Here is a 71,911-nt window from a genome sequence, read left to right as displayed (position 1 = left end):
AATGTACATTTGCAATCTTCCAGAGCCTTTTTCAGGTGTTGTATCTGAGGCAGGCTGTTTTTCCTCACTAACCATGTTGAATGATATAATGCAGTTGCGTCTGTATATCTGACCATATGGACCTCCATGAATTTTGTGTCACTGATGCTTTCTGCAGAGCTGCTGTAACTTGGCTTCACCGTCAACTTTGACTGAATGTATGCAGTTTTAGTTACATTGCATGCACTGATAAAAGGAACAAGTGTACATTTAGAGTTACTTTATAATTGCTACTACACACCTTTCAAATCATGCCACTTCCTGTGCCAAATCTATACAGTTCCCAGCTAAAGTGTTCATAGACCTTGACACTTTGTCATGTTACAACTTTTTCTGTGATAGAAAAATAAAGTAGTCGACAGTGTCTGTAAACAGCAATTATAATTTTGTCAGAAGTTTTCAATTGGTTTTAGGACAGAACTTTGACTGGACCATTCTAAAACGTGCTTTCATCTAAACCGTTTCATTACAGTCCGTGGCAGGGGGGTATAAATACCAGGGCCAGTATTCTTGCTTTGGTCTCATACTTGAAACTGGCCCCCACATGTACTGGGCATAGTGATTAAAAACTTTCTGTTGCCTAAGGGTTACACTGTGCTGTAGAAGGTTAATGTCCTACTGTCTGCTTACCTTTTCAGCTAATAATCAAGCACGGTGAAGTGTGCATAACAGGCCATCAACTGACCAAGCTGCTGTGGTCTGTAGCTTACAATCTGAATTGGATAAGATAAAGACTTAAGTCTAAAAGAAGTCAAGTCTGCAGCCTTTGGTAAACGCATCAAAGCAGAGTCCGAAGTTTTTGCCTTTCAACTCAAGTCTGAGTCACCCTCTCTGCCCCGTATTTAGCTCCATTCGTCTTCCCATCCAGTCTAAAGAGCTTTCCTTTTTGCAGAACAACTGAATCCCATACCAATGCCACCATGTTTCACAGAAAGAAAGAAAGTTATGCTTTAGTTGGGAAAAAAGGTCTGAGGAACCTTGTTTTGTTTCCACTCAACAATAATGCACCATGGCCTTCTCTTACTTTATAGATATGGACCAAATATAACTGCTGTGATCCCCATAAATATATAACTGTCTTAAGGTCATAAAAATGAGGTGTGGCAGCAAATTTGGAAATTTCCCCTTATTATCTTCAATATATGAAATGATGCTCTTATAAATTTGCAAGTTTAAACATATTTCCCATCCCCTCAAGAACACCCCCACAGAAAAACATGGCAGTGGCAGAATCATGCTGTGGGAATGTTTTTTTTTTTTTTTTTGTACGCCATAGAATGATGAGACAAATGTTTTGCATCTGATGCCCACAGAGAAAGTGTTAGTGTAAGCCAATCAGCAACTCCGCATGTACTATAAATGGTTAAAAAAAAAATCACAATGAAGGTATTGGAACGGCCTAGTCAAAGTGCACACTTCAGTGTGATTTAGATGCTGCGCCATGTCTTAACCAGATCACTCATGCTTAAAAACCCTCCATTGTGGATGCATAAAAACAGTTCTGCAGAGGAATGGGTAAAAATGCTTCCACAGCGATCTAAAATATTTACTGCCAGGTACTAAACAAGGTTTAGGGGGCATTTACATGTTCCCATGGGACCAAGATAGTTAAGTAAGCTTTTTTAATCCTAAATAAAATGAAATTATAAGAATTAAAATGGCGTTGTTGATTTACTCAGGTGGTATTTGTCTGATTGAAAATCGTTTGAAATTCTGAAATGTTTAATTAAGACCAAAAATTAAAAGCATCACAAACCTGTTAGAGGTAAATACTTTTTTTACAGCCTCACAGTCGGGCTCCTTGGCATTCCTTCACTGCGGACTCCAAACGACCTCAGAGACACAAAGTCCAACGCTCATTGAATCTTTTTGTGCATCAGCAGCTGTCTCGTCGAATTTGCCGGGCGGTCCGTGCCTGAGTGCAAGAGGGAGTGTGCAAACAGAAAACAATGGCAGAGAGAACAGAAACAGAGAGCGGCAATTATCACTTTTTATGTAATGCTGTAACAGCTGCTCATGTTTGGAGCAGGATTAAGCTGTTTGTCTTGAGTCGAGATAATGACAAAGCCCCAAGGCCTTCAACTTCCATCTCCAGCATCACGCAACACTGCTCGGGATTAGTAGTCTGAGCAGCTCATTATATAATTCAGCTGTGAAATACGGAGACATTCCTGCTTATTTCTGACTATAATCATTCAGACTACCATGAGACGTTGCTCTACTCCTTTCTCTCCTGCCGCTTTTGTGGAGTTAATGAGGAGAACATCTTTTCAGAGACGCTGTGTAGGAATTTCCCCTTGGCTTTACATGAACGATTCTCTGTGCATTGTCGTGTGTTTAAAGACAAAAGCGGCTGTTGTTAAAAGCGCCGTTCTGAAAACCCCTCTTGTTCTGTTCTCAGTACAGGCACGCTGTGATGGAAAAACTCACACAAAAAAAAACATAAGATAATTGTTACAAAGCAGAATCATCTGCATTCTCTACAAACAAGTAACAATTTCTGTTTTTACCCAGTGTCAAGCACAGTGAAAGCTACTGCCTTCCTTATGATTTGTTGAAAGGCAGTGCAAAACATCTGCAAAGGGGAAGTTACTGGTTACCAATAGCCCAACAGAGAACATGATTCTTACTGGATAAGACGGGGTTTCTTACCTAATCAACTGATAATCATCTCTAGTGGCTTGATATGAGGTCAAAGAGATCAAAGATACATATTTCGTCTCTGATCCAAAGCCCTCATCCGTCCTCCCTCTCAAGGTCAATGGTTGAAGCCATGCTCAGGGTAATCCTGGACATCTTCAGACAAGGAAGCCCTGAACTGTGACAAAAGCATTAAAGCAGCTGGTGCCATCAACCTGTCATATCCAAAGGTGTGTGTGTGTGTGTGTGTGTGTGTGTGTGTGTGTGTGTGTGTGTGTGTTCCTCCACTGATTGCAGGGTGTGACTGGCAGGTGCTTCTTCACAGCTGGAGCTCGTCAGGCTCGATAAGGAGGAGTTTAAAGACTCTCTGAGGCAGATGCCAGATTGTTTTGCTCCATGAGTGGTAATCAGAAGTACTACTTCTTAGTTCCTGTGCTCTTTGTTGTTTGATGTTTACCTCTTGTTGTCTCATCACCACCACTTGCCAGTCTGCTGTATACTGTCCTCCCTTAGAACGCCACAATCTCTCCAGAAACTCACCCATTATTTCCATCATAACTGAACCATATCTCACTTCTTATAATAACTTATTCTTCGTCCTCAGGGAAATGTTGCAAGGAGTCAACTTGTGTGTAATTCAATCATCTTTCAACATTTCTGTTAGAACCCCTCAAAGATGGCCCATTCATAAGTCATAAGTTGAGACAGCTTTATTTCCCAAAACTGTGAGCTTCACGAAATGAGGCTGGCAGGAGTGTGGGAACACAGGAGGTGTGGTGTGTCATCTTATCAGCAAAATACACCCTCAATGCATCTCAGCGAAGCAACTCTGCTTTTGACCTAGCAAAAGTTTCAAATTCGAATTATATGTCTTAACTTCTTTTGATTGGACAGATTTTCTGAGTCTTGAAGTTGTGGTCAAAATCCTATATCAAGGTGTGCATAACTGTTAGGCTGTAAACGTTACTACTGGTAAACCTGATATTCAGCCGGACGTAGAGTTACGTATTTTTAAAAGGTTTACTGAGAGGATGAATAGTGGCAAGTGAGGCAGGTAAGCAGAACCAGACTTGGCAGATGAGTTATGGCAGAAGGTGCTGTCAGGCAGGGCTGAGCAGAGGACCAGAAGATGCAATCAGTGACAGATCAGGCGATGTGGACTGGGAAACCACCAGAATGGGCAGAGCAAACGGCTGGAAACAGGCAACCTTTAACAGAGGAGTCCAATTGGCTGAGCACACAGGATCTGGTAGAGGCAGGGCACATCACATTGGATGAGAAGAGAAGAGACGTTCTGGCAGCCATGAGTTGGCTGAGGCAGGTTTATGTAGGCTGGTGAACAGGTGGAGCTGATCTAGAGTAAGGTGGTGGCTGGAGGGAGACTGAGCTGATTGGATGACGACTGGTGGCTGAGAGGCAACAGACTAAATGAGAAAAGTCCAAAGGCAAAATAAACAAAAACCCAAATTATGACTTAGGCAGCTTCTTTTTTTTTAGGCAAAAATTGGCCAAAAGACATTTTGCTGACTCCAAAAAGTCAATAACTTCCAAAGGTGGATGTGGCACTTTCAAATTTGCTGGGCCATGTTGCAAATAGTCATTCAGTAGTTTTCCCTACTGTCCGACGGATGGAAAGTGGAACGTAAAATGGCGGAGATGATGTAATTCCAGTGTGGGGAGAGGGCGACCAACGATCTTTTGGCCGGTGTTGGTAGATACTATGCAGTGGTAGATACTATGCAGTGGGTGCACCATACGCACATGTATGATATGAAGGAATACCAGCAGTCTTTGTTAGATGTTGTTGCTCCTGAGCATTCTCAGGAAGTACAGTCTCTGCTGGGTCTTTTTCAGCAGCTTAGAAGTGTTGATGCTCCAGGATAGTCTCTCATCTATGTGTACTCCCAGAAAACGGACGTCTGACACTCTCTCAACACAGTCCATGTTGATGATTAATAGTGGGACCTCTATTTACCCCCGAACTGTTGCCTATGATGAGCTCTATGGTCTTTAAGTTGTTGAGGAGCAGCTTGTTGGCCCCACACAATGCTCCACCTCATCTCTATAAGCAAACTCACCCTCCTTAAACCCCTACTGATGTGGAATCTGTAAGCTGTTTCTATGACTTTGTCAGCTGAATTTCTGAACCAGAGGGGAGGATAGGATATATGCTGGACAGTGGGCTTTGGAGCCTAGAATAGAAAATGTTTAATGTACTTGTCTGAATTTCTGTCAGTGGGCATCATTTGGTTGTCCTGGTTTAACCTTTCTGAGAGTTTGCACAAGATCTTAAAACGTATTTATTATCCCTTAGTCATGCCTGTTCTGAAACCCCTCGTTCTGCAGCCATACAATACGTGTGTGTTAAAACGAGACAAATGGTCTGTGTTTTCAGCGTCATTACAGCGCACTAATTAAGACATAAATCAATGTTAAGGGTGACTGCTGCAGTGTGCTTCTTGCTCACTGTGACCTTGCTGCCCCACCAGACTCCTGCACCGAGCTGCAGCGACAGCAGCATCCTTCACCAGATCTTTAACTCTGCCCTGCTCTCCTTCTGTTTATTTACCCATCTCTCTTGTCTCTGGTTCATTTTCATTTTTCTTCCATTTTCTTCTGGTTTCTTGAACCTTGTTTGCAAGTTCAAGCTTTTTGCTTCGTTCGCCTAATTACGGTCAATCTTCCTTATCTTACCTTCACTTTCTCTTCCTTCTGTGTCTGCCGCTCATTCATTCCCATCTCCTCTAACACGGTACTGACGTAAATCTCTTTGAGTTGTTTACTGAAACTGCAGAGCCCGTCCCCAGCATCCCTGCCTTGCTCTGTCCCCGTCTTCCCCCCTTGGTGGATTCCCAGGCAGCACTAGCGTGGTCGCTCCTGTTGGCACTGAGAAGTCCCAGGCGCCTCCTTGATGGTTTTACACTGAAGCCTCAACTGACTGCAACAGAACGTGGCGTCAAATAGCCACTCACACAGCACCAGTGGAAAAGGGCTGGGGGACACACTGCCTACATTCATTTTTTTCAACACTCTCACAAATCACCCAATCAACATTTTGATTTGATGATAGGGAAACCTAGAATGATCTATAATGATTTATAGCTGGAGTTTTGTTTTGTTCAAAATTTGATCACATGGGGTATCCAAGCTCTTGGTTTTCTGTATACACCCAAAAATCACACCTAAATTAATCATGTTCCAGTTGCAAGTTGGAAACCAGTGCGTATTACCCGGTGATTGATTATCACTGAAATAAAAAGTGGCTTAATTCCATGTAAAACAGCAAAAAATTAAGCTTGTCAGTAAGACACTTTTTGTAGCCTGCTAACACAAAGGTTTGGCATTAACTAGACTAGACTGTTAAATATACCAAGGGTTACTTGCATGATCAGCCTATTTCACCCCCCAAGTATCTCAATAAGGCCAAAACCTGGGCTTTAACTTGGCCAATTACTTTCTATTTCATAATTGGATTTACTGGTATGTTTTGAAACCATTGCTGTGTTGGAAGATCCAGTCTTGCTTCAGCTTTCCTTATGCTACAAATGGGTTCACATTTTTCTCAAGTTCCCTCTAATACACAGTGGAATTCATGGTGGATTCCTGCTGCAACAGGAATGCGGTACCGCGCGCGAGCTATTTTTAGAAACACAACGTCACAATGACGTCACATCACGTGGTACGCAGTGGGGCAAACTTCTGAACCCCGCCGCTGCTTTGCTTTAAAAGAGACATGCGTTAGCCTAGGTTTTACTCGGTAAATGACTGCTTTTTCCAAATCTAAGACCATGGTTTTTAAACATTGTTGCTATGGAACGTGCAACAGCGACTCGAGGTACGCTGATCGGCCGCATATGAAGGATGTTTTCTTCAAGACTGCCAAGGAGAAATGTGTACGCTTGGAACACCGGGGCGGTCGGCCTACACAACAGTTCAACCCGGAAAAAGTTACCAAATTCAAGTACATATGTAGCAAGCATTTTGTCGGAGGAAAGGGCACAACCGAAGAACATCCTGACCCAATTCCAGCGACATCAAGTCAAGGTAAGAGTATTTTGGTGGCCGACATGTTAATAAAGTAGCGCCTGCTACCATGACAGCATATAGGCTATCATGGTAGCAGGCGCTAACATGATAGCCTGCTACCAGGATAGCCTACTCAAAAACATTTCAAATGAGACAAACATTAAACATATACCCATTCCTGGACGGTGATTGCAAACAACAAAAAAAAAAAACGGCCGACGCTGCCTTGACCGCCGCGCAAGAAAAAAAAACAAAGCTTACCGTTCATCATCTCGGCCAGTTTTCCAGTCTTTTTAAGCCCTCGAACCTCAAGCCATCGTTTGAGCTGAAGGTTGGTGTGTTCTTCGACAGTGCGACCAGTAATCCGTGTGCCTGGGACATCGTCTTGGGAAAGTTTAACGGCTGTAAAGTCGGTCAGATCGCTGGTTCTGTTGCGCTTGTAATAGCTGGGTTATCCGTGCTTTCTCTCCTGTATGCCCTACCTAAGCGGCAAAAGGGGCGTTGCTCTTGAGACGGTGACGTCACGTGCGCGGTACCGCATTGCCAAACCGTGACTCTTTCACCTCCCTGCTTCAGTGTTGGTATGGGTCTGTTATCCTGGAATAATGTATTTGGTTCTGCCAAGCAATCCTCCTGTTCTAGTGTTTAGATAATTCTGTTACAGACTCATTTGTCCAAAGAACATTATTCCAGAAGTCCTGACCTTTGTCTACATTACCTCTGGTCTTCGTGCTTCTGAGAGAGGCTCCTGAATGTTAAACTTGTGCAGACTTGTTCGGGTCGCAGAGGGTCTGCTTTCAGGGTGGCCCTGCTTAGACAGCCACACCAAAATGCTTTCGGACCATTTTAAATCCCTTACAAAAATCATAAGCTGCTATAATACCCTCAGACAGCTCTTTGGATGTCACTACTGTATTTAATCTCAATTCAACACAACACAATGAGCTCAATAAACTAAACGCTTAATTATTTCAGTTTAATTCATATTGCTGTTTTTGTTCACTTTTGATGTCTTTGGACACCTTTCAAAACCAAACTGTGATTATTAGGGAGATTACAAGGAGGTTACTATTACCAGCCCTGTAAAAATCACTGCACAAAATCCTCCAAACACTAACCTACTATGCTTTTTTTTCACACAGTGATCACACGGCATTAAAGCCAACAATGATGTCCTTGTTTTGCTGCTGCTGCCCCCCTTCCCTCATTCACACTGAGCAAATCAATCTGATTTCATCAGAGCGTGCTTTGAAAATGAGCCGGAGTGTTGCAGAAATAGAACGCCGTGTTCTGCTTGCTCTCCCTCACATTGATTTCTCTCTGTAAGTGCCTCCACTGCCATCTCCGAGGGGAATCAACTTTGACTTCTCATTTTGCCTCTGAACCTACAAATAGAGGGGCAAGTTGTAACAAAGGTCCTGCAGGGATCTGACAGAGTGAAAAAAAGTCTCAAGGTCAGGGAGAGTTCCTGACTGAGATAAAGAGAAAGCTAGGAGGAGAAAGAAGGAGGATTACAAAAAAAATAACTGATAATTCTGTTGCTTTCTATGGTTACTGAAGTATAAATTATCAATAAACTCTTAAGTTTATCATATAAAGCATAGTATCTACAGACGTAAAAAAAAAAAAAGAAGCATTTCACCTGTCTCCTCAAATATTAATTTCCTGTAATCAAAACGATGTGTTTGTGTGGATAAGATTATATCTCGCTGGCTAAAATGTCTTGTAGGGATTTCGCAGGATTGCATTCTTGCATTCTTGTATTTTTCGCTTCATCTGATGTATGCCTAAACGGTAATACGAAATATCAACATGGATGTGTAGGACATATATATGTTACATACATAAAACATGCTTAACTTCTTAAAACCCAGGAATTTTGATCCAAAGCAAAGCTTTCAGACACTTGAGGCAAAGTCACAAAAATAGTTCCTCTTCAAACATATTAAACAGCTGTAAATCTCATTTTCAGATCTTACAGGAGAATGCAAAATATATGTCTGAAGAGAAACAGACAGTTTTTACATATCAAAAGCCTATGTTTAGACTAAAATTATTGGGTCTTAAGAGGTTAAGCTATGTTTAAGCATGTTTAAACAGCTTTGAGCACACATCAGCTTAAGAGTGCCTTTATTATCATGTCTGTTGCTGAATACAATAAAAACACAATCAGTGTGTATATTGGATTTTAATGGTTAATTTTATTTATATATACATTCATATATTTATTTACTTTTGGAAAAAAATTAGCTTGGTGTCCTAAGGGAATATCCAAACATTTTGGATATTTTTGTCTTAAAAATAAATAAACAGAGTTGGTGGTGCAAGGATGGACCATCAATCAGTGTATTCAAGATACAGTATTTATGTGTTTAGCTGAGATCCTTTGTTAGCATCGCTGTTCATGCCACATTTTTCTCACAAATAACATAACATTTGCTTGTCAAGGGACTACAGGTGAAAACAAGCCTTCATGCTTAAATCTACTGTGTGTGCATTATGGTGCCTTTTTTCCAATTAAATATAAATAAGCTTTAAATGTTTGCCCAAACATTCCCCCAAACCATTTTTTACTTATTTTACTTATTTTAAAAGGTTTAGGATGTAGCTCTCCAGAAGAGAAATGTGCACCCACAGTTTACATAATAGAGAATCATGAAAAAAGCATAAAACCTGAAACTACTATGACTGGCCTTTTATTGTGGGCAGTCTAAGGCACACATGTGCACTAATCATGGTGCCTAATCAGCATCTTAATATGGCACACCTGTGAGGTGGGATGGATTATCTCTGCAAAGGAGAAGTGCTCATTATCACAGATTTAGACTGGTTTGTGAACAATGTTTGAGGGAAATAATGATATTGTGTATGTAGAAAAAGTTTTAGATCTTTGAGTTTATCTCATAAAAAATGGGAGCAAAACCAAAAGTGTTGCGTTTATATTTTTGTTGAGTGTACATTGGAGCTGACTTGATTTGCCCAATCGAAAGGAAAAGGATAACAGAGAAGCAATTGGCAAGAAATGGGCCACAATACCCCTGAGATATATTTTTTTTCTTTCAAAATTTAAAATGGCCCGTTATAGGAAAACTTCATTCAGGTGGGCTGTTCATTTTTATTTACTGCTCTGTGAAACACCATTTCATCACAAGTATATGAAAATGGACATCAGGATGGCTGCAGACTTTCATTTTCTAAGCAAATAACAAATTCTTATCTACCAACCCGTCCTCGAGCCCTCGCTGCCTAACGTCTGACGTTAATCTGATGATAGAGCCTGAACTATGGGTACACAATAACTCAGTGAATTATTGGGTTGAAGCCCCCCTCCCCCCCAACACACACACATACACACACACACACACACACACACCTTCCTCTTAAAGATTCTATTATTTGCTTTCTTTCTTGCAAGTTTGCCTACACAAACGTTTTATCACACATTCCCACTTTGACTACTTGTCTTCATACATTTCTATGTGCCATATACGCTATAAAAAGGAGCTTTGGAGGGTGTTAAATATTAGTCATACAAATTGCTTTAATTTTTATCAAGCTTATTGGTTTGTTTGAATGTTCAACAATAGTTTGATTTGAAAACCATGCATTACTTTTCTCTGGTAAAGTATTCCTACCAAAACATTTTGTTTAGACCATAACTGAAGATATAGCTTCAATGCATTGTTTTTCTCATTTGCTATTATGATGAAATACAGTGGCTCTGAAAAGTCTACACACCCCTGTGAATCTAAGCAACTGGGAATTGAAAGCAGATGCCTCTTCTTCCAGAGAAAACATTAATTCCTGACTAAAACCTCCCACACCTTGCCGGAGACTGTGTTATAGCCTGGTTAAATTAAAGCTTACCGTTGGCCCCATTTCCTAAGGGTATGCTTGGCACTAAAATGACTCTGCATATGACCAAATAAACAAAACACAAACCACCAAACATATAGTGAAGCGTGGGGGAGGAGGCATCGTGCCCTTGGGTAGTATTAAGGTGGTATTTCACTTCATGAAGCCATGAATATCAATTTTGACCTAACCCTCAGTTAGGTGTGTTCTGCAATTAAATCCATATAAATTATTTAATATTAGATGTAATAACCTTATGTCAGTCATGTATTACCCTGTGAATACCAGCCCAATTGTCCTAATATGTCCTAATGATATAAAGACAATAGATGAAGCAGATCAGAATCAGAATCAGAAATACTTTAATAATCCCAGAGGGAAATTACTGTTTCAGTACAACCGGCATCACATACATCACAAATAATTCAGGGGGAGAAGATTTACTGAGGCCATGCTGCCAAGGACACCGCTTACACAGTGCCCACAGGGCGCTGCCATTACTCTGTGGAAAGATACAGTAGGGGGAGGAAAAAACAAATATTTCAAACTTTATCCTAATACAGAATACCATTTGAGATATCAAAAACCTTGGCACGAGAAGCACAAATAAGACGAGACACATATAGCACAAGGTAAACATTGGAGACTAGTCACGTTTAAGTTCATCTGCTTTTGTAAGCATCAGTTATGTGTGTCTATTTGGGTGAAGTGTTTATATTTCCGTGAACACTTTCCAGAGGACGTTGTCCTTGATGTTATCAGCCGGCCAACAGTTCAGAAAGCATCCGCAGTTGTCAGCGGGGGAGGAGGGAGCAGGGGAGAGTTCTGAGCTCTTCGACAGTCCGGGAGTGATTCATTGATAGGGGAGGCATAATCCAAATGCTTTATTTGTTATGAGGACAAGCTGCACTGAGTTTCCCGTCAGCTTTAAGTCTTTGCTGGCTCCAAATGGCGAATCCAATATTCCAATTTAGTTGGGCTTTTCCGTGTTTCACTTCCAGATTTTATCCCATCTCCCCTTGAGTTCAACCACCAAAGCCAGTCTGCACCTACAACATCATACAACGGGTCTGTTCGTTCATCGCCTTAGTGATCGTGTCATATGCAGCCGGTAGACTGATCAAGGCCAAATGGCTACCGACATCCGCTGTACTTGCTGATACATCAAAAATCCACCAAATCCAATAAGTAAAAATCCAAGTATCATGAATCCAAACATGTATACATCTCCACGTCCAGGACTGACAAAGTCGAAAGACACACCGTTTTCCATCCAAGAATATAGGGTGTGTCCCACGAAATGAATCAAATCAGGACACACGACGGGTCCCCCTTTCGCTGCCTATCCGTCGAAATAATTTGATCAATAGCATTGAGAGACCAGTTTACCAGATCCATGGTTTTCAGAATTCGGGTGATATAAAGAAAGTGCTCAAAAAGACAAGACATAGCAGCAGAAGCAGGACAGGGGGGATGGGGGGATGAAGCTGGAGAGGAGAGAAAAAACACGACCGACCTCGAAGAGAGACAGAACAGAAGATGATTTGAGCTCTGCCATTCTCAAACAGCATATTCTGTACAGTTATGCAATAATTTCATGACAAATTCTCTTTATATTTAAAAATGTATTAATAGAATTAATACAACTTCTAGTTAAACATATTTCAATCAACACTTCTTTGACTTAACCGAAACTGCTAACCAAAATTAAGGATATAAGGAAACTAATTAACTATGTACACACAAATGAACAAAAGGGAAAAGAAACATGACTGAAAACCATTACCATAAAATGATTCAATGATTTTTAAAGTTCAGTGTGAATGTTTATGTTTGAGGACCTAACATCATTTTAAAGAACTTGGAATGGGATCAAATTAGCTTGAACTAATTCAGGACGAGAATTGGTGTGCGTTCAAACATATTCACAATGTAAATCAAAGAGGTGGATAAAACATTATTTTGATAAAATGATAATTTAAAGAATGATTTGCCAAATTAAGCATCAACAACATCTCAGACATGGGAAACCTAATATTATGTAATTATTTCTGAGGAACTAATATTAAAACTGGTAGCTCTTAAAATGCCAAGGGAGAAAATATTTAGAGATGCACATCAATGAGCAGAAGCCTTTGGAAGCACATCAGGTCCACTGGTAGTTAACAGCAGAGCAATTAGTGATAAGGGTCTAGCTGCAGCTGCAGCTACTACAAAACATGCCTCCTGCTAAATATGCCTACCCATGTCCCTCATCCCTAACCCTAAAGTCGGTGGGCATGTTTTGTTGGACAGGGAATGTGTTTGGCAGTGTCCACCACTGCTGTTGAATACACTTAAAAATTAGCAGACCTCTAAAGCCTCACTTCACACACCACATGAAATTCCTCACACTGAAAACAAAGACCCTAAAGCTGAGAATGATCCGTTCACTGCACCGTTATTGCCACAAATTCCACTCATGTATATTGTGTGCTTGTAAATCAGAATGTGTAGTGGTGAATAAAGTTTTCCACACTGTAAACCAAAATGTCTGAAAGTTGTCATGCATCCATAAATAGGAATCTATGTGAGCGAAAATATTTGTATTTGTAGAAAATAATTACTCAAGTTACTATTTTATTATTTATTTTTTTGTTAAAGGTGTGGACAATTTTTTCGAAAATGTGGGCAAGGAAATGTAGGTAAACGCCCAAGTGACTTTTTGAATAACTGCACATGCGCAGGACCATCCTACCTTCTCTTTTGCTCCTCAGGGGGATCATGTGAAAGAATCTGTTTGTATTTCTTTCTTCTGAGGCCATCCTCTTTTTCTCATAAACTTGTAAGACAGTTTACTTCTTGTGACTGGCAGTCATTTTCTAAGTATACGGTGGGAGGAAGCTAACTTTCTCCATCTTCTTTTCCGGCTCTTGGTGAAGGTGGACGCTTCTCTGCACCTCTCCTCCCCAAAGCTCTCCTGCTTGTGCTTTCGTGTCTGTATGCCGCTAACTCTCTCAGAGCCTTTTTCTGCAAATCATCCAAATTGAAAACCATGGATCTGGTCAGCTGGTCGCTCAACGCAATTGATCAAATTTTCTCAATGAGAAGACCAGGCATAAGGGAGCCATGCTGTCCTGAGGGGACACATGCAGCCAGATACCCACTGGATTCCTGGGAAAATTGGAAGATAATGTACCTGTTTATTTTGCCCATTGAGGGTGTGGAAGATGCATACAGATATGGAATTATGATAACAGGATTTCTCCTTATTGGAGCTGTCGGTTACCTGGTATATTGGGAAATTCGGAAGGTCTCAGCTGCAGTTCTGGCATGGTAAGGCTGCTGGGATTGTGTAATGGATTAAATCAAGCTGTGACTGCCCAGACTCAAATGCTTGTGGACAAAACCGCAAGCTGGATGCAATCCTTACAACAGCCTCACATGCTGGCCGTGGTCTGAACACAATGGTGAAATGGAAGAGACCTCGGGGAAGTTCTAGCTTTTACTGCAAAAGACCAACACATTTGGCTGTTTGGGAGTACCATGAGGAGGCCCAGCACAGACTTGAAGGGTGATAGAAATTTCACAGTGAGCCTGAGACAAAACATTTTACTTGTTACTGAATTTGGCTGCCCGGTGCTGGCCTTGGAGGCTGATTTATAGTATGTCAAACTCTCCTGGATGTTATGCAAACAAGACGCTCTGCCCCTCCACCCGCTCATGACACCTGTGACTTGCGAATAGTTCTCCGCTGAACTGCTGATAACATACCCTCTGAGACTATGGCTGGGGGGGGGGGGGGCAGCTACCTGTCAGTAAAGTCTAATCAGTCCACAAAAGTACAAACAAGAACAAACTTTTTTCCACTATACCTTTAAGGTCTATTCATAAATACAAAGCAAAGAAAAAATCTACATGTAACACTCTGCTGTGAGTTTCTTCTTGTGAGGACAAATTTTGACCTGAATTTTCAATGTCATGTCAATTCGAATTTTAACAATCTGTTCAGAAAACAAATGGGCTGCTCAAGTTGGCATAACCATAAGATTCAGTGGAACAAAACCAAAATTCCCTCTTTAATTGTAAATTTTTTGAAAATCAAGTTTTCAACAAGAGCGCCGTCCCCAGCATTTCCAGTGTTCCTTCCATGCCTTTGACTGATTTCTATATTAGGATCTCGATCACGTCTGCAATGGCAACAGCATCAGAGAGACGCTCCTTAAACTGGAATCAAAGCTAAGTAGAGTCTTCTTTCAGTGAAATCAGACATCAAAACCAACAAGCGAGCCGCCATTGGAAACAGGCTGTTTGTGATCCTTCTCAGTTTTTGTAGGAAACCTGATACAAGACCTGGTGGAACTTCCCCACAAGTGCCTACGCTAACATTGCTGATCCGCCACACTGCAGCCTCCATAGGCCCAATATGGAGGAGCATAAATACCTCAATGTTCACTTGGACAACAAATGGGACTGGAGTCAAGCCTATGGATGAGCATATTTGTTATTAAATTCTGATACTTGAGAAGTTGTCACTCATTTATTTCATATGTGTGCAGAGTTTGCTGATAGAAGAATGCTAGTGCTTGAATCAATCTTTCACTTATTGTCCTAATATCAAAGCCAATTGGACTGATATTCACCAAACAATACCTAACAGAGTGAGAGTTTTTTTTATTAAAATTTAGATAACTTTATAGCGTGTAATTACACAACAGTGCGGTTGTTAGGGAAATAATTTAAAGATCTCCTTGGTATAGATTCAAAAAGTTGACCATGATTCCAGTAATGTAAATGCCAAAATCACAAAACATTTTATGTCTTTTTAAAACAGGAGGACAAGGTTAGAGACAGGAAAAATACTTGATCTAAATGATCTTCATAATTTGTTAGAATTTATCCTCAGTATACATTTAAAATTCATGCTGAACTATCAGTTATCAGACTAATTATCAGAGTAATTTTTTATAGGGAGTTGTTGATATGTACCTGTCTTTATCAAATTAGTGGCCAAGCAAATGACATTAAATACCATGAAAGATCCAACAAGAGCTCCAAAAGTCTGCACAGCCTGGCAGATCAGACAAAGACTCTTTGCTGTTTAATATCAACATGGATGTGAATGTGCAGCTGTTCTGCCCACTCAGAAAACAGAGGCCTATTAGCAAGACATCACTGCGAACCACTTGGGACTGCTTATCCAAGTTTGCCAAGCGAGAGTAAACTCCAAACAGAATATCAATCCAAATACGTGCTGAGGGCTGGTTTTGTGTGACTGGCACCCTGAAGTGGGCCCTTCTTTGTTCCCCCACTTTTTATGACTTCTTATGTCAACAGAAGAGTTGAAGATGACCCACTTGGGAGGATTCACCAATGTCATAAAGATTTAATAAAATCTCAAACTGTGTTTTAAAGAATCTCTGTGCTTCATAGATTCTTTACAATTACAAGATGAAAACATGTTTTCTTCATTTTGCTGTCAAACAGCATATCAAGTAAAAAGGAGTCATTTAAATAGCACATACAACAAATCTAAATGTAGGTATTTAACATGCGGGTTTGCTTAGGGCACATCACTGGACCGCTAGACAGTGGCAAAGTGTTTGCAAGACAACTCTGTATGTGTTGAATATGCATCAATGCAGTGAAGATTTGATTTTGATTTGATTTGATTGAGAGCCCCATTAGCTCCTGACTGGATACAGGCGCTATTCTGCCTGAGGTCTCTTTCTATTTCATTACAAATATGCTTATATAAAATGACATATACAGTCACACACACATACACATATATGCAACAAACTGTGAAGGCATAGTATGAAACAAAATGAAATTAATAATAATAATAATATATTTGTAGTTTGTAGCTGTAAAACTTAAGCTGTTTCTACAGGATGGAAAAACAAAGACTTGATAATCCACAAGAAGCAGCTGAATGTTTTAGGGAATATGGCGTAGTAATGGAAGTTCCAAAAAAGGAGTCAGACTGAGAGCCAGCTCTGCGGGCTGCAAGTTGGCAGTCTCCCCGCAGCAGGAACAATCACGCTCCTGCTGGAGAAATAACTGCCAATGTCGAGACTCTTCACCTCTCCTTGGACAAATACGAAAAGGATAAGACAAAAGATGAATAAGGTATGTGGCTATACATGGATGAAGAGCTTTTGGTAAGTACAAATTTACACTACATCTCTGTTTAGTTCTGCAAGGGGGGTAGCATTCACCTTGTTTCACTGATCTGACTTGTACTGTAATTGTGAGTATCTACCAGTATCTAGTTTGACTTAGAATCAAAAGCCGTGAATCGGATGCCAATGTCTGTGTTGTTTCCGTTATGCAATCCGTATATTCTTCCACTGCTTACTCTAAATGCAACACAATAATAATAATAATAGTTTTTTAATTGCTCCAGCCACGCCCCAATAGAGTGACGCCCAGGGTGGTGAGCCATATCACCCATGGCAGACAGCACCACTAACTGGGAGCTTAACTGATGCATTATTTGTTCATATAGCCTGCAAATCAGGTCAGGACTCCACAGTACTGCAAGCAAGCATGCGGGGGAGCCAAATAAGGACTGAAGAATAATTACTTACCAGTCATCATGTTTACATTTTGTTTAAACATATGGCTCCACAGTGATAAAAAAAAGAAGAAAATACAAATCAATAAATCAAAAAACCAGCTTGGAACCACATTTTGCTCTTACTTGGTAATACCTCTCTGCAGGCGAGTTGTGAGGAAATAGGAGCGCCTTTTCATCGAACTACAGTGATGACATTTAAAAATCATGCATCCTCACGTCTGCTCAGGCACTGTCACATTACATCCCATTAAAATACACTGAAATGTAAACCCTGAAAATGTTCAGTGGCGTGTGAATACTTTTGCAAAGGCACCGCATGTGCATTTTTGAAACCAGAAACAGGGATCGAAACGGGTGCATGTTGCCATTAGCATAGTGTCCAGGCGTTTAGCCAAGTATGGACATCAGGAGATGAAAGAGTGGTTTGCTGCTCCGCCGGGTGCCAAGGGCAGGCACAGGAGGGACACGCTAACATGGGATTCTGTTTTTACTTTTGCTCTCATATCGACAGTTTCAATATTAATATTATTGGGGGGGTGAGGGAGGGGCAGTTATGCTCCAAGTGTGGACCTTAATTCACCTTTGGCTAACAACAGCGAAGTCGCCCATATCAAGCTTATTTCAATCCCCGTCCTGGGAGTAGATTAACACAGACAATAACCAAGCGTTGGATGTCCTTGCTCCGGGCTACCACTGTCCTTGCCCAGACCTAACTTTTGATCTCCTTTTGATTTTCAACTTGTGCAATAGATAGACCACAGCCACTGAAATGGAAATCCATGGTGAGGCAAGACAGTTGACAAGCTGTGTAAAACAGCGATAAAAAGAATGCAATTGAACGAAAAAACACACACAATGCAAAAAAAAGCTAAATAAAATAAAAGCAATAACAATAATAAGGTTAATCAGAACTGAATCTATTGTTTTGTGGATCATAATCAGAGGTAATCAGAGTTAGATTCATGTTTGAAAGTGGCATTGTAAGAACTTGAACCCCACCTTTCCTAATCCTAAACAACCCAATTTAGGGTTTAGGCAACCCTTAATTGGGTTGCCTAAACCCTAAACTAGTGGATGGGCAAGATTATTGTCTCCACCTCTCCACCCTCTCACCCCCCTGCGACTTGCTTGAGATTTTCTCTAATTACTCATGATTACTTATTTATCACAACATGATGATGGTTTCTCTTTTTTCCGTCATGTCATAAATAATTCCTAAATCTGCGAAGGCATCCCTGAGACCAGTTGAATGATTCATAATGTCTTTCAAAGAAAGGCCTTGCTTCTTTTAATATGTCAATCCCGAACTTCTAACCTTCGTCCATTGAAACGTTGAGGCTTTGCGGTAAAAGAGTTCAACTGGCCTGCATGCAGAGTTCATCCGGACCAAATTAAGAAAAGGGAGCCCGTCCGCTGTGGAGAATAGCAATGGAAACACATTTAATGCGCACAGAAAACAGTCTCCTCCTGTCCGTCATCTAGACTGTTGTTTAAATAGTGGCCAGTAGACCACCCATCCTGAGTCTGGCTCTGCGAGAGGTTATTTATTGTTAACAGGGAGTGGTCCCTTCCCACTGTGGTCCCATGCTTGCTCTGGAATCAGGGCTGAATCAAAAGGAAGATTTGAGCCAATCTGCTGGTTTCCTGCTGGTTTATGTTTGGATTGGATGCAAAATGTTCTGAGAGGGTTCATATCTGAATCTGACTAAACTAGTAACTGATCAAACTGGGCTGTGTGTAATTTTGTCCTGCAAAGCGCCTTGGTATATTTGTTGCAAAATTGTGCAAGATGAATAAACTGATTGACAGTGCCTTCCGTACGTTTCTGCACTCCTTCACACCTTTTGTTTATTTTTTGGGATATTGAAAGTACAACACGTCAATGTTTTTCACTGGGATTTTATGTGCTGAACCAAGACCAAGTAGTACACCACGTGAAGTGGTTAATAAAAAGGATAGGTTGTTTTAAAAATGTTTTGCCGACAAAAATCTGAAAAGTGTGTCAGACATTTGTATCCAGCCTCTGATACATAAAGATGCAATGAATTTAGGAAGAAGATCTAGAGCAACCATCTGTCCTCAGGAGTTATCTAATAAGTAGACGTTGTTCTCAGGTGTGCGATTTAAACTCGGTATAAATGCAGCTCCTCTAGGAAGGCCTCAGAGCTCATTTAAAGAACTCTGGTGAACAAGCCGCATGATAAAGACCAAGGAACACAGCAGACAGGTCAAGGAAGAAGTTGCGGAGAAGTTTGAAGCAGGGTTCAAAGGATCAACCAAAAATGCGAAGAGTATGGCACGACTGCAAACCGCAAACAGAGTTGTGCTAGTTGTGGCTGCTGGCACTGATGGGCTGCTGCTAGGGGTTTTAGTGGATGGGGCTTAGTGGGCGGGGGCTTCAAGGGTACCGGTGGGGTAAAATAGGGCCTGGAGTTAGAAAGGGGGTTAAGCGACTTAGATTATGCCCGGTCAGACAGTTTAGAGGCTAGTTGCACCTTCCTTGGTCCACTGGTGCCTGTGGTTCTGGCTGGTCCAGCAGGTCTCTGGGTCCTGGAAGTCTGACGGTGGGCTTACCTGCTTGGCTGGCCTGGATTCCTCCAGACTCTTCCTGCTGACAGACCTTGCCTTGACTTCCATTAATTTTCAACCTTTTCTGTGGCCTAACCCTGACGCTAACTCTAAACCTAATCTTCGCCTGTATATACCTAACCTTAACCTAATTGACACCTTAGTCCTAAACCTAAACTCTAGCCAAGAAAAAAGTGAGGACCAAAAAAAGGTCCTCACTTTACTACTAATATGCACAAAAATGTCTTCACTCAGCTGCAATCACAAGTACAGACGCACATATACATTCACAAACAAATGCACTTCTAAAAGATTATGCTGCCCCAGGTTCCATATTAAGATCCTTAGGTGTTTAACGTGTTAGTAACAGGGGCAATCAATTCTCTCAGACATTGGGTATCAACTCCACCCACAGTGGCAGCACTGTCCTGGTAGGAGTTCATGCCTGTAGGACCTCTTAGGTGATGCAATGACAAATATTTCAAATGAAAATACATAGAAAACAACAGAAATGCACCCATGTGCTGTCAACTCAACCACTGAGTGAAATCAAGACGAGATCGTTAACATTATGGTGGACTCCCTTGGACTGGAAGACACAGGCCGAGTCAGGCTCACGAGAGCCAAGTGGGGCGTTGCTGCCACCTAAAGGCGGAGCGTGTTAATGCATGCTCAATAGTTCTCCAGATGGAAACAGAAAAATCATTTTTGTCTACATTTTCAACAGACATGAACTGTGGGAATGACATTCAGTAAAAGTATGCAATGGATAGATAACTCCAGATAGGAGTTAGAACAAATCATTCAATTGGAGAGGCATTTGCTGTGAAATCGCTGCATGTCATTAATGTTGTTATTTTCACACCTTAAACTGTGTGGAAAATAGGTCTCGTGTCAGAAGTATTCATTTTCATTGTATCAGCTGATTTCTGTTATTTTACTACAAGACAGAAAATATAACACAGCACACTATATATTAAGGCAAAAAGAGGTTTACTTATTTGCAACAAAAAAATGTCAAAACACAGTAGACTGGATATCTGTTGTGACCGCAACATTATTTAATCACTGTTCTCAACCCATCTGTCTGGTGGGATTAAGAGATTTAAAGCCTCCACTTTACATGCGGCTTTGATAAAGTAGTTCTCGCAGTGTTTGCTCGAACCGGCAGAAGCCATCTGTTTGCACAGTGAATGAAAGGCGTGATAAAAAGCAGCTTTTGATCCTAATCTCACTGCAGTGTGAGCTTGTGAGGAAAAATCTTTGATCTGAAGCGTCACACTACTGTGATCACACTACTGCAGCGGTAATCACAGCAATGCAAGGAATCACCGCCAGGGGTCAGGTTTGGACAGTATTACACCGCTGTGTGATCTGGAGAGCTCTTCAAATTTTGCTTTATGAACTAACCCCTTTTCTCAAGATTAAAGGTGTTGGTTTAGTCGTTAAACAAAAAGGTAGTTATAGTGTTATTAATCCAGAACCTTTTCGATTAGCCTTTTTGCATGAACACCCCATGTAAATTGGATTGAAATACCACAGAGGAAACAGTTAATTTTTCCCTTAATGTTATTATCCAAATCATAAATCAAATATGTGTTTGTCCTGTCTCTTGGTTTCTGTGTCTAGATTTACTCCAGAGCTAGTTTTTTTTTTTTCTTTTTGCTGCTATTTCGCATTTTCTTCTCCAGTCTTGTGAAAAATGGAGCAATCTTTTTGTTCTTTTTGTAGTATTCATTGCTTGGATTAGCTTGAAGGCCCAAGGGGCTCTTTGGACCTGGCTCCTGATAAATTTGGTTAAAAGTAAGTTGTAAAATATAGATAGAACAAGAAATGCAGGTTTTAGCAGTTTTCTGCTTTGTTTCATGGAATAATTGCATTGCAATTCCATAACAGAATACCACTAATACTATTTGGAACTATATTTTTGTCATTAAGTAGGAAACTATGTGCTTTTGTTTTAAACCATTTTCCAAAAAATATCAACATCCCGTAGAAGGAAGTGTATCCATCCTGTTTTCGACACATTTTTTTTTATTTATTTATTTATTTAGAAATCTAAAAACAGAATCAAAAATGCGGTTCTTTAAAAATGACAAGTTTCCTGAAGTAGATGTCAATCAAAAAAGTTTTATTTTTCACAACGTCATGTAACACTTGCTGCTTCAAACCAGTTTTGTTTAGCCGAACTGAGGGCAAACATCACTAACTGGATTGTAAGTAGTGGACGGCTGTGCTGGATGGATCCTATATTCAATTAAATCACATCCAGTGGCAGTTCTTGCAATGTTGCTTTGAAGCAAGATGGTCCTCGGTTGGAATCCCGGCATTTTTTCCCGTCATGTCATGTTGTCCCTGTGCATGTGTGAGGTTTCTCCAACCTGTCCAGGGTGTACCCCACCTTTCATCCAATAACAAGGCCTCCGACCCCCACCCCGAAACACACACACACACACACACACACACACACACACACACACACACACACACACACACACACACACACACACACACACACAATGTGTATTTTATTTAATAAAATTGAATATAATGTGAGATTAATTTAATTTGGTTTATTGAATTTTAAGGGAATGTTGATAACAGTACGATCAAATATAACATATCACATGAACATTGTATAAACTAATATATTATTATTAATTATTATTATTATTATTATTATTATAGTGAAAATGGTGTCGTTATGTTCGTGATCTGTCAGTCTTATTTATGTTAGGATGCCTAAAACGCTCCTCAGAGCAGTGGAATCAGGACATGATTTAATGCATAGCCATTGGGCAAACAAAACTAAAGCCGGATTCTAATTGGCCTGTTTTGTACTGTCCCATAACCTGACCAATCATTGACGGAGGAGGCGGGGTTTAGTTCACTGGTGGGGGCCCAGCAGCGGGAGGGAAGGAGGACACAGTTAGTTGTTGTCTGTTGCTGCTGGGGACGGGCTGAGCTGTAAAGGTCGGTGTGTGTGTGAAGTGTGAACTTCCTTGACCAGAGCAGACCCCCATCTACACTTCCCTGCGTACTTCTGAGAAGATACTACCCAGTGGACCAACAGGTGAGTCGGCCTTAACCTCGCGTTAATCGGACTTTTGACTTGCCTCGAGTTAGAACCGGGCAGACTTGTCGCCGAGAAGTCAAGGACTGTCAAACGGGCTCCCAGACGGCGGGTGACCGCAGGGAGGAAGCGCTAACAAAGCCGGACAACTTTCAGTTCTTGCTGGGCGGAGGAGTTAACTGCGCGCTGTCGTTACGTCGCACTTTAGCTGCGAAATGACCCGGTGTGGCATCCCTGTTCAGACCACTTCCCTCCCTGCACTGTCTTAACAGCTAGCATTGCGTTAGCCCGCAAACTTAGCGCGGCACTCTTCGGCCAGACGCCACCTTCGCCTGCCCCGCTTCCCCTCGGTGACTATTTAGCCAGGTGTCGGTGGCGCTGTGGTCCGGAGCGGCTAGGTCAGGCGGCGTGGGGGTGGGTGGGGGGCATTTAACGACTTCCAACAGTTTACCGACCCTGCTTTCACCTAACGACCCTGACAGCATCACCCAGTCCCAGGCAGGTGGCTCCTCATAGAGAAGTACTTTGCACCGCCGGACCACGTGAACGTCACAAATCACGCGAAGCCTACCTGTCATGGCTTCCCTTTTTGCTTCACCGTTTGCAGCCCTGCGTGGGTGATCGCCATCATTGTTGACTCACTGACTAGTTGAGGAAGTCTTGCACCTCCTATATGTTGTGTCTCTGAGGTGATGGCGATGACCTTAGGTCACATCTCAGCTGTACTCTAGACTAGATGGTGTGAGCAGCCCCCCCCTCCCCCCTTCTCAGTGGGTGTTCAACTTCCTTCTTCTTCTTCTGTTTATTGGCAAATGGGTGTTCAATCAACCTACCCCTGGTGCCATCTTTTGAAAGCGTCAGGGTTTCTGGGAGTCTGAGTGTGTGTGTGTGTGTGTGTGTGTGTGTGTGCCCTCTGATTGGTCTGGCTGGGCTGAACTGGCGCCCTTTTATTCAAGAGGACATACAGCAACAGCTGCACTCCTCAGCAACAACAGCCTGTGTGTGTGTGTGTGTGTGCTTTTTCCCTATGACCAGGGCTGGCAGGCCGCTTTCGCACCATTTCTGGCGTGCCAGCTGAATTCAGAGCGAGAGGGGGGGGGGCTTTGAGATGCAGAACAATGGCTGCTGTGAACAAACCTGATCTCTGCCGGCGTGTTTTTGCATGTCCGTTGGACAGATTAGCCTAGTTGCGTCTCCCGGCATTTGCTCGGATGGCCCGGGCCCCGTCAGTGTGCACGCAGGGGCCCCCGGCAGGCAGGATGCCCCCCCACAGCCGCAGGGGCACCGCTGACCAAGCGTGCAGCGTTGCCCCTGCCGGGGGAGAGCCTTCAAAACGTGTCGTCAACTAATTCTGCTTTGACGGGGCCTGAGTGCGACGTGTTGGTGGGGGTCCGGGGCGTCTGCTCCGCGCCTGAGAAATGTCAGGTTTCACGTTTTGGCGCTCTGGCTGTGCAGGGTTTTCTTCTGTTACACAAAAACAGGATATGGTCTCTCACTCGGTGTTGATCAGCGCCGTGTTTTGTTTTTTTTCACGCTGCGGCTTTAACCTGCCTCAGTCGAGTGCACAGGAAAGACTGTTTGTTGCACTGCACAATATCTCGTAGCAGTTGGTTGTTGTTGTGTTTTTTTTTTTTTTTTTTTTTTTTTTGCCACAGACTGGCTGCTGCTGCAAAAAAAAAAAAAAATAGGAAAAGAAGAAGGCAAATTAAAGATAACGCTGTTTTCTGTTTCTGTTTTCTGCAAAAATCAACCAGCCGTCACTTTTATGTGAGACAGAAAGCGGCGTGCACCTGATACGAGGACAGCAAGCTGGTGTTGATACTTCCCTCTGATGTGGGGGGGGGGAAGCTTTCACTGCAGCTATTTGGTTCTGATTGCAAAGAAGGCATCTAACTTCTGAAATCTGCTACTTTAGACCGCCAAAGAGGCTGGATAGAGAAATGTGATATTTGTAGTGCGGCTGCTCCTAAACTCCTAGTGAAACTGCTTGAGGCAGCAAGTTTTATTTATTTAATTTTTATTTGAAAGAGTCTAGTAATGTATGAAAAGCCGGATTTGAGCACCGGGTGATACCTTAAGATTTCAGCTGAATAAGGAAATGCGACGTGGAATAAGCAGCTCAGGGCCTTCTCCAAGCAGTGTTCCTCTTTTGTGGTGAGCCAAGGCGATTAACCTGAACCATTTCAGTATTTGGTGAATAGAGCTGTATGTTTTACCAATATGTGTTCACTGCTGGTTTGAGATATTTAAAGTTTTTGGGGGAGGTTTACACGAACACAGTATTGTCGTAATTGTATAGGTTGTATTACGTCCACAATTCACTTTTGTAGACATTACAGATAGAATAAAACGGTCTGCAGTTGTCCAAGTCAAGACCGAATTTCTACTAATCGAACTGTCATACAGTGCATTAAAAGGTAAATCATGGTCTTTTAGCTTTTACACATGTTGTCACAGCAGAGACAATTGAATTGCATGTGACAGACCAGCACAAAGTTGTTACTCTGAAGTTGAAACATTTGTATTTTGTGTTTTTGCCAAAGCAAAATCTTAAAAGACCATTAAACAATTGTCTTCAAACATCCCCTGACTGGGTGTAATTGTCACCACAGCTGTCCTGCGAAGACCCCGAAGGCCCGTTGCAGAACGTCAGTAAACCGGCAGGTCCTGTGGCAGCCAGGCAGATAAAAAAAATAAAGTTGTAAGGAAGTTTAGGCCAGGGATGTGCCATCCTCAGGGTGAGGCACGGCAGTGGCAGCATCATGCTCAAACCTCCAGCCAGAGCTGTTGTGTGTCAGGATGGCCCCGTTAAAGTCTGCATTTAGAAGCTGTGATGAGACTGGAATATGAATGTTCACAGACCGGGTCTGAGCTTGAGCCGTTTTGCCAAGAAGGTTTGGGACATTGATTGTTTTTTTTGGTGTGTAGGTATGCAAAGCTGGTAGAGACCGGCTCCCAGAAACATGATTCTGCTGGTGCACCGGCTCAGGGAGGCTGAATCCAAACTACAAATACATTTGGATTTGTGGGAGTAACGTCCCAAAAATGGTAGAAAATGAATTGACTTTAGCAAAGAGCCGTACGGCCCTGGATTCCTCCACTCTGGGCTTGTTGTTCTGCGTTTCGTCCGCTTGTCAGCATCCACTCGTCCAGTCTCAGATTGCCCACCGATCACTGCTGACTCAGCCAAAGCTGCCATCTGGGCTGGAAACGGAAGAAAAAAAAAAAAAAAAACACCCTCGCTGCAGAGCCTCAGATGCTCCGCTAACAGATTTTGGGCGTGTGTGTAACAGACACGAGAGAAGGAGACCAGAACAAGTGTGAAAGGAGACGTAAAGAGAAAGGCTTTAGGACATGATCAGCATCCTTTCTAGCGTTTCATATTTGGGAAATGCGACTCCAGCTCTGCTCAGCGTCTCTCTTTCTGCCGCTGATATAAAGAGAAAGGGGCCAGCCGTATATATCTGCTCGCCTCACCTCTGCTTTGACTGGAGCTCCACATAACTACTCATTCAAGGTCGTCCCTCTCGACTAGAACAGCGCGGCTTTCAATTTGACTCAGAAAAGCTTGTTGTCTTATAAATGTTTTACAGCTTTAAACGCCTGAAGGGTCCAACGTTCGCCGCCTCCTGTTAGGTTTGCTCTCAAAAATAATGAGTTATTCGTCTGTCGTGGACCAAGGCCGCGTCGTTGTAGAGTACCAGCACCGGCTTCCTGTTTTAGCCCAAACTAGCTGTCTGCCCGGCCCTTTATTTGTCGGTGAGAACAAGTGTGTGTGTGTGTGTGTGTGTGTGTGTACAACCGTGCTGACTTGTGACCCTGCACACTTCCCACTCACGTTTCACTTTTTATGCTCACATCCTGTCGGGTCGGCAGCCACTTCTCTGGTAGTCTGCTGCACTGCTTCAGCGAACCCCGCCTGGCTGTCCTAGGCTCAGACGGCCGCTCAGCTGTTAATGCCTTGCTTCTGATTTCTGTGGCTCGTTGCCATAATAGTTTTGAAGGGAAAGTTTTGGGGTTTTTGTCTTATTTTGGACACTTTAAAGCTAAGAACGTTTCTTGTTTATCTTCCTAAAAGGTTTGTTTCACGCTGTCCAAGTCAAATCTGCTGTCCGGAAAGTTGAACACGTCCGTGCATCCATTGTTTTTACCCACCTAGCTAGCCTTGCTGGACTGCACGGGGGGGGGGGGGGTGGATGGTGCGCTGCCTTTCTCCAGTAGACATTGGGCGAGACGCGGGGCACCCTTTGGACAGGTCATCACTCTATATCAGTCTAGTCTACTTTTAAGACTAATCTTAAAACTTTCCTTTTTGACAAAGCTTATAGTTAGAGTGGCTCATGTTACCCTGAGCTACCTCTATAGTTATGCTGCAATAGGCTTAGGCTGCTGGAGGACATCAGGGTCTATTTCTCTCACTCTGCTGAGTTCTCCTACTGTTCTCCAATTTGCATTGTTTGTTGTTATTTCAACTTTTAACTTTTTGTTATGTAATTTTTCTTCTCATAGTAGGTACACCTGGTCTGGTGTTCTGTTAGCTGTGACATCATCCATGGAAGACGGCTCATCCACTGTTACCATATAATGTAGATCAATGTGTGCTTCTGTTGTTTGTGTCTCTGCTCTGTCTTCTGTAACCCCCAGTCGGTCGAGGCAGATGACCGTTCATACTGGTTCTGGTTCTGCTGGAGGTTCTCCTCCCTGTTAAAGGGGAGTTTTCCTCTCCACTGTCGCTTCATGCTTGCTCAGTATGAGGGATTGCTGCAAAGCCATGGACAATGCAGACGACTCTCCCTGTGGCTTTACCTTCTTTCAGGAGGAGTGAATGCTGCTTGTCAAGACTTGATGCAATATACTGAGTTTCCTTAGAGAGGAAACTTTTTGACCAATAGGGCTGGATGATTTGATTGAATTTGACTTTGTAAAGTTCCTTAAGATGATGTGTCGTGAGTTGACGCTATATAAATAAAGTTGAATTAAATTGAACTGTAGGGTAAGAAATCATATCATTGACTATTTTCTCCTCTGGCCCAATTTTACACACGGTCATATTACTGTAAACATCTGACTGAGCCTGCAGCATATTTTGGAAATTGATTAAAGCAATATCTGCTCTATCAGGAATCTTAATTAGCTTTTTTAGTGCAATATAACGAGCCAATGAGGGAGAACTTTTCATTTCTTAACAAACCATACAGGACGGGCTTTTACTTTAAAGTGTGCAAGTGAATGCAACACATAATGTTCTGTATAACAGGAGTGAAAGTAAGTTGAACTAAAGTTTTCAGGTTTTTTTTTTTTTTTTTGCCTTTTGGTACAAATTGGGGGATGAGGTACTAATTAGGGGTGGGCAAACGTATCGATTCATCAATGCATTGAAATGAAATTTTCCCAATTTAATATCGATTCTGAGAATCCACTGAATCGATCAGCTGCCCTGGCCACTTGGTTCATGAGCGACAGTTTCGGGTGATTCACGAAAGCCGGACGATGCAAATGTAAATAAAGGAAATGGTTTCACTGCAGTGTTAATGCAGTGGCAGACAGGGACTAGAGGGGGTTTTCCCGGTGGGCTGGTGGTTCAGCACCACACTGCAAAAAGGGAACTAAAAGTAAGTAAAATGTTCTTGAAATTAGTGTATTTTTCCTTGATTTCAGCAGCTAAATAAGAGTATTTGCCAATGGAATAAGACTTTTGCACTTAAAATAGGAACAACTCATCTCCATCATCTCATTTCAAGTGCAGGATATCTAATTATCTTATTGTAGGGGTAAAATACTCAATCCATTGGCAAATAGGCTTATTTAGCTGCTCAAATCAAGGGGAAAAAACTAATTTCAAGAAAATGTTACTTACTTTTATTTCCTTTTTAGTGCATGCAGGACACGGTGTGGACCTGTTAACTCGTGAAGGAGCGCCACAGGGCCGACCGGCAGACCGAGCAGCTCATATCAGAAAGGCTTGTCCCATAAAAGCAGGCCAACGAAAACGAAAAAGCCCTCTGTGGGGGTTATAACTCAGCAGTCACAAATCGAAAAGCCTCTTTCCTCCCAGTTTGTCCCTCGCCTTTAACAGAGAGCTGCCCAGTGCTGTGGCTGTAGCTCAACGTGGCATTCCACCGTGGCATTACCTGTCAATCACTGACGCTGTGAGCAACATTAAATAGGTCCACATAAGTCGCTGAGAAGTTGAGGGGTAATAAAAACACTCCAGGAAAGTGCAGCAACACATTTAAACAATTCTGGCTTCTACTAAAGATGCAATCAACTGGGTTCCCTTACATAGGACATTTTTTCACTAATCTGTATAATCTGATTGAATTTGACTTTGTAAAGTGCCTTGAGGTGACATGTTTCATGAATTGGCGCTATATAAATAAAATTCAATTGAGTTGAATTCTGCAGAGGTTACCCAGAGAAAACAATGTAGGCTTATTAATGACAAAGCCTCTTATTAACTCGTATTTTTTTTAATTAACCGCATTTACTTCTAATCCCTAGCATTAACAGCTCATAGTTTGCCAAGATCTCTGGGTGATAAATTGAAAGCACCCGTTCAAAGTCTAAGTCAAGTTTCCGTCTCTGCAGCACCAGTCCCAGTCGTGTGTGAAGTATTTGGTTTGAGGGCTCAAGTCCACGTCTGAGACTAAAGTCACCCTCTCTACATCCTGCCGGAGCACTAATACTGTTTCTAAACCCTCAGTGGTGGCAGGAACGCTATCCATATGCCCGCTTGATTCGTGCAAACCTCCTGCTTTGGCAGCTGGTACGTAAATGCCCAGAGCGTCGGGCTTCTGGGTCAGTGGAAACTTGGAAAGCCATGGGAAATGTGCTGCAGGAGGAAAAGCTTGATTAGACAGTTATCGGGGTTTAAATGATGTTTATCTAAGCATGCTTTGCATTTCTGTCTTGCCCAAATCGTCGGCGCTGCACACTACGGTTTTGCTCTCTCTTTTTTTTTTTTGTGTGCATGTTATTTACGCAGCAGAAGGTGTGTCACTTCTGCTCTGTGATTTCCACTTCTGTGTTTATCTTATCAAATTGCCCGTTTAGTGCATAGATGTGAGTCGAAAAGCTAGCTATCGTGCAGTAATATGCATCATAGTTTAGACTCTAGTCCTTGACAGGACTTATCAGCCTGACTCTTTTCAGGTAGTTTTCACATTAAACAAATTTTTTTTTTACATGTCTCTTCTGCATGAATGTCTGCGATGTAATATTATGACATGTAGGCTGTGATTCACACTTTAGCAAGATGTGACGGAACAAAATGACAACAGATCGGGATGGACAAACGGTTTTGAAAGTGGGCTTTTGTGAGGCAATCCTTCAAAGCTATTGGTACAAGTCGCATCCGAACTGGACTTGCATTCATCCTGCATTAATAGGTGTGTATTGGGAGTAAAGGTGGTTCCTGAAATGAGTTGCATCTCAACTTGGCAAACACTGAGCCTGCTATAAATCATTATTTGTACTCAGTATTCCACAGTAGTTCCTTTTTTTTTTTTTTTTTTTTTTCACATTGTGTTCCGTGTGCACCTTGTGCAAGCTCCTCGTTTTGTAACAAAGTATAGGTGGCTGCCCAGGCGGGAATGCTAAATTTACACCAGCCGACCCAAAACCTGTGCGTGCTCGTGTGTTTTAAACATGTGGCCATTACAGTGACCTGACAGTAAGAGCCAGTGTTTGTGGAAAGTGGTGACTTGGTTTGTTTTGAAAAGAACCACCTCCATTCTCCTCCCCCACTAAATGTGCAATTTGGTTTATTTTCTACAGTAACTTGGAGACAATTTTCTGCAGCTTTAAACGGTTGTCTTTGCTGCACCAACCAATGGACTGGTTACATAGACCTGGATGCAAAATCTAATACATTTCAACACTTCAAACTGATGGATGTTAGATTTTGACTGGCGTTACCAGCTTTAATTTGAAGCACCTTGCCTTCTATAAAATCTTTTGATGTCTATGTTTTCTGTAGGATTCTTTTACTGCGATTTTCCAATTATGTTTGGAGACTATGAAAGTTGACAATTTTATGGCTTGATTTTTGGCTCAACATTATGATTTTTTTTAGTAGTAGTAGTAGTAGTAGTAGTATTTAGAAATTATTAATTTAATAAGTACATAATGTGCAAGATCAGTTATGATTCATCCAGTGCTGAATTAATTTATTGACACTGTTTTTTTGTTTTGTTTTTTGTTAACAACATGTTCGTGAACTTTTTAGCTCCTAGGACTGGTACTAAGAGATGGATAATTTTGTAGCATAGACCAAAAAGTTGAGGCATGAGCATAAAATGCTCATAACTATCTTCTAAAACAGACTTTGATGGCTTTAGGATAATAATCCAGGCAAAAAAAGAAGACATTTACTAAGACAATAACATCAACCATGCGTTCCTTATTTGTATCATGTGCGTGTTCAAGAGAGATGCATGTGTAGTACACAGTGTGTATGTGTGTGTGTACTTGGAGCTGAGTGAGAAATTTTTTTGCACATTTTACTCTTAAAGTTAGGACCTATTTTTTTTTTTTTGGTCCTCACTTTTTTCTGGGCAAGGGGTTAGGGTTAGGACTAAGGTGTCAACTAGGTTCAGGCCATATACTGGTATGGGTTAGGTTAGGGTCACGGTAAGGCCATAGAAAGGGTTGAAAATTAATGTAAGTCAAGGCAAGGTCCTCAGTAAGGAGAACTACTGGCTGCAAATGCTGCTCTTCATGCAGCTTTATGCTGAGAACCCTCCCTCACACTGAGTTGGGGGGTAGTGCAAAATATCTATCAGACAAGTGCAGGAAGTTTTTAGATCTAAGGAGTCTGTAGAGTTAAAGGTAGAGAGATTGAGGCTCTGTTTACACAACGGTGCTTTCTGGTGAAAACAGAGCAGTTGCGTTTGTACTGTCACTTTACACAACAGCAAATGTTTTGTCTTACAACGGCACGATTTTGAAACGGGTTCCAGCGCGTAATGATTCCAAATGATTTCTGGTTCCCGTCATCAGGTAAACAGGGAAGACAGATTTTCTTTTCTTATAGGGAATCTATAGGCAGCTGCACACTTGGTTGTACTGCGCATCTCGCTGACCCTCAGCGGACATCTTGAACTTCGTAGTCAAGCGCACTTATTGGCTATTTGTTTTGACCAGTTCTTACATTTCCCACAGCAGGCACCCACCCCACACCTGTCAGTCCGTGGTGTAGAGAGGCTGCAGGAGCTTGTGAGGCGCAGCTGCCTCGGAGACTTCTTCCCGCCGTGCCGTTTATAGTGACGTTGCGTACACGCTCGTAAAATTTAGCTCTAGCGGTTTAACCGCAGCGGTTAAATCCTGCCTAGAGACGGCAATAACTCACGATGCGATCTGGTACTATTTAGAAAGGCAAATTTTAATAAAATGAACCGTGAACACACACAGACGTATAATAATTTACTACATGCCCTCCTGACCTTTTTGGGGGTCAGGCAGTTTTGTTGGCGGGGCGCCCCCCTTGTTGAGTGGTAGGGGAAACACTGGTGTCACTTCACAGGAGTACATGACTCCCATTAAAGCTCCAGTAAAGTTCAGCAAACACAACATTTACCTTTGGTATAATAGGACAGAAAGGACTTTTTTTCCTGGCATGCTTCTCAGAAAGCTGGCTGGACTGTAGATAGCATCTGATGGTCGTTATAGAGACTCTGTGGCCCCTAGATGCCAGCCTTTGCAGCGGTGCGCTCCCTTACCATCCTACCCCTACCTCCAGTGGGTCTTTGTCACAATCACCCCCCTGGGACACAGAAATAAAAAAAAAAGTATACAAAAAAACGCTTCAGTTTTATTTATTTAGTAGGAATTGGCAAAGAAACCAAAAATCGCCAGAGCAGGGATTTTGTTCAGGACAATTGTTTCCAACGTGGGATTTTCCCCTACTGAATTAATTGTGCTTAAAGATCGCATTCCTCGCTACTGCAGTAAAAGACATTGTTAGTAGGCAGCCGGTAAACGTTCTGGCCACCGTATACTCAGGTTAGCCTGCACATCAGGACTGATGCGATTCTGACCTCCTTCAGAGAAAGATCTCATAGGTGGCGACTGCTTAACGCTGTCCCGTACACACGTGCTGACAGAGGTTTCACACAAGAGCCAGTCTCACGCGGACATGGCTCCCTTTGTATCTGCGCTGCTGTTGACATGCCGGACTTGGCAGAACAGAAGTGGCATTGAACAGAGACGTAGGAGGAATTTCTGGGCCTGGAGTCCCTCTCTCTACATGGTAGCCGCCAGTAGTATCCAGACAACTACTCGGGCCTCCTCTTCCTTCTCTTCTTTAAATACCACCGGCCTTGCCTTCGCTTTCCTACTGCCTTGATTTCTTTGCCTTCCTATATTGTGCGCTTTTCACAGTTTCCAATGGCTCGCCGGTCTCTCTTAATCCCACGTTCTCCGTTCCCGGGGTTGACAAGAGGCGCTCTAAGTTCATCACTGGGACCATTGACGCCGCCGCGCTTTCTCATCCAGCCGACCACTGTGAGGGTTTTGTCCCACTGCGCCGGAGGCCAGATGTGATGAAGGGATTGTGGTGAGTTTGTATTGAGCAAGTGTAAAAAAAAATTAGGCAGCAGGCCCAGCTGGCTGAACCGAAGGGCACGCAGAGCCAGCGGTTTAACAGAGTGGAGTGCTGCTGTGAGGAGGAGGAGGAGGAGGAGGAGGAGGAGGAGGAGACTCCATCCTTCACTTCAGTGTCACAAGTAACTGTGTAGCTGTGTATGTGAGCTATGTGCTGCATTGTTTCTGAGTGGGAGCTTTTAAGAAGGCAACAGCAGCAATGAACTGACACACGACGCAGCGCTGACTTCTGAGGAGTTTTTCAGTGGGAATCGAGTGTTTGCACCACGGTCAGTGGACCGCAGCGGTTAAATCCCGCACTGTTATATGAAGTGGGATTAAAAGTATCAGTGAAACAGCAGCGGGAAGCATGACTGCCATTGTGGTGGCACTGGGCAGGTTTCTCCTTCTCCACCCAGTCTGCCCTCTCTCCTGCCTCCCAACAACACCCCCCACCCCTCCATCCACCCCCTGGCCTGTGTCCATATTAGGGTAAAACTCAGCCAACCTCCCCACAAGCTGAGCTCAGACGCCCCCCTCCCCTCCCAGCACGCCCTGCTGTCGCATGGAGAGCCTGAGGGAGACGCAGCTCCCCTAACCCAATTCAGGGGGCTGCTGGCCTGGCCAGTCAAAACAGCAAAGGGATTTTAAAAATGGATGCAGCAGGGCTAACGCCAGTTTGGCTGTTTCTGTGTAATTTCCGGGCTGTTGCGCATGCCTAGTTGCCAAATGGATCTTAGGTAACTTCTTCTCAGTTTTAGTGATATGAGAATAATGAAGCGACGAGGAGCAGCGATCAGAATATTGTGGCCAATTTCCGACTTTGGTTTTCTACACCTTTGCTTGCCAATTCTGCCAAATTTCAGATTTATTATGTTTTTGAAACCTTTTGCCATCAGCATTAATTATTCAAATTAGAAGCTGAGCTGCTGTCACGTCGTATATGCTAAGGCAGTCGCTGTAAATTAGGGCTTCACTAGCCCCGTTTCCATCAACTTTTTTATGTGCATTTTGAAGTATCTCAGTGGGAGACTGTGGCTTGATGGGTTGAGTAGTCGTCTTGCAATCGGAAGGCTGTGAGTTTGATTCCAGCTTCACCTTTGTCACATGTCGATGTGCCCCTGGGCAAGGCACTTAAACTCAAGTTGCTTACTGGGCTGCGTATCGGCGTATGAATCTGTGTGCGATTGGGTGAATGTGGCTCTAGTGTACAGCGCTTTAGGTGGTCAGCATGACTGGAAAAGTGCTATATAAGTTCAATCCATTTACCATTAGAAAAGGTTGATGGAAATGGCAAAATTCAAAATAGTCTCCTTAATTTCACAAAAACTTTTTACGCTTGCCTGAAACGATTGTGTGCTTTCCGAAAAAAGAGTGACAAGGGAGACTGAAACATATTGTTGCCGAATAAGTTCTGATATAGCAAACCGTTACCTCATGACTGATCCGCTGTTTCTGCTGTCGCCGTCTTCCCGAATATTCCCATAAGGTGCATAGAAATGCATTTTTCTCTACGTCTCCAGACAGCCTGTAACATCACCAATACTTGTTGACATGGCAGAACAATTGCAACTTAACCGATAGCAACACATTCTTGAAAACCTCTCTCCTTTTTTCTCAGATATGTGTCCCATGCTAGTTTGCACCTCTACTTCCTGTTTGTTCCAGCCATGCCTAACCTCAACCTGTGACAAAATTACGCTTTGCCTAGCCTAGTTAATTCGCTTCAAACCAGTGCATGGAAACACGCCTAATTTGCATTTTCTTTTTTGCGACCTTTTAAAAGTTCGCTCAAAATATACATGACAATTGGATGGAAACATAGCTACTATTTTTAAAACGAAGAAAAAATTCTCAGAGTTGACATTTACAAGCCCCTATTCCAGTTACCGATCGTTAACCAGGGCTGCACAATGTATGCCTTAAAAATCATCATTGTGGGCGCGCTTCGGTGGCGCAGTGGTTGGCGCGCATGACCCATATACGGAGGTCTTAGTCCTCAGAGTCGAAACCGACACGGTTTCGACTCCAACCTGTGGTCCTTTGCCGCATGTCTTCACCCCTCTCTCGTACCCTCTTTCCTGTCAGCCCACTGTATGAAAAACAAGCCACTAGTGCCAAAAAAAAAAACTCATAAAAAAGATCATCATTGCAATATCAATGGGTTCTGTATTGCAATCCAGTCAACTATTTGTATGCAACTTGACAATAATGTGCCTGGTCCAATGGCTTTGCTGTCTTTTTATGCCCATTCCTGATATAGATGTAGGGGACCAAGAGTAGTAATCATGATGAAGAGGATAGAGGAAACTGAAAGGGATCAGTTAATCTGTATCATAATCATCTTCTTCTCAACATTTTACAGTAATATTGCAATTTCATATACAGAGTTTGTAGTTTCATACTGCATTAATTGTAGCCTTAACAATAATATTTGCGAAAGGCTAACATATCTAAAACCAGCCGTTTTCAATAAACTAGAGCAACTTTTTGGCTTTTAGTTCAGCCTTCCTGGTGTCTGTTGAAAGTCATGCTCTCTCCTGCTGCCTGAATAATTCAGAAATGTCTTCATATGTAGTTGAAAGGTATTCCTTCAGGTAGCTCTTACATATATGTGCCTCTTCCTCTTTTTATTTTTGTCTAATGTCTCTCGGGAAGGTTTTGCTAACATTAAAACAAATTTGGGTTTAAGTTTCTGTTATTAATGACCTGGGCAGTGGATGGAGCAAAATATACTATAACTCTGGCTGAGCTTCTTTCACTCACACAGCAGTTTTTTTGTTTTTGTTTTTTGTTAGTTTTTTATGGCTTCCCAGACATTTTCCAAGATATTTCCAAACATAAGTTATATTGGTCATTGTTGTTTTTGGGTTTCATTCTGTTATAGTGGTTTGACTTAAAAACCACCAGGTGAGCACACAGAAACATTACAACACACACAATATACACCATTGTAATTTTAATTTTATTTTGCAAGTGCATTAAACTATGCTTTAATCACATCCAATTGATGTATTATTGCATAGCATGGTTATGTCCAAAATGACACAAATAATTGTGTCAATACTGACGGACCCCCCTCTTTTTCAGTTTGGATCAAGGGAGCATTTTATTATTAGCTGTTGAACTGACTCAGTAGGACATTGACTGTATAGAGCTTTAAAGGGTTACAAAGAAAACCTGTAATTGCATGTGTTTTTTTTTTTTTTATCTTTACGTGGGACGAGGCTTAGGCTGACATTGGTATGCCAACATTTCAAACTCAATACCCATACTAAGAAATATACTCAATACCAGGGTCCTTTCAAGTTGGGAGAGAACATTTTGAATAATTAAAATATGACAGCATTTTAATTCCCTTAATTAGAGCAAAGCCAATGAGTAGGGAACAATTCAGCCTTCCTTTAGAAAAATCTGTCATAAAAAATGTATTAATGAAAAATATATATTTTTTTTAATTTTCCTGTTAATTTGTACAACAGGAGAAGAGAGCATTGCTAGGTACAGCTACAGAGTACCGTCACTGGGTGTCCGTGAAGCGAATATTTAAACAGCTAGCGTTAGCTTATGTAGTCTGGGAGGTTTACTACTTCACTGTTGCAGATGCAGGAGCTTTACTGACCTTTTAAGTTGCAGTCGAACGTCAACTACGTAGCGTTAGCGTTAGCTTCAGCCTCATTGGGAAAGTATCTCAAAACAACCCTTTTTGGTTTGCCTTGTAGGCTAAAGAGGGTCATATATGTTTTTTTTTTTCTGGATGTACTCACCATGTTAGCAGAGTTTAGAGCTTCCAGCAGCAGCCAATTGTTTTGGTCTGGTGAGCAGCTGCAGGGAGGGAAGGGGCTGCGTGTCTCTCTTATTGCAACAATGCTTCTGAAAGTAGTGCGACAATTTCCAGTCAACTGTTAATGGGTCCGTTTTGTATTGATTTGGGTTTATTTTTCTAGTATGGATTATATCAAGAAAAATTATTTTGACAACCGTACATGGTATAATGACCTTGAGTAAAACAAAAACAGAAAAACAGAAATTATTTCCACTGTAGCTAAAATAACATTTTGATTATTATCAATGTAATAAACATCTATTTATGACTATGTTGACAGTCGCTGTTCAAACCAAGAGCTATTTCAGGTACTCAAGTCATAGATTAGAGTCTGGCTTTGTCCGAAAATATCTAATTAAAGCTCCTAGCTCCTGTTCCTTGACCTTTCATGAATTCAACAGTAAGAACTCTATCGTGGGGAGGAATTGGCTTCAGGCTGCTGTGCCGATTTTGGGAAGCCTTTAACTCATACATCATTACGTGACGGAAATGCACATTGATGATGCTAGTTGAAGCCGGGCCTACAGCCTTCTGAAAAAGAAGTACAAAGTCTTCTCTCCGAACATCTTTGTTAATTTCGATGGGCTGTGCTTATACATCATCTCACACAAAGGATTGTGGGATTCCTTACAGCTCCTTAGCGCCAGTGAGGGACATTACAAGCTCCCTATGCTAAAGGTACTATGAGAGGAAGGATACAGGCTCCTTTTTCTACCTCCTTCCTTACTGGCAGTACTATTCAGACAGCAATTATCATGGCGAACACTGACCGACTCCGACTTTGGCTGAAGAGTTTTTTTACCAATTAGACCTTTTCGGATGCAGCTCCTGTTTCAGTCCAAAGTGGTGAAATGAAATGTAGTTGGTGTCTGCTCAAGCAATAGGATTTTTCTTAAAAGGATGTAGAGATGTCTATTTAAACAAATGAACACATTAGCTACTAGGGCTGCACAATTAATCGCATTTCCAATATAATTGCAATTTTAAAAAACGCAATTTCCAAATCGCAGAGGTCTGCAATTTTTTACTATGTAACAATTAATATATCAGATACGTCCTTTAGGCGTTGGTAACATGTTTAAAGTGGGTTTGCCTCCACATGGAAGGGAAAAGAGTTGCAGCTGGGAGATAATCAAAATGTATTATTTATTTTAGAGTTTATATAATCCTACTAGTTTTACCAAAAACTTTCAGAAATTTCACCATAGCATTAAGTACCAGTCAAACTGTTTAATACATAGACTTGTTAGTTGGTACAGCCGTACAGCCGTATCGGCTATGTTTACATGGACAAAAGTAATCGTAATAAACAGTCGATCGGAATAAAAGTGCATCATGTAAACGAGCCGATGGGAATATGATGATCGGATTAAGCTCAATCGGAATGAAATTGTATTCTGAATGACCGATCGACGTGCGTATAGACACCTGTCAGGCTCAAGTTATTCAGAATGAGGCAAACTGACCCGAGTGCGCATGTGTGCCTGACGTAAACTTGACATATTTCTGCATTGGCGGAAAAATGTCGGGAAGCAAAACTGTCAGGGCCCCTGATACCTTTGTTCAAAAAATAAATAAATAAAAGAGCTCAAAATTGTTGCTTACTCAGTAACGACTCAACCATAATCGTGCAAGTCCAGCCTTGAGTCTCGTAAAACAAACAAACTCATGTAATACTGGTCAAATTACTATTTTGGTAGTTTAGCAAAGACGGAAGTACTCTTTCTGAACTTTTTTTTTTTTTAAGGGGAATTTGATAACTGCGCATGTCACGGTGATTATATTCTGAATAAAGCCAGGTGCATATAAACACACATTATGATCGTATTAATTGATCGTGTGCCCATATAAACGGTACAATCCAATCATTAAATCTGAATACGTTTTAATCCAATCGTGAAACTATGTGCATGTAAACAAAACTGGTGTTGGAGCAATCATTCAAAACATGAAATAAGCATTGCATTTTAAATTTGCAAATAACAGTAAAGCAGTTTTTGAAGAAGCTTCTGTTTATTGCGCAGACTACTTTAGGTTTTTGTTCTTCTGCTTATAATAGAACTGGGAGTGACCCACAGAGTCCAACCAGCTGATAATAGCTGGCTACCTCAAGGAATGTGTTCAGTCTGCTGTTCATAGCTTGCTACATAGTTTTAAAACAGTGCTAGCTTAATGAGAATGTAGGTGGGGCTCTGGTCCACACGCCTAACCATGTCTCTCTTTTTTTAAGCAAGGGAAAAATATGTTAGGGACCATCTATATCAATAGGTTGGGGGGGGGGGGGCATTGTCTCTCTCTATTCTTCAGAGTAGGAGAAAACATTCTCATTTTACTACAGGGCCTTTAAAGTGTGGGAACATTTTGATGGAAAGTTTAGCTGGTTTAGATACTTTTAAACAAATTTGGTATAAATGTGACAAGATTGATTCAAACAGAATTGAACTCAATGCCCGTAAGCATCCCACGGCCACGAGGCTCAGGTGGTTACATCGTTGCTCGTGATACAGAGGTAATATTTTTACTTTCTCCAAATCATATTTCTAAAGCATTTCTCGTGTAATTAATCGATGTAATTTCGCTGTCCGCTGTGGCCACAACACTGTGATCCAAAATAAAACAGCCGTGTAAAGCCACCCGTCATCTGGAGCCGATCATATAATGTCATTGTGACATTAATGCTAGCCCTGCACCGAACAGCTCTTTATGGATGCACAGATCCTCAAATTGCTGTTAATGCTTGAGGGCAAAAAGAACAGGCTGACTAAACAAAGATACCTTGACCTTGAATGCACAAAGCTTTTTACAATGGGCCCTACAGTCTCTTTTTAAAACTCGGGGTATGTAACTTTTAGCATAAGTGATCATGATATCATCCTTCTGTCCATGTCTTACTGCGTCTTCCACCTGAGGGATTCCTCTGACCGACAACAATCAGATGTAGCTTTGTGATAATCCACTGGTTTAAGTTCTCGTTGTGAGGTAGGGCTGCTTATCACTGACGTCAATAACTAGGTGGCAAGTGTAAAAGTATGATCCATATGAATAGCAGGTTATCCTTGTAGAATCAGTCTGTGAACATGATGCCATACATTTTTCTCCTCTTACTGTTGTTGTTTTTCTCCAGGAAATGGACGCTTAAACCACTAAAAGCATTTACATTTGTTATTCTTCTATTAACTCATTTATTTTTATTTTTGTCCTGCTTTTATAATTTAGATTTCAGTGAGAATGATGTATTTTTTAAGTAGTGTTTGGTTATTCAGTACCTGTAGAGAAGCCGTATCACAGGAATAAAATGGTCTGCGTTTTACGAAGTTATAAAAGTGAACAAAGTTCATTGGACATACCTGTTTTATATCAGCTTTATTTTTAAAGCACTTTAAAGTTGCCAAGGTCAACAAAGGGCTGTTCATATACAACGGGAAATAACATGTGACACGTTATGTTGACGTGACAATAAAGTTAAACAGCTATCCCGGAAACGTCCCTTTAGCCGTCCTGAACTAGAAGAAGAGGTGAAAGGTCACTCGTGTCAGCAACTCTTCAAGAAATGAGTGGGACCAAGACACAATCTGGTTCGCTCTGTGTTTCTTTGTGTTAGGTTGTGTCAGACTGCGGCACACTTACTGTATATCACTGAGGAACACAATAACAGCACAGAATCCTGACCTCTCCCCACTTCTGCTTTCCAGGGCAGAAGTGGGTTCAACTTGCTGAATGTCTGTGCAGTTTTCTGTGACTGGCACCCTCACCGTTTTTTGGCTTAACATTATTCAATAATTTGTTAAATACTGCTCTCCCACACTCAGGTTCACTCTTTAAACATGTTTACTGGTTTGACAAATTTCTCACAGGGTTCAGATGTGCTTCTCCTTATTTCATTTTGACCTGTAGCTGCTCTTTGGCTAAAATGTTGTGCAATTGTGTGTTTTCAGCTCTATATTTTTATTCATTAAGGGTTGGCCAATGTATTCATATTTACATTCATTAATATTTGTTTTTGGACTCTGTAGTGGTTCCAAATGCATACTGATTAGCTATAAATGTTAGATTTAGAAATGTTTGATTTAGCCCTATAGCCAGAGGTAGGAGCACGATCATTTACAAAAAATCTTTTGGGCTTGTAATAATTTAAATGTAGAAAATATAGGTGCCTTCTTATGAGACAGCTACTCTAATACAGGGATGGCTTTGTTAGTTCTTAATTTTTCAGAAAGCCCCCAGGCAGTGACTGTGCATTAAAATCCCACAATAGTTGATACCCTAGCAGCAGCTTTTCTCTCCAGGAAACATAATAACACTGGCAGTACTTTTGCTAGTTTTTAAAAAGTAAAGTAGGAGGTGAAACGATGTGCAGCAATCTGGCACATCCAAGTTGGCGCCTTTTCACACACTAATGGTTTTATGCAGCTCCGCTGATCATTGTGGAATGCTGTTCGACTGCACCCACTTCACACCTGCTCTCCCATTCGACTTATTTGGTAATCAGCATAACTTGCAAGTGGCCTTCAGTACATCATCCCATATCACACACTCCCAGATTGGCTGAACGTGTTGAGCTACCAAGATTTAAGACGATACCCCCAGAACGCAAGGGACAGAGGAACATATTCCCATTCAATTATTTATGACAATGTACATTATTACTAGGATTATAATTTTTCTCCACTTTGTATTTTTTAGCTATAGGACAGGTTAAGGATGTAAACTCCTTACGTAGCTTGGACCTTTGGACAGATGGGCCTGAAAATGTGTGTTATTTCAATCAAAACTTTGGTATATCTTAGATCTAAATGAAATAAAAACAACAAGGGTTTGAACAAGTATGGTTGAATACTCCTTTAATGATTTGGATCACAATAAGGCACTTCCTTTTTTTGTCACAATGTCCCCACGCCGCTCGTTGACCTTCAGTAAAAAGTGCGTCACAAATACTACTTCCTGTGCAGTTTCTGTACTACAGATGTGTTTATATTGTGATGGTGAGATTTGTTGTAGAGCTCGGTTTTCCATTTTTTCCTTATTAGCAGTCAGATATATATTTTTTTTTATATACAGTATATAAAATGAGTCACATTTCTGGTTGTGAATCAAAATAATAAGCTTGTGAATCCAAAAAAACAAGTTAGATTATGTCATAGCTAAACAACGTGTCTTAATTTCAGTCCCCTGGTGGAGAAAAGTATGTAATTGAGGAAATCCACAGCCAGATTCAAATAGAACGGAATATAGGCACACAGCCGCCCAGTGAGTTTCTAGATTTTTAAGTGATTTGAGTTGTGTACACCAATATTTACCAGAGAAAATCATTTCACCTCCTCACACGTCACGGCATTGTGGAGCAAGCCTTTTCAATCAGTCATCGGCTGGACCAGATTCCACAAACTGCAGATCCAGTCCAGCTGGTTCGGAGCTCTGCATACGTAACTTTCTGGTAGGAGTTGAGATCATTTTGTTTATGATGTACGGGAATCTAAACCGAGCCAACCCCACGAGGCAGTGCCGTTGTTTTTGTACACCATTACCAGGATATTTGTTCAAATATCCTGGTAATGGTGAAGAATTGTGCACTAACACACAGGAAGCAGTGCTGCACCAGGACGAGAACAGAGGAAATTAACACAGCTCTAACACATCACAGTGCTTGTTCAGCAACATGAGCTTTTTGATCTAAGGGAGTGGGCTCACGGGTTTCCTGCTTCACGCATTTGTCATGTAGAAAATGCAGGGGGGCGGTGTGTTTTGAAGAAAATTAGCATATTTGCTCCTGAGAAGAGAATTTCTTTATTGTCATCAAACATAATTGTGAAATGAAAAGAGATAGGAAACGTCCCTGATTACCCTTCCGATCACAGCTCACTGAGCTGTTATGAATCCATCCATCCATCCATCCACTGTTGCTAGGCAGAAAAGAATAACAACTCCTCACACAAAACAAATTCATCCACTATAGCAGGGCTTCTGCCTCTTGACCCGTCCACTTCACTTTAAAGGTTCACCCGTCTCTGAAGTGCACAGAAATGTGTCTCCACCCATCCTCGCTCCCTTAACGTGTTTGCGCTCTGATTTTTAAGCTTGAGCTCACTCTTTCCTGCTTCCCACAGCAACACACCAGCTGTTCTTGCGTGACCAGGACTCCTGCTGGAGAAGTGCGTTTTCAAGTGGCTGACACGATGCTCATTCATGTAAAATAATTGATTTGTGGTTCAATCTTGCGGACAGCAGCAGCAGCTGTGTCACCGTCCCCATTGTCAGCTCAGAACTCCTGTTGCGAATTACAGAGAGGAGATAACTGAGGAGAAAACCACTTTTTTTGGATCGAGACACAAAGTTTTGGAAGTCTACAAGCCCATTGTGTGATTTATTTTTATTTATTTTTTTATCCCTCTTTATTCCTTTTTCATTGCATTTGTTATGTTCTCCCTGAACCCAAGGCAGCTATTGGAATGATGATCAAACTCTCAAAACATTTGCTATTTTCTCTATATTTAGGGGTGGGAAGCATGGCGACGTAAGACGGGGAAGGACTAGAAAATGGTGAGATCAGGTCTGCCTGAGTCTTGCATGATGCATTAAGAACTGCGACGTTCAGGCGCCTCCATCTGTAAGCTTTTTCTGCACGAGGTTAACTGGAACTGTGAGGTTAGAAGCCAGATTATCAAGGGGTCATATCAAAACAAAGGTAACGCTAGATAACGTTAGCATAGCACATCTCCAAACTCCTCCCTTTGCAGAGATGCAGCATGAGATTTGTTTGGTGAAGGTTTTTTTTTTTGTGGCCACGTGTGCTGGGTCAGCTCATCTTTTAGAAATAAACTACAAAGGCCCACATGTTTTGATGTGAAGCTTAGTTAGAACAGTTCAGAAGTTTGACTTCATACCTGAAGGGTTTTCATCTTACAAAGCATTTCACTTTTTTTCACTTTTCTTTTTTTACACAAATGGTTTTGAGAGTTGTTTTGTTAAACTTTACACTAAACAGCTGATTTAATACATTTAGGAGGAATGACATAGGGTAGGTTTTCTTTGTCAAATATGTATTTCAGGGGTGCGCTGGTGGCGTAGCGGGTAGCGTGACCCATGTACGGAGGCCTCAGTCCTCGACGCGGTCGACCCGGGTTCGACTCCGACACGCGGTCCTTTGCCACATGTCTCTCCCCCTCTTCCACCCCCTCCCTCCCCCCTCCTGTCAGCCTACTGTGTTAAAAAAAAAAAAGCGAGCCACTAGAGTCGCAAAAAAAACAAAAAAAGATAAAGGGAATCAGGAGGGGGGAAGTGTATTTTTTTTTTTATATGCCGTGTTTAAGGCACACGTTGTGCATTTGTGTTCTTTGCTCGTCTGCAAAGAGATTCATTTGACTTCCTTTCCTTTAAGTTCCTAAAATCACCGTGTTGCAATAGCACTTTACCTGAGTGGGGGTGTTGTTTTAAATTAAAATAGCTTTCTGAATTTGGCTTAACACACCAAGAGCTTGAGAGTGTTTAATGTTAGTTACACTTAACACTAGCTTGCAAAATTACACAAATGGACAAAACTGTGTTTTGCCTTAACCTGACTCTCGGCAGATAGATTTCGTTCCGCCGAGCTGCAGCTCTGCGGAACTACATCCATCTGCCCAGAGTCGGGTTAGTTTTGCCTAAATGCCCTTTTTATTTTCGATTTTATTGGTAGAAACATTTAAAGTAAGATACCTGTAATACAATTGAAGAAGTGGTTTCCTGTCACTTCCAGCTCACTTAAACCAGGTTAGAAACCATTTGACCCCAATATTATGCTTTGGTTTTTGTTTTTAATAGTTTAACCTCTGTGTCCATTTCTTTATACTCGGTAGTAAACGCAACACCCTTTGGCACAAAAACAACCCAGAATTAGCAGAAGAGTTAGATTTGAATGTAATTATGAAAGAGATCAGATAAATCATTGAGGAGTATGAGCTACATTTTTTTTTCACTGTAACAATTTTGTTTAATACCAGTTTATTTTAAATAAATCAGTTGAAAACATCTGAACCTGTTAATGACTCATAAATGTTTGCTCATATGGTCCATTTTTACCCCATGAACCCTGAGTCATCGTTTTCTGTTGTATACTTTAAACGTTTGACATCCACTGAATCCATTTACATGTGAATATTTAGTTTTATCCATCTTGTTGGCTGTTCCTAATTTGAAGCGGCTGATCTTCAACAGATCTTCGTTAACCCTCCTCAGCCCGGTCCTGCCTGTGTTTTGTTCTCTATGCTTTAGAAATTTTTTAAATCAACTTTTGCTTTCATTTGACTACTTGTTGCGATCACACCCCTGACGTGTCTCAATGTTTTCTCCACCCAGAAGCTTTATTAGCCTCCTTCCCAAATCAGCAACCAGATGGCTGCTTTTAATACAACACAATTTATTTTTTTATGTAGGTGTGGCTCCTTTCTTCTCAAGAGATCCACATATTCATATTTGGGTGCTTCCTGCTTTCATAACTGATGTCTTCTTGGCCACCAGGGAGACAGATCGTTTGTAAACTAATGGTTTAAGCTTGTTGTGTTAAACAAGCTCAAACAATGTGATTAAGATTTGGATAATTCATTCAGTGCTTGGCTGCTAGGCAGATGTACAGATTTCAGTCTGCGGAACGTCTCATCTGCCCGGATCACCTCGTCCCAGATGAAAAACAAATGTTGGAACCCAGCTCGGATCATTGCGCCGTTTTACGAGTGGCCAATGCGTCCGTATCACCGCGCGTGTTTTCCTTTTTTGGGGTCAAAGGAAAATTCCACCGTAGCTGTCAAACGCCATTTCCTGAAAAACATGTTTATTTTTTAGACGTCTGCACGCATCTCCCCCTGCGCTGTCTGGCTCCACCACATGCTGGGATGATTGTCAGATTTACTGACTTAATATACCAACTGACTGGCTCTTACGCTGACTGCATGGCTGAATGTACTATTGTTTCACGGAGCAGCTCACTCGCTGGGATAACTAGCCGGACCGAAGAGAAAGGTTGCATGGATGAGCGACTGGCTCACCAACTGTTGGCAGGGTGCGAATTTTTATAACTTTCGATCTGAAATGACATGAGATCCTTGGTTATATAAAAGACCTTTCTGGGTACTAAATGTCTGGCTGGAAAAGCAAGGAAAACGTTTGATTTGTGCAGAAGACAGAAAAAAAGGACAGAGGATTGGGAAAGCGGAGAAATGGAAGGATGTCTGGATGTTTGTGTTGTCAAAACAATCGATATCTCGATGTAATTGTTACTTAAAAAATGGATTATTCAAAAGATGCTCAATGTGTCAAAACTGATACGAAGTGACCCATTCACATTTGCCCTCAATGTCTCATTTCTTCTGACTGCAGCGCTGCAAAAACAGAGACACTGCCACTACCCGCCCTGCAGGCACTCATCTGCCTAAAGCGATGAGCTGCTGGAGGTTTACGCTCAGCTAACATGTCGAGTCCAGCCAGGACAACATGCGACCCTCTCTATTGACAGGACCAGCAAAAGAATTGTTAGGAGCGACTTTTCCTATAAGGCAGTTTTGAAAAACAAAATGCTGAAAGATGCGATATGCTACTAACGCTACAAACCAATGCTGTGACACTAGTGTTTGAGGGCAACGTAAAAAAGGTCAGTAAAGCTCGCAACGCTCCGTTCTACTGCGGTGCGAAATTAGCAGGAAAATGGTGATCAGCTGCCGGCTCAGTCAGCCACTGAACTGTGATGCAATGAAGCAAACCAGCGCACTCCTTCCGTTACTTGGTGGCTAATGTAGCCGACTATAACAGCTTATGGTGCAGCCAGACTGAAGCTGAAAATTAGAGCAGAAAAAAGTCTGGTCCCATAGCAACCTATCCTCCCGCTCTAGTTGATCACCATCCATCTATCCATCCTCTTCCGCTTATCCGGGGTCGGGTCGTGGGGGTAGCAGCTTCAGTAGGGAGGCCCAGACGTCCCTCTCCCCAGCCACTTGGGCCAGCTCCTCAGGAGGAATCCCAAGGTGTTCCCAGGCCAGCCGGGAGACATAGTCCCTCCAACGTGTCCTGGGTCTTCCCCTGGGCCTCCTCCCGGTGGGACGTGCCCGGAACACCTGTCCAGGGAGGCGTCCAGGAGGCATCCTAACCAGATGCCCGAGCCACCTCAACTGGCTCCTCTCGACGTGGAGGAGCAGCGGCTCTACTCTGAGTCCTCCCCGGATTACTGAGCTCCTCACCCTATCTCTAAGGGAGAGCCCAGACACACTACGGAGAAAACTCATTTCAGCCGCTTGTATCCGGGATCTCGTTTTTTCAGTCATTACCCAAAGCTCGTGACCATAGATGAGGGTAGGAACGTAGATCGACCGGTAAATCGAGAGCTTCGCCTTTTGGCTCAGCTCTCTCTTCACCACAATGGACCAGTACAGCTCTCGCTTCACAGCAGATGCCGCAGGAACCTCTCAACCTCGCACACCAGCTCAGGCTCCTTCTCCGCCAGAGAGGTCCCCACCTTCGACTGCCACCCATTACACAACACAACCAACTCCTTTGGCCCCTCCTACAGGTGGTGAGCCCATTGGAGGGGGGACCCATGTCTCCTCTTGGGCTGTGCCCAGTCGGGCTCCCTGGGTAAAAGCACGACCACCAGGCACTCGCCAGCATGCCCCACCTCCAGGCCTGGCTCCAGAGTGGGGCCGGGTGAGGGCTGCGCTTTGTCTGGTCCCTCACCTAGGACCTGTCTGCCTTGGGTGACCCTACTAGGAGCATAAAGCCCCTGACAGCTTAGCTCCTAGAGTCATTGGGACACTCAAACCCCTCCACCATGGTGGATATAGGATATATATTATGAAAAATGACCAGAAAGGCAGAAATGACCCATGGCTGCTGCTGAATATATTTGGTTACTCTGTAAAAAAAAAAAAAAAGTTTTGTTTGTGCGCCACATTCATGTTTGTTTTGAAACATACTTTAGTATAGAATGATTCTGTACCTGTCCCTTAGTAGGAACATTTTTATGCATCAGCAAATTGACAGACAAATGTAAGCACACAGTGGCACACTAAAGATAAGCGATTATGATTTAAAAACAGTTGCTCAACTAAAACAATGGTACATAAAGCATATTAACTGTTATACTATTAGTGATATCTGTTCAACTGTTTGGCAAAACAAGGATGGGACACTTTTACTACGCTCTGCAAGCCGTAAATGGGATTTTAAAAGCTGCCTGTGTAAACTGTCAGAAACAATCATTTCATTTTCTAATCGTTCTAATCTTTTCCATGTCAACGGTCTGAGAGCTGCACATGACAATGAATTAATGGCTGGATGTACAGCAAATGCTTTTATCTGCTTTTACCATTGATTCACTCTGTGCTCTCCGTTTTGGTCGGTTTGCCAGAGCTGCGAGTTGATCGACATCCTGAGTTTGATCAAAATGAAATCAGTGTAGATCTCATGTGCATTGTGGACTGCTAAGTGATTTAGGAACCCTGAACAGCACCTGCTGCAGCGCTGTGATGGTTCAGTCATACTGGCAGTTCTTCATTTTGTCATCTATTGTCTTATTCCAGTTTGACCATGTCACTTCTCATCCCATGGTGATAAAATGCGAAATAACGTTAAGGTGATGTTTCTAATCTGATCATTTTAAAATATTTATATAAACTAATTTTCTGGCATGAATATTTGCCTCTAGCTATGATCCTGTAGCCACTAAGAACCGGTCCCAGCAAAATGACTTACAGCACATGGGTCTATAAAACAACATTCCAAGCCACAACCCGGCATGTACTCTAATGCTTTATTGTTGGCTGTCTTTTGGCTCCACTTAATCTGCTAGCATGAATGTATAGACTTCAGCGCCAGGCGCTACTGTTCGAGCACAGTGTTGAGTGACGAGCCTGTCACGCGTTTGTTTGTTCGCTCCTCTGAGCCCGGATTGAGTGTCAGTGAATCCCGGTGCAGCCGCAGCCTTTCTCAGGTCATTCAATCCTCCAAGGAACGTGCCGAAGACCGAAGCCTCTTCAGCTGTCTTAGAAAGGACGCGCAGGAGTGTAGAGTTCACTGCTGAATAATTCAGAGCCGTATTCCGTCCCTGGCTCGCCGTGTACCGTTTATCGAATGCTTTCTAGGAGAAAAGAGGAAGCCAATGAAAGAGTTGATACGTTGCTCACAGTTCTTTTTTTTCTTTTCTTTTTTTTTTTTTGTCACGATTGTCTGAACTTCTTCCTTCTTTTTACTTTTCAGAGAAGAGAAAGCGAATGATATAGACAATCACCTGAGGTCCTCCACCGGAGAAGGTACATCCACCGCACAAACACGTTCACACCTGAAGGGAAGAGACATGTTTAACCAGCTTGTACGGCTATGTTTGACTCAGACTGAATCTAATCCACCACTAAGGCACATCAGCCTGTTGGCACACACCGCGGTTTACATCGTCATAGCGGAGATTAGGCTGCTCTCCTGGCATTAAGATCATAATCCCTTTTTGTCCAAAAAGATGCTCAAGCGGCAGCCTGTTGCCTTCCTAAAGGGAAATTGTTAGAATTGATAGTGAAAAAAGGTTATGGCAAACTTCAGGTAGCTATGTTTACGTTGGCCAAATTCCTTGATCTGCTTGAAATGTTTACAGATTGCAGATAAAAAAGATGATCCAGATACATCGTTTATATGTGCACTAAATCAGTTAATCCGATCATGACGTACATTTACATGCACCAGGCTTTATTCAGAATACAAGCACTGTGACATGCGCGTAGTCCTCAGATTTCCCTAAAAACCACAGAACTTTTATTTATTTTTTTACTTTGTGGAACAGTCTTATACAAACAAACTGTCTTCTGAGTGCCCAGAATGGACCCGCACCACGTTCTAATAAAGCTACAGGCTTAGCAACGCATGCTGTCGGTTCTTATTAGCCCTTTATTTCAATTACTTATGTCCATTTAACATGGCTAGTGTCCAAATTTAATCAAGAAATACAAGTGATCTGAAATGAGCAGAATTCAGCTCATGGCCCCCTGAGGGGTCCTGAAGCAGAAGCGAAAATACTCGAGGTGGATGTGATGGCATTGCTGGAAAATTGTAATTTATTTTAAACCAGAGCTTCTTGTAATAGGAAGTACTTTGTAATTTTCTATTTCAGTTTTTTTTCACCAATTTTTTTTTTCCCTTTTGGTTTAATTTCTGTGAAATGTCCCCTTTTATTCACCCAGCTGAATGGTAAATAGTCTGGAAAAGAGGAAAGTCAAAGTTTCCACTTTCAATCCATGCAATGCCAGTGAATGGTTGTGAAAGAGGAACTGGCTACGCTAGAAAAATTCCCGGAGTGTTTTTCCTCCCCTGCGGTATTAGGACCAATGCCTCAACAGGAGAACGTTTCACGTAACAAAGTGTTTTGTGTTTCTGCGAAGCTCAGCGGATATTCAGCCTGCGTTTATCTTGTCGCCGCTTCTTCCCGAGTGCCGCTGATACCGCTCAGAGATTCAAGACAAATACTCCATTAATTTTTTAGCATTCTTCACACTTCCTTCTGTTTCCCTCTAAACGATTAAACTAACCGGCTGCCAAATCCTGTCATGGCATGTAGGCATTAGATCAAAATACACAAATATGTAATTTGGCATCAAGGTATTAGGGCGACCAGCCAATTGCTGTAATGCTGCTCCTTAAAATCATGCAGGGAGATGTTTGTGCTGTAGAGCAGGATTGTTGGCATGGCAGCACACACTTGATGCTCAGATGCTTTTTCACAAACGAGAAAGAGAGGCGAATCTGGAACTATGTTTCATTTCAACATAGTTATAAGCTAGAGAGGAAAGTATTCACTGTTAACCACTTTTAACATCCACAATGATCCTAATCAGTCATTAGATCCTAATAAAGCTCTTAGAGTACTTTCTATAAATCTTTTTTACGTCTACGAAACGATGCTGGAAACAAAGGCTCGTTTGATTACATGATCTAGGCGAACTTGAACTTCTCTGACAGGGAAGCCATCTTTCTGAAGGTACTTTCACTTGTCATGATTGACGAGTACTTGAGGGTAGTGAAAAGCCGTTTCAGCGACTACAACAATCGAGTGTGAGGAGGAACTTGTAGCTGCAGGTCAGACGCTGCCTGGAGGAAACACTTGGCTGCCAAAGCACATGTACTAACATGACACCCTTGTAGTAGACCTTTAGGCTTGGCTTGAATATTAAAAAATGAGGCCACACCGCCCCCTTGTGGTGCCTCATTGGCACTAGCTGAGCTGGAACTGCAGCTACAGTACATAAAGGTTGGCAATCAGTCCTCATCTGAACATATTTCTGTTAACAGGCTCAAGACAGGAACTCGGCCTGTAACAATGAAGGCTGGCTGTTTATAAGTCCGTTTCTGATGAGTTCAGGCTGAGGGACGAATCCATGGAGGGAAAAAATAGGCGGCAGCTCGCTGGAGGCTGTGCTGTGTGATTATCATGTGCGCGCTGCGACACAGTCTTTCTTTTGTTGTCTCCCCACAAACGGCAAGGAAGGTTACAACTTTGTGGGTGAAACATTTTAGCTCCTTTACACAGACCGAAGGTGCCACCCTTTAGATTTTTATAAATACGAAGAGTCTGACCGTATTGAAATCCCCTTTTCTGTTTGTTTTTGGTTATGAATCCAGTTTTTGCGCCTGCACTCATGTGCCTGACTGTGACGTCAAAGACCTGACCATAAATCTCAGCCTCTGGTTCTGCTACTGTGAGTCTCAAAACCTGCTGTGATTACAGAGTTTATGACCACCCTGCACGGCCGGGAACTTCTCCCTGGAAATTACTACTTACCTGCTGCTTTTGCCACCAGTAAAAGCTTTTTAGTACATAGCTGTAATTTAGGCCTCCACCCCAGTGTCAGGCAAAAGGCTCTAATTCAGAAGAGTAGAGAAACTGGTTCAGATTTGCTTTCCAACCCTCTTAAAAGAGAAAATGATACAAACTCACATGTAACACAAAGTAGGAGACTGAACTCCTGCGTTGTAAATGGAAAAATGGGGAAAAAAAGAAGGTAAATTTAAAGTTAAGCTTTATAGAAGAAGAGAATGACTTAATAGATAATAAGGAATATTCTGATAAAAATAAAATGTTCAAGTTAAAACAAAGAAAAACAGGAATTTACAGAACGATGTAAAGAACTGTGCAGGGATGTACCAAAGAAACATTACTCGAGAAGCTAAACGTGTGCAGTCATTAGAATCTGATAAAAACAAGATGTTCAAGGTAAAAAAGGGAAGAAAAAAACGGGGACGCACTTGATCAATACTAAACGGCTGCTGCATAGTTTTAGGGATGCTACAGGAAAAAAAAACACAATGTCCCTTAAAGACCAATCCAGAATTAGGAAGATCTAAAAGGAGCTGCTGGGGTGATCTAGATCTAAAATTACAATGTGGCTGAAGAAGTTAGGATATACATCTTCTTTTTCTAGGTGCAGATGTGAGACTTACTATCGGCAAAATAAAGAGTTACGATAACCTGCTCTAGTCTTGCTAACGGTCCTAAGGACTTTCAGAGAATGGATGTCATATCTTAGTGTAAAGAACCCAGCACCCGGAGTTTATTTGAATCAGTGATGGTGAAGAGGGGTCCACCAGTCACTCGGGCTATAGTGGAGGGCAGGCAGGTTCTTTAAATCCAGTGTTTAATCCAGACAATTTTCCAGGCAATCACAAAATTCGTTTGGTTATGCAGTCCAAAATCCAAAACCAGCGAGGCAGTATCAAAACATACACAACATTTAGAGACAGGGTACTCTGTATATTCAGACTGAGGCGCTGTAACAAGATGGCAACAGGCAATCTGGCAGTCGGCTGCGCAGAAGAAGGGAGTTCAAATGCTGGCAGTCATCAGTGTTGGGCGAGGGAAAAGAAATCTCTCTCACTGGCAGGGATCGATGATTTTATCTAAGTCAGAATTTCTCATGGTTTTATTAGAAAGGAAAACAGCATGGGACACATGTCCAGGAGAGAGTTTGCTCTTGTCTGTCCTGCTCCATTTTAACTAGACCAAACTGAATCACTCCCTTATATACCGTTGTTATCTATTCCAGACGCCACAGTTTTTCATGGGAAGGTCCTCGGAGACAAAACTAGACCTTCAACCCAGGGGAGCGCTTCCGTCCTCAAAACACTCTCCAGGTCCCAGCTAAATAAAACACATAGATATAACTCGGCAGCTACAACAGGGAAGAGAATACCTTTTTATTATCTTCAAGATTACCTAAAAACATAAAAAGTTATAGTTAAATAGTTGCTTCTCCCAAAAAGTAACTGAGCCACTCACTCAGTTACTGCACCATCAGAGTAACCAGTTACTAGGCAAAGTAAATATGCAGTTACTTTTTCCAAAATGTCAATGAATTTGAGTGACTTTACTGTTATTGGAACTTTAAAAACTCACAATTTCAATTATTAGATGTAAAATGCATGATAATTCAATAAATGGACTAAAAATCTGAATTTTAGTGGTGGGATAGGTGAGTCAAGACTCTTATCAATTTTAATACAATGGAAAAATACCCTGAAAACCATTACTCCCAGCAGTCACAGGTGAAGGCAATGGGGCAATTATGAGGTTAGATGAATTGTAGGCACTGGCTCCAACAGAAGAGATTTGAGCTTAGAAATATTTGCGTTTTTGCAGAAGAGCCCATCAGACTTAATTTCACACTGAAACATTATTCCCAAGATTCCTCCATGTTTCTGAAGGTGAAATTATAACTGTTATGTATGGATGAAAAGGTTAAAAGCATGTTGAAAGAGCACAAAATAAACATCTCACACTGGCCATCTTTTAGCTGAACACAGTTACTATCCATCCAGTATTTCATCACGTTGATGCAATTTAAGACGGCAATAGATGAGAGGGGACCAGGACTCAAAGGCGTGTAACTCTATGTGTGTATGTTTTATAAATGCATCTATGACAGATATAACCCAAGAGGCAGTCTGGGGGGAAAAAAAAAAAAAAGTTTCAAGTTGGATCCACAACCAACAAATACAGGGTACTAGAATAGCTAATTGAAATGAAACGGCCAACGTTAAGGAGCCTGTTAAGTTTATTACATTGAAACAAAATCAGAATCATCTTTATACAGCCATGACTGCACAAGCAAGGAATTTTACTTTGGTTACAGCATTCACAGTGTACAGACCTTAGTTATACAAAGGGGAGGGGGGGGGTTATATGTAAGAAACAACAAAGGGAGGCTGTAAAGGTGCAATAGACTTATTTGTTTCACAGCAGTGTTGCTGACTAATCAGGCTGTGTTCACCAGAGAGACAGCCTGGGGGAAGAAACTGTCTATGTAGCGTCAGGTTTTTCACTAATAGCGCTCTGTAGCGCCTACCTGAAGGTGAATGAAGGTCTAAACAGTTTGTGTCCAGGATGTGTGGGGTCTGCAGACATGTCAGTTGCCCCTTTGCCTGACCCTGTAGTACTGGATATAGGTCTGCCCTGATGATCAAACTGTTTGTCGCAGTTTGGACCTGGCCTGGTATGTGAAAGAGGCAAACCACTAGGTGATGGATGAACACAGAACAGGCTGAATGACGACAGTATAGAAGATGAGCAGCAGCTGCTCTGGAAGGTTGTACTTCTCGAGTTGCTGTAGGACAGGGGTGTCAAACATACGGCCCGCGGGCCGGTTCTGGCCCGCCGAACAATTTAGTCCGGCCCGGTGGCTAAATGCATTATCATTATTAAAAAAAAAAATTATAATTTCCCAGTGTCCTGTCTGGCAATGTGCCAATAAGAATTGTTGTCTTAATGCCAAAAAGAGCTCATCAGATTTGACTTTCACAAGTGGAGCAGTGCTGCTTTTGCCATCGTGCTCCGCTTGATTTATGAATGTGAATAGTTTTATTATAATTCATGCGGGGAATATCTCAAATGATATGGACACTACAATGGGGAAGTAGGAGAGGAAAGGAAGAACAAGAAGAAAAAAAGAAAAGGTGAAAGAAAGAGGAGATAAAAGGAAGAGAATGATGAAACAATTATTGAAAAAAACATGTACTTCGTTAAATTGAAAATCTGCAGTTCCTAAATTGTCCACGAGGGGCGCTGTGTTTTAATTAGCAGATGGTAGCACTGAGCTTCAGATGTGGAAAATTGATTTTAAATAATTTCTTAATTTTTATCTTTTTGATGTATTTTTTCATGTGGGACAGTGTTTTTAAGTTCCAAAAAATGTGAATAAATGTTTTTCAACATTGTATAATCACTGTGATCAGTTCTTATGCATAATGCACAAGTAAATGTTTAACTGAGTAAAAGTATTGTTGAAATTGCACATACTTTTCTTAAAAACGCTGAGGTTATTCATAATATATTATGTAAAAGTGAAATTAACTTAATATAAAAATCAACAACAAGTCCACTTTTATTAGTTCTATTTAATCTTGCAATGAGTTAACTCGTGTGGCCCTCTTGAGATCAGATTAAGCTGTATGCGGCCCCTAGACCCAAATGAGTTTGACACCCCTGCCGTAGGAAGTCCAGCCTCTGCTGGGCCTTCTTCCGAACAGTGTCTGTGTGAGGACCAGCCCAGGTCCCGAAAAAGGGTAGATCCTAGGAACCTGAGGTGATCCACAGCACACACTTAGTCATTTGTGCTCAGGGAGGAGAAGAGTGGGGCGAGAACACATCCCTGGGGGGCGCCAGTGCTGATGGTTCTGGTGTGGGAGAAGATGCTACCAAGCCTCACCTGCTGCTGCCAGTCAGTCAGAGAGCTAGTGATCCAAACAGGATCCTCCTAGGTGGTGCAAGCAAACTGCCGGGGGTCCAGCAGGAGGCCCGTGATCTCCTTTAGGTGATTTAATGACCGCAGGCATCATGGCTACAGGCCTGTGGTCATGTTGGGGTTTGTTTCTTGGGGACGGGATGATGGTGAGGTCTTTAACATTTAGACGTTGTTGCATCTCTTTCCACTGCTTGCTGCAGAAATGACGTGAAACAATCTCCATCTACTGCTGCTAACACTGTCCACCATGCCAGTACATTACAGACTTCATATTATGCTCACCAGAACCATGATGTGCACATGTTTACAGAATGTGGTCCTAATTGAGCCATTCACCTTGGCTGCTCAGCCTTTTGTTCCAGTGAATGTGTTCAGACATAGACTGTGTTTTTATCATTGACTCCTGTCGCTTTATTTTGACCATCAGGTTTGCTGGAATGGGTAACCTGCTAAAAGTCCTAACAAGAGAAATAGAGAACTATCCGCACTTTTTCCTGGACTTTGAAAGTAAGTGTGCCAGCAGTGGAGCGCCATGGGTGGAGGGAGTGATGTGTAAGCCTGCTCAGCTGTTTCCTTTCTGTCACATGGTGTTCTGCTCAGGATAAAAACCAAAAAAAAGCCTTCCTTTGCTCCACGCCGCGCTCCTGGCCTGCTGATTCTCCCTCCTCCTACGACTTTAGCGCCGCTACGACCTCCTGCTCTGTCAGATCGTTTTGTATGACTCTTTCTAACATCTACTCCTTTTCTTCCTTTCCCCCGTTGTTTTCCTCTCTCTCTCTCTCTCTGTGTCTTGCAGAAACCAAATGGGGAATCTGTTAAAAGTGCTCACTTGCACAGAGCTTGAACAGGGGCCAAACTTTTTCCTTGACTTTGAAAGTGAGCACGACTTTATTCCTGTCCCTTTTCTAATCTCCAACACTTCTTTCGTTCCCATCTGCACGTCTTTCCTTTTAGTCCGGCTGGTCAGGGGTCAGCCCATTCAACATCTCAATTGTCTTCCTTTGAATTTATAATGTTGCTCCCATTGTGCGTCGTTCGTCTTTCTGTCAATATATCCTGGTGTTTCCTCGTTGAAGAATGAAGCTGACCTTTTCACCTGTGCCGTCTGCTTTCACTAAGTTCTCTGTTTGCATGTTTAAATGTTTGATACTGACATGTATTCAGTGTTCACTGCACCAGTCTTTTTCTGCAGTTAATGTAAAGTGTTGGTTCTTCTGTCATCAGTGGCAGGAACTAGAATAAAGCTGATCTAGGCTGGAGAGTTTTGCTTCTGCCTTTTGTTGAGACCTCCCACAGAAGAAGAAAAGCCTCACACTACACCTCCACAGTGGCATTTCAGCTGTTCTCCCAGAGCAGCCAACCTCAGGCTTTGTTTATCCAGCAGAGAGGAAGAGATGGGAGTGGATGGTTTTTGAAATGCAAAACAGACCCCAGACACTCTATTATTGTCAGGGGTTTTCTATGTATAGAGCCGCTCCAGGAGATGGTAGTCAAACTGTGTGTTTTTAAGTTTCATACCGACATTGAGCTATCATATACAGTGCCCTGCAAAGGAATTCACACACCCCAGATCATGTGTCACTTAGATTGCACACAGGGGAACTTCATTTCACTAATTATGCAACTTTTGAAGGTAATTAGGATTTTAGAGAGGATTTAGGTGTTTAGTCTTTATTTTGAACAGACGAAATAGAAAAATATATATAAATCATATAGAAAACAGATATTCCTATATGTATAACAAGAAACTCAGGGTGTCACAAAAATAAATAAAATTAATTATAATCATAAATAGACACAACAAGACTGGTTCCAACAGAACTTTTAGACGCTTAAAGGATACATATGCACATGGCCATTTTCAGCTTTTTCGTTTCTCAGATCTTTTTTATACGTTTAATTTCACCAATGTAGAATTTTTGTGCAGATCCATCACATAAAAGTATTTAAATTACAGGGTGGAGCATAACAAAATTGGTAAAACGCCAAAGGCGTGAATATTTTTGCAAGGCACTGTATGTAAATAGCTGCTGTTAACCTACACTCAGAAAATAAACACTATTTCTTTAGATTTACCATCTTATTTGGTGTCTTTTTAATCCCAACCCATCTACAGATCTTTTACAGTCTGATATGAACATGCTGCTGCCTCCTCACTGCAGATGTTTACCGGTGGAAACTTTACATGCATTCATAGGGATTAAGGTCATATTGTTTCTGAGCCTTTTGGGATTTGAACAGTTCTTTTGTTAAGGTGGGCATGATAATACGTTTCAGATATTAAAAAAAAATGGGTGCACAAGTTTGGATTTATTTTGATTTTCCACTTTCCAAAGTGTTCAACATTATTCCCACAGGCTCAATTATACACATACACCCATACTAGTATTTAGATGTCATTAGACTTTGCAAAGAAAACTCCCCCTTTTTGTTGCCATCCACCCACTTCTTTCCTAGTTGATTCAAATTGGTTTCCTGGCACAGACCCAGCTGTTATCCTAGTGCACATTTCTAATGGCGTTTAGTTTGGGGCAAATCCAGAAGCTTAACCCTAGCCAGCTTTATTCATTACAGCACTAGTTTGGACGTGTTTGGGCTCATGATCCTGTTAGAACATCCAAATGTGTACAATCTCCAACAATCACACTGTTGATTTAAGGCAATATTGAAAAAAAATGCTGAAAAATGGTTTGGGAATGGATAACGCTCGCTAACGTCAAGCTTCGGTGGTGACCCCTGACCTAAGCCCTACTTAATATCTGTGGACTGAGTCAGGTCTGTGCTCGGAAACCCCCCATTTAAATGAAAAAAGTTGGGGTTTTTGACCAACATGCTGTTTGACATTAATGCAAATGTTAGTGCAAGCGTATGTATATATTTATGCTTGAATGTATAATATTGATCTTATTGGATTTTTATTTTATTTTTATTTTTTTTAAAACAAAAAAAAGTATAATTTGTACGCCCAGTTCTTGTTTTTGACATCTATTAAGTTTTGTATCTTCTTTTTAACCCCCTTCGAAAGGGGATTCTTCAAATTAATGTTAAAAGGAATAAAACAGATGACATGTACAATGGGTGGATGTGAATTTTGCACTGGATCTGCATGTGTGATCATTAAAGGTACATTTAAAATTTACCACTGCACACCCTGAATGCACAGACGCCAAGGTATTATGGTATCAAAGATTATCTTTAGGGCAGGAGATGTTCAGGAATTTATCGGTTGTTTTCCGCAGATTTTTTTTTTTAGTGAAAGGTTCTGTTCTCTGCGTCATGTAAATTATGTAATTTCACCCTTAAACGTGTGCATTCAAGCTGTACAAAGGAATGGGAAAAGATGTCATGCCTATACAGCTTGAAGTTGAGATTAACTGGTGGGTATAAATGCTGAAAGTTTTGACGGGATCGATGTATTTGCAGATGCACAGCCGACAGAAGGGGAGCGGGAGGTGTGGAACCAGGTGAACTCGGTCCTGCAGGACTCTGAGAGCATCCTGACAGGTCTGCAGGCGTACAAAGGGGCGGGGCAGGAGATCAGAGATGTAAGGAAAACACACATCAACAGCTTTTCATACAGGCACGTTAAGATTTGGCTAAACAAACAAATGAGCTTATATCTTTGTCCATCATCCCTTACTTAAAGGTCTGAGGGATCATTTTGCTGCAGGCGAAGTGGTGAATGCCTGATTTGTAATGACTCCAATGGTTTATGAATGCCAACCTGCAGCTTCTGGTGTTTCTATTCGTGCTTGTTCCAGGCGATCCAGAATCCCAGTGACATGATGCTGCAGGAGCGGGCCTGGAACTCTGTCTGCCCGCTGGTCATCAAACTTAAAAAGTTCTACAGTTTCTCCATCAGACTAGGTGTGCCACACCGCCCTGCACACACTCATACAATACATTCTCACTACATCTGGGATTTCCTGGTTAGGTAGATATCAAATGAAATAAAATGCATCCTCTGATGCATGTTGTTTTTTGTTTGTTTTGGTTTTTTTTTTTTTGCAGAGGAGGCTTTGAAGAGTTTGCTGGAATCACTGACGTGCCCACCCCTCACACCCACTCAGCATCTGGAGAGGGAGCAGGCACTGGCCAAACAGTTCGCAGAGATCCTCCACTTCACTCTGCGCTTTGACGAACTCAAGGTCGGTTTCACACAGATCCACACGCGGGCCTCTGCTCAGCGTCACATAAGACACCGTGTGTGTGTTTGTGTTGGCTGAGGAGTGTTTGGATGTCTTGATGCAGATGAGAATTCCTGCCATCCAGAACGACTTCAGCTACTACAGAAGGACCATCAGTCGAAACCGGATAAACAACATGAACGTAAGACTTTGGTTTGGACAATTGAACACGTGCCGAGAAAAGAACGTCTCTGGACCCAGTTAATTATTCTGTGCTGCTTTTGTTCACAGTTGGACATAGAAAATGAAGTCAACAACGAGATGGCCAATAGGATGTCTCTGTTCTACGCTGAGGCCACGCCCATGCTGAAGACACTGAGCACCGCTACGACAAACTTTGTGACGGAGGTGAGAGGCTGATGCAGCACAGCCATCTAAGCCGCCGTTAGGTTTTTAAGTCAAATGTAGATGGAGATCTGGAGGGGAAACATAGAATATCGAGAGTCTGTCTATGTGATTTAATCGACCTTCAGCAAGAGCGACTACTTCTCTAAAAGCAGGAAATTTGGCAGTTTGTAGTAGGCCTGGACAATAATTCAATAACGATATATATCGATCGACAGACATATATCGACAATAGAAAAAAAGAGTCAATAAAAAGTTCAATAGAATAACAGTTTTCCTTCCATTTGAATTTTAGCCATGTAGATTAATATCACCGTCGTTACATCCTCCCAACCAATCACAACGCAGACCCAGGAATGCTCCATCACCAAGCTACAAAGAGTTCAGAGAGCACGTGTTCTTTTGTTTTTTTTTAAACTTGCAGTTTTGGTAAAAAGCACTTAAAATATATGTTTTGAATTTGTTGATAATTATCAATATTGATCAATATCATTTCTATTTTATCATTATGCTTTTTTTCTATATCATCCAGCACTAGTTTTTAATTTGCAGCAACTGAACCCGGAGACTTTGTAGTCTTTAAGTCGACCCTTAACTCCTTTGGAAAAGTCAAAGTATTGAAAAATCAAGTGTAAACTGCAACTTAGCCCTGATTTGTTCATGTTCTAGGGCAGAGGTTCCCAACATGGCCTCAAATCCACAATAAAACCTGTGAAAACATGTGCTTTGAACTAGCAGCCAAGCACAGACTTAAAGTTAAATCTTGAGACATCATCTTTAATCCAAAAGCCTAACTCAGTGGCCATTAAATGTCGCTGGACCTTCGTTTTTATACATTTTATCATGTGATTATTGGTAAACTAATGGTTAAGAAAATGTAATTATCAGTAACAGAGCTCGTTTTCTTGAACCTTTCTAGAACAAAACTCTTCCGCTGGAGAACACGACAGATTGTCTCAGCACCATGGCCAGCGTCTGCAAGGTCATGTTGGAAACACCGTGAGTTTCTGCATTTACACACTCGCCTTCACATCTGGGCGTACATTAAAACGAGCGTTGGTGTCTATCTATTAAAGCCGCTGGGCAGTATTGTCTGCATTCAGACCAGTTCGTTGAAGCAATAGAGACAGTAACTGTGAATAACATTAGAAAATGCATTATGGGCCTGATCTGCAAAAGGTGTGCACATATTAAAACATGTAGAGTAATCAGCGGGTACAAAGCTTATCTTCATACCTGGCGCAAAACAATTTGCTCTTCAACACTAACAGCAGTGCAGCCAGCTCCCATTACAGCTGTCGTTGCTTTAGTTGTCGTTCATAAAAGTGAAGAATCTTTGAATAAGACGGTGAAGTCGCGGACATTTCCGGGAAGGGGTTTCCAGAACATGGACCTTCCCCGTTAATCTTGGGTGTGCGGTCATATCTAGCTTACCCCGAAAGTAAGATTGTGTTTATTCTTATTGAACATTATTACAGTGAATGTACTGTAACATATTCACTATTATTGCTGCTCTACAAGTTCCTTATAAATGAAATGCAGTCTTTGTACTAAGACACCCTGGTCCACATGAACAGACCTGCTGCGTTGGGTTAAACAAACCAGTGTGGTTGTTTTAGAAGAGTGGAGGCAACAGCAGAAGAAGTTAGCATGGCATTTATTTCAGCAATTCAAGTGAAAACTGAACCTCAGACGTTATGTTGATTCGCTATAAACAGATTGATGTCAGTGATGAGCTTCTGTCAAGTCAGCAGATTCTGATTATGTGCGCCACAGCATGGGCACAATGTAGCAGTTCTCTATTACAAATAGTTTTCTGTTTTGTTACTAAATAATTTTTCTAAGAAACTGACTTCTAAAGAAATTATTTTTCAGATGTAATATATTGAGATGCGCCTTATTTTCCTCAGATATCACACACTCTTCCTCAGGTTTAGACCCAGATTCAATGGTCGGATCCTAATTTTCTGTTGTATTGCTGATTTTTTTTTTTTTTTTTTGTAGAGAGTATTCGAGTCGCTTCAGCAGCGAGGACACACTTTTGTTCTGCATGAGGGTGATGGTGGGAGTCATCATTCTTTACGACCATGTCCATCCTAACGGGGCTTTTAACAAGTCCTCCAAGATAGATGTAAGGAGACTTTCTGGTGCTTCAATTCTGTAAAGACGAGGCCGGCTCCTGGACTCGCTCAAACTCATTTTGACTTGGTTTGTTTCAGATGAAAGGCTGCATAAAAGTGCTGAAGGACCAACCGGCAGATAATGTTGAAGGGCTCTTGAACGCTCTCAAGTACGTGTTATTTGTTTTTTATTAAAAAAAGATCATTGTTTAATAATGTTGCCTGCTGTCCGAGACCTTTGGCTCCTTGCCCTGTCTCTCTAAAGTCCACTCTGGCTCCTGTCTCCTCAGATTCACCACAAAACACCTGAACGACGAGTCCACCCCAAAGAACATCCGGACTATGCTCCAGTAACATTTTTATCTTTTTATAAATACTGATATGAAGAGGATCATTGCAACCTCAGACAAGATGTAAATGTTTACATTATTTAAAAAGGTTTGTTCTTCCTACTTGTGTGCGCCGTGCAAAAATCACACACTCCAGTTTATTTAGCCCTCTTCTGCTTTCCCACCGAGAGACCACGAGAGCGTCCTGCGGACGGCTTCTCAACGCTGTCTGAGCACAAACCGTTGCTACCCGTTAGCCTTACTGGATGTAGAAAAACGATCTTTGTAAGCTGCACTTGCAGCTAAATGAGCAAGGCAGCATAAAAATCTTCTTAAATGACACATTTTAGCTGACGGTGAAATTAGTTTAATGTTGGACTTCAAATTAGATTCTTCTGATGCAGAATAAATGCTTGTTTCTGGGATAGCGACTTCAGAAAACCCAGCTTCAGTTCGTGTTTGCGTCCCCATGCGAGATTTCTAAGAAAGGCTTTAAAGCCGGCGACCATCGCAGGAGCTCTGGTGGTCTGGACCTCGCCGTTGAAAAGAAGAACCGATGAACGTTCCTGCATGTCCAGGGAGATGCTGGCGGGCGTGTTGACCAACCAGCCATCAGGAATGAGCCAATCAGATGTTTTGTTAAGCTGTGCCAACTTTTTGAGTGAATCCCCTCTTTACAGTGCTGCCTACATTTTCCCCCACCCCTGGTAGAAAGGAATGCGTCTTTTCTTACAGCCGCTTGAGCTCACGCCGGATGAGATCCGAAAACGGCAACATTTAATATGCGAGGTAAAAGGTCGTCGATCTGACGCGCCGTCTTCTCGGCTCGCCGTGTGTGTGGCGGCAGGCTTTGAAACTCAGGCTTACCCGTGTTTTATTTCGGGCCGAACCCAGCTGGGTTCTTCTGACCAAAGCACACAGTTCTAGCTGAGATTCAGCTGAGTTCATGGTTTTAGGAAGCATATGGGTCCTGCTCCGTCTAGGGGAGGCATTTACAGGGCTGTCACCTCATACTTCTGCCCAGCACAGGCAGCGCATTTTGGTTGCATTTAACTCATTCAATCAAATCTTAATTTAAAGGTGCTCGAGTTTCATTTATTTTTTTCAAGGTTATTTAAAAATAAAATCCTTTAAAAGGGTGTATTTTATTAGTAACTGCCAGTGTTATCTCCCCTACACCCCGCAACTCAATAAATGTACAAATAAACAGCGGGATTATTTTATGGTTGTGCTACTGCAATAAAAGTTCAATTTATCTTCACTTTTTACACATCTTTAACGTCTGGCTCAATAAATCTGCCCGCCGCTTTAACTGAGAGACCAAAAGTATTTAATTTTAAATAAATTCCACTCAGTAGAGCAGAGATGTTGTTAACCCAGAGATGGAGACTTTAAAGGGCAAAAACAATCACCTGTTCTCCAAAGTGCCCTGTTGTATAGCTTTGAACTGAAATGTGTTTGGCAAGTTTGGTATGTTTTCAATTCAACCCCACCCAACAAAAAAAAAAATTGCCTTAAACGAAGCTGTTGAAGGAAAGTGAAGCGGGTCCTCCAGCTGCTTCTTTTCCTCCGTGGACGTTCCTGACTGTTCCTTCAGGCGACCCGTGTTCTCAAACTAGGATGGACAATCTGTGACTGTTAAAACTGGTTCTTTTTTATTATAAACTCTGAAGACCGTATGTGTACTAATGGACGTAAACGGTGCTTAAAATCCGCTTCCACAAAAGCTTTTTTTTTTTTAGACAACCCAAACCTGGTAGTCACTGTGGAAGTGCCGGAGGGCTGTCTCGATCGACCTGCATTGCCTTAAATACGCTGACAAAGGTCTTACCCTGTGAAGCACGGAAAAACCTTTCTGTTTGTGTTGTATTGCATCCATGAAGCCATACGTGTAAAATGACGCATAATCCTGTCCCATTATTAACGTGTCAGACTAACATCACTTTAACATCTGCTGTTCGTATCATCCGATTGTATTTCAACATATTTCCAGTAATGGGTGTGAGCCACATGTCGGATGCAATGACATGCAGATCCAGGTATATGCATCGTCTGTCTCAGCTCCGACTGAAGTGACCTCCATCTTCTGTCAGGGGCCGCGCACACAGCACTTCCCTCGTCGGCCCCCGACATGTGCGACTGTGTGTTGAACGCGAGACGTCGTTTAAAAATAATCTTTATTCTTGTTTTCTTTAACTGACAGTTCTTGTTTAATACTGTGGAGATTCCTACTCACCATTTATGGAAGTTGCTCTGGCTGTGTTCTCGCAAACTGTATGGGAGGTTTGGATTGGACAATAAAGGTGGTACATTTCTTAAAGCGTTTCTGTCCTCATTCATTACTACGGTGACATCTGATGCACTTTTTTTTTTTTTTAGATTTTTATCTATAATAAAATATTTTACATAGATGTACATCCAAATTGAGGTGAAACTTCACAAGATTATGGGCTGATTATTATTCATTAATATATCAGGCTGTATTGGACTACATGTAGGCTAACAAACTGAACCTATAGCAAAGAGGTTAAACTAATTTCTGTGTTGGGCCACTTTGGCATCATGAAGTCATTAAAAGGGCCACTTGCACCTGTATAGATGACACTTGATTTCATAATTTCATTTCAGTTCACATAGAAGTATTAAAAACATGCACAGTAACATAAAAGCAGCACACGTGCCCAGTTTATACATATAATCTGAAAAAAAAAGTATATATTGGGGTGGGTTACACTTTAAACTCATCATTTTGCATCTCTTTATGGACATTTCTGGGTTGTTTTAATGTGTTTAGTCTAGTGGCAGGATGCTGTTACTACACAGTTAAAGAAGATCAACATTTGCACAGTTTTAGCCACTTTATACAATTTAAAAGGATATATCCCTCTACTTTATAACATGATATGCCTTTTTTTGGCTCTTGAGGGCTGGATAAATTGCTTTGACGGGTCGTGAGTTTGACACGTGCATTAAACGGTCAGTGGGCGACGCAGTCGTGGAGAAGACTGCTGACTGGTCATCGACACCCTCCACAAGGAGAGGAAGCCACAAAAGGACAATGTTGAAGAAGCTGGTTGTTTAGAGTTCTGTATCCAAGAATATTAATAGAAAGTTGAGTGGAAGGAAAAAGTGTCGTAGGAAAAGGTTAAACGGGGAGAACCGCAGCCTTGAGAGGATTGTCAAACAAAATCCATCCAAGAATTTGGAGGAACTTCACAGGGAGCGGACTGAGGCTGGTGTCAGTGCTTAAAGACCCACTACGCACGGACAAACCCTACACATTGGCTACAAATGTTACTTTCTTTGTCAAGCTGCAGAGAAAACACCAGAAGTGTCTTTCAGGGGCTAAGGAGAACACAACTGGACTGTTGCTCAATGGTCCAAAGTCCTGTTTTCAGATGAAGGTAAACTGCATTTCATTTGGAAATCAAGGTCCAAGCACAGAATCCACGTTGCATTAAGTCTTCCACAGTCAGTGATGGTTAGGGGTGCCGTGCCATCTGCTGGTTGTGGTCCACTGTGTTCAGCAGAACTTAGCATCTGCTCAACAGGTGCAAAGAGCAGGTCCAGCTACTATGCTTGGTTCTGACGTTCTGGGCCTGAATTTTGGCTTTACATTACCTGTACCCTTAATCATGAAAATATGAAAACAAGGCTTAAAATATTTCACTGTGTAATGAAGCTATACAGTATACAAATTTCACTTTCTGAAGTGCAGAAATCTGCTTTTATTTCAGATACCTGTACATTGGTGTGCATACATGAGCTGAATTGAATTGAATGTAATTTCTTTTTCCATGTAAAGTTTTTTTTTTTTTTTTTTTTTTGGTGACAACTGCTCTAAACTCCAGATTTTGGGTTTCTTAAACTTGGTGTAAGAACTCTCAAATAATATCAGGTCCTGAATTAAATAGATTTCAATTTAAACGTGAGTAGCAGATTTGTTTCCTCTTACTCCCTTATGTACCCATGTGTTGCCGTCCAGACCCTTACTACTTTCATTTAGTCCACATAAACAATCCACACGGCTCATTTTCTCTCTTTCCACACTTCTTTTCCAGTATGAAATGATTAAAACTACAAATGGAAGAAACAGTGAAAGGACACAATGATTAGCACCTATAGATAAAACGTTTTTCAGTTTATAATGACATTTACTCCACCCTCTTGTGTCCAGAATGAGTTTTACAAGTAATACTTGGAAAATACAATTTACACAGAAAAAAATTGTGCAGAATGGAAAAAGAGGCCTGACCGGTTTTGCAAACATTCATCCATCCATCCATTTATTACATACTAATCATAATTAAATTTGACCCCAATGTTTTCTGACAATTTCTCCATCATTAAAAAACTGGGGGGAAAACAAGCTCAAGCCAGATATATACAAGGTTCAAATATGGCTCACAACACAAACTAATGTAACTTTTTCTTCCCTATGATGCTCAAAGATTGTTTTCAAATATAACATTTTTGTAAAACTTCTTAAGTTGATCCTCAAATTGTAGCGTCTCTTGATTCTTTGGAAAAAATGACGGGGTAGCCAGGTTTGAAAGACATAATCCAGATGAGAGATGTGGAGCCTTAATTTCAACAAGCAGTTCTCCTCCAGCTCTGCTGCTATATCGTTGTCCTGCAGGGGGCAGCATGGAGCTGCACTTCAAAGATTGAACAGCGGGGTACCTACAAGCGCAGCAAATAAACGTGTTGCAACTAAATGTTTGTTTTTTATTCAACGTTAGACACAGTTTTCTACCATTATCACGTTTTCTTACAATTGCTGCCGTTAATTTTTTAGGGACTAATTGGATGATTTTGCACATTTATTTATCTAGAAGTGAGTACCTTTGTCCCATGAATGAAATAATGACCTGTTTGAGTCTAATGAATATGATAATATTCATTTCAACCAAAGAGACACATCTCAACAGATTTCTAATTTGGATGCTTCATAACTTCACGTACTAAAGCTGAGAACATACTGCCTGATTTTGCCCCAGATTTCCAAGTCAGCAAAAGGCTTCATCAACCTGGACTAGGTAGAACAGTAGGTGTGAACTGATTAAAGGCCCAATCGCTTCATTGGCTGTTGGCTATGTTGCCAATGTAACACTGGAGGGTGGGACAGAACAAGAATAATGGCAATTATCATAGAATAGAGCTTACCAGGGGTGGCCTAAGACTGTGAGAGGCCTTTAAAAGAATAAAATAATTTGATTTGACTCCCCTCTTCCTGTTAAGGACATCACCACCTCTAACAGGATAATTGGTTATCATTTGCTGAGATGTATGTGTGAACAAACTAAGCTCAAACACCAAGACTCACCTGATTGTAACTACATTAACCCAACCACCAAACAATGAAAATTATTTCCACTTTTAAAAAGCAAACAAGCAATATCTTTACATCTAAAATGACAACTGAAGGTTGAACATAGTCTTTCATCATATTTGCCAAAAGTAATTCTATATATATATATATATATATATATATATATATATATATATATATATATATATATATATATATATATATGTGTATATATATATATATATATATGTATGTATTAATCAAGAAATCATTTAAAATGCTTCCTCTTAATGAACTTTGGCTTTGCTAACCTAGTCTTAAAAGTTAAATATTGTCTCAGGTATTGCAGTTAAGCATTTAATTCCAGCAAGGCTCTAACATTTCTAATCGGGTCACAAGCTGCTCACCGTTGTTCTCTCCCAGGGTTAGTCAGATGCATACTATATTTTCCCATGAATGTTTCTCTTACAGTGCCGTTACATCAGATTCTGCCCAAAGGAGCAGAGCGAGTGCGAAAACTTACTGGGAGTGCTCCGCCGAGAGCGCCGGGATGCCCTGAGGGCCTCCGAACTCAAAGGAGGCACCGGGGTCCTGACTGGTCCGGGTCGGATCCCCGCATTCCACTGGGTCTTGTTGAGCAGGCTCACAGCTTTCTCCCTGGTGATTGGGTGCTTCGGAGTAGGAGATGCCCACGAGGGCCGAGTCCGGGTCTGATGATCTGAGGGGAGAGGGTTAGAAGGAGGAGGCGGAGAGGAGTCCCTGGTTCTGAGGAACATCTGGCAGAACAGAGGGACAAAAGCAGAAAGTTATGGTTGAAATACACTTAAAGGCAGCTGAACACACCATCCCTGACACATGGTGGTAGCAGCATCATGGTATGGGTATGTTCTATTACATACAATCCCATAAATTATGCTTTTGAGTTTGTTTGTTTTTTCACATTTTGTAACATGACAAAATGTGAAAAGGTTCAAGGGGGTTGAATACATTTGCTAGGTAAGGTTTCCTCCTCTCCTCAAACACCATAATCAGCACAACTCTTTCTTTCTCTTCATCAGCATCAATGTATTTCCACAGACTACTTCATAATGCATGATGCCCGCTGGCGGCACGCTTCCTGATATTCAGACAAGGAGCTCACCGTCACTGTGAGCTAATGGTGGAGAGCGGCGCAGTGTGATTTACCAGTGATTTAGCCTTGCGTAGCTTGTAGGTGGCCTCAGACCGCGTTTTCCACTTTCCATCACTGCTCTGGGAGGCACCGCTGCAGCCTGGGGAGGCTTTACGTCTCATTTGGCTGGAGGGAGACGACTGGTGAAACATCATCGTCACAATGATATTTCTAAATAACTATATATTTAGGCAGCTACAGCATTTAAACCGTAGTCCAAGAGGTCAAAAAAAGCAAAAAGGTGAATGCCTAACATCGCCCTATAACTCAGCACTCATTGCTGTCTTACACCCTCAGGACCTGCTCCGTGGGATCCAGGTTGTCCAGGTAGTTGTAGCGTATTATATCCTTAGGATGCCGGTCCGAGTCTCTCCATGGTGGCAAGGCCTTTGGCTTCTCCGCTGTTTTCAGTCCTGACCTGGGCTGGATGCTGGACACTGGACGCTCCTCGCTGGCGTAGGCCAGTTCTGATGGTTGTTTGGGTCCACCGCTGCCCGCTGAAGCAACAGGGACCTCCGGCTCCTGGAGCGTCGACAATGTCTGGAAACACACGGCCATTTGTTCAGCTGTCCCGCTGAACCTTTTTCACATTTTGTCACGTTCTAACCACTTGATTTGGATTCTTATCAGAAAGACCAACGCAAAGCAGTCCCTAGTTGTGAAGTGAAACCACCTTAGGCTGCGATCGGAGCTGAACATCCCTTTGAGGCATGTTCCCACCAGCTCTCCACATCAAGACACTGACGATTTTGGCTCATCCTTTCTTGCGAAACAGCTCGAGCTCAGTCCGGTCAGATGGGGAGCGTCTGTGAAAAGCATTGTTCAAGTCTTCCCACAGATTCTCTGCTGAATTTAGGCCTGGATTTGAGTGAGCCGTTGTAACAAAGGAAGAAATGTTTTGATCTAAACCAGGGGTTTCCAACCCCGGTCCTCAAGTCCCCCTACCCTGCATGTTTTACACGTGTCTGTGCTGCAGCACACCTGATTCACATGATTGCATGACTTCCACAGGCCCCTCAATCCCTCATTGATACAAGTCAGGTGTGTATCAGCAAGGAGACGCCCGAAACATGCAGGGCAGGGGTACTTGAGGACCGGGGTTGGGAACCTCTGATCTAAACCACTGTGGCTGTATTTAGCAAGTTTTCGCTCACCTGAGCTGTGGATCTCTGCAGCTCCTCCAGAGTCACAACAGACCTATTGGCCATTTCTTGGTAAGTTTTCCGTCCTGCTATTCTCTTTTCATTGCGGGATGATGCGGACCAGTTCCATCTATGCTGATTAAATTAAACACAGGTAGACCCTGTTCACTAAATATAGTAAAATGCTGGAGGCAACTGTTGGAACTGGATTTTCTTTCAGGGTAAATACAAAACCACTGTACACTTTTCAGATTCTCACTTGTAGAAGGATTTCGTATTCATGTAGCATTCTCCTCCCCTTGCACAATTAGGCGCTACTTTGTGTTGGTCCGTCACATAGAATATATTAAAGTTTGTGGATGTGATGGGACAGATGTGGATGGGGGGGGGGGGGGGGGTCTAATTTTCTGACCTGCAGTCGGAGCTCCTGAACAGTCTCTATGTAGTGTCTCTTCCAGACGCCCTGCTCAAACGGTGAGGGCGAGAAGGCGATGCACCAGCCGAGCTTCAGACACTTGGGCATCCACAGCTGGTCCAGCTCCACTATGGCCTTCCAGCGCCAGCTCACCTTTCACACAGAGGGCAAACTTCCTTTTTACGGACCCGAAACGCGGCCTTTCTGAGCTGCTTCAGTGGTTGCGTACCTGAGCAGATCGACAGAGGCTGCGAGGGTCCAGGAAGGAGAACAAGTAGAGGCAGAGGGCTCTGGGCAGCAGGCCGGTAAAGTCTGCGGCCTGCAGGGGGAGCATCCTGCTCACGCTGAGGCTCAGGAACCTGAGCTGCTCCACAGAACAGCTCAGCACAAAGTCCTGCAGCACCGCCTTCCTCTGACTGTCGGACCACCTGTCGAACTAACGCAGATACCACAGAACGTCACTCCGCTTACCAGAAACACCCCTTTGAGATGAACTCGGCGGAGGTCGCCCTCTTGAACGGACCCATTTTGCCAGAAGGTGTCTCCTCTCGTCAAACAGCTGGGGATGGAGACCAAGTTTGGTTAAGTGACGTAAGAATCCTGCTGTTTTTAGCCGTTTGACACGTTTTCAAGAACCGAATGGGACTTGATTGAATCTCAAAAGGCGGTGTTGATGAAAAACGGACCTTGCTGTTGATCAGTGGGTGGCTCAGAGGGGTCCAGGCACTGAGCTTGGTGTCCATCTTGGCACGGCCTCCTGGCAGATATAACTCAAGCAGCATCTTTAGGAGACGCAGAAACACAAACGTGAACAATGGCACCACTGGTAAATTGCTTTTGTGTCTGCTGAACCGTTTCTGCACTCACCTGCTCGCATGTTTTGGATCCCTGTCTTGTGAAAAGACCCAATGACGACCCAGTAGCAGACTGTTCTGATGCTTCTCGCCCACAAACGTCTTTGTCTAAAATGTTCTCCTGTTAGGA

The 71,911-nt window shown here is 42.1% G+C and overlaps 2 protein-coding genes across 5 annotated transcripts; one reads left to right on the top strand and one right to left on the bottom strand.

Annotated features, from left to right (window-relative positions):
- Positions 1 to 22,591: 22,591 nt before the first annotated feature.
- fam49a (family with sequence similarity 49 member A) lies at positions 22,592 to 65,208 on the top strand. 4 transcript variants are annotated; one of them, XM_036147068.1, is made up of 12 exons: positions 22,592 to 22,763; positions 49,387 to 49,439; positions 56,704 to 56,783; positions 59,331 to 59,452; positions 59,669 to 59,774; positions 59,919 to 60,055; positions 60,159 to 60,236; positions 60,326 to 60,442; positions 61,359 to 61,438; positions 62,444 to 62,570; positions 62,659 to 62,729; positions 62,850 to 65,208. In XM_036147068.1, the coding sequence occupies exons 3-12, from the start codon at positions 56,711 to 56,713 to the stop codon at positions 62,911 to 62,913; spliced, it is 975 nt and encodes a 324-aa protein (XP_036002961.1). In that variant the 5' UTR covers positions 22,592 to 22,763; positions 49,387 to 49,439; positions 56,704 to 56,710; the 3' UTR covers positions 62,914 to 65,208. The 4 variants fall into 4 exon arrangements, with proteins under 4 accessions (XP_036002961.1, XP_012733557.1, XP_036002962.1 ...); XM_012878103.3 differs by lacking the exon at positions 56,704 to 56,783 and adding an exon at positions 56,335 to 56,414; XM_036147069.1 differs by lacking the exon at positions 56,704 to 56,783 and having other exon boundaries at positions 22,593 to 22,763.
- A 1,890-nt stretch (positions 65,209 to 67,098) lies between these two features.
- fbxo16 (F-box protein 16) lies at positions 67,099 to 71,705 on the bottom strand. The gene is made up of 8 exons (XM_036147160.1): positions 71,614 to 71,705; positions 71,451 to 71,486; positions 71,157 to 71,363; positions 70,925 to 71,080; positions 69,660 to 69,910; positions 69,385 to 69,496; positions 68,723 to 68,975; positions 67,099 to 67,571 (listed from the first exon to the last, which is right to left on the bottom strand). Exons 1-8 carry the CDS (start codon positions 71,668 to 71,670, stop codon positions 67,549 to 67,551), a joined length of 1,095 nt encoding a protein of 364 aa, XP_036003053.1. The 5' UTR covers positions 71,671 to 71,705; the 3' UTR covers positions 67,099 to 67,548.
- Between the last annotated feature and the right edge of the window lie 206 nt (positions 71,706 to 71,911).

This window comes from Fundulus heteroclitus, chromosome 15 (assembly GCF_011125445.2).
Source record: "Fundulus heteroclitus isolate FHET01 chromosome 15, MU-UCD_Fhet_4.1, whole genome shotgun sequence".
Classification (NCBI taxonomy): Eukaryota; Metazoa; Chordata; class Actinopteri; order Cyprinodontiformes; family Fundulidae; genus Fundulus; species Fundulus heteroclitus.
Note: the sequence above shows the minus strand (reverse complement) of the source record. Positions and strands in the feature narration are given on the sequence as shown.

Excerpts from the sequence above, each read along its gene's own strand:
- fbxo16 (XM_036147160.1), bottom strand. The coding sequence starts at position 71,670 with ATGGACACCAAGCTCAGTGCCTGGACCCCTCTGAGCCACCCACTGATC. Across the intron at positions 71,364-71,450 it reads GACACCTTCTGGCAAAATGG|TTCGACAGGTGGTCCGACAG; the intron begins GTCCGTTCAAGA and ends TATCTGCGTTAG. Across the intron at positions 68,976-69,384 it reads TACGCAAGGCTAAATCACTG|ATGTTCCTCAGAACCAGGGA; the intron begins GTAAATCACACT and ends CTGTTCTGCCAG.
- fam49a (XM_036147068.1), top strand. The coding sequence starts at position 56,711 with ATGGGGAATCTGTTAAAAGTGCTCACTTGCACAGAGCTTGAACAGGGG. Across the intron at positions 59,775-59,918 it reads CAGTTTCTCCATCAGACTAG|AGGAGGCTTTGAAGAGTTTG; the intron begins GTGTGCCACACC and ends TTTTTTTTGCAG. Across the intron at positions 62,571-62,658 it reads ACAAGTCCTCCAAGATAGAT|ATGAAAGGCTGCATAAAAGT; the intron begins GTAAGGAGACTT and ends GGTTTGTTTCAG.